The sequence below is a fragment of the Vidua chalybeata genome, chromosome 25, assembly GCF_026979565.1.
Source record: "Vidua chalybeata isolate OUT-0048 chromosome 25, bVidCha1 merged haplotype, whole genome shotgun sequence".
NCBI lineage: Eukaryota > Metazoa > Chordata > Aves > Passeriformes > Viduidae > Vidua > Vidua chalybeata.
The window spans coordinates 5,662,588-5,733,596 of NC_071554.1; the positions used below are offsets into that span (position 1 = coordinate 5,662,588).

At 49.8% G+C, this 71,009-nt stretch overlaps 2 long non-coding RNA genes across 3 annotated transcripts; both read left to right on the plus strand.

The window, feature by feature from the left end:
• Positions 1–36,995: 36,995 nt before the first annotated feature.
• LOC128799943 (uncharacterized) lies at positions 36,996–42,170 on the plus strand. 2 transcript variants are annotated; one of them, XR_008434874.1, is made up of 3 exons: positions 36,996–37,056; positions 37,489–37,762; positions 39,143–42,170. It is a non-coding gene; the product is annotated as an uncharacterized LOC128799943 (long non-coding RNA). The 2 variants fall into 2 exon arrangements; XR_008434875.1 differs by having other exon boundaries at positions 41,814–42,168.
• A 10,171-nt stretch (positions 42,171–52,341) lies between these two features.
• LOC128799944 (uncharacterized) lies at positions 52,342–54,296 on the plus strand. The gene is made up of 2 exons (XR_008434876.1): positions 52,342–52,578; positions 53,175–54,296. It is a non-coding gene; the product is annotated as an uncharacterized LOC128799944 (long non-coding RNA).
• Positions 54,297–71,009: the final 16,713 nt, after the last annotated feature.

The following is a 71,009-nucleotide window of genomic DNA, read 5'->3' on the forward strand; positions in this document are numbered from 1 at the left end:
AAATCTCATTGAAAGCCCCAAATGTTTATGGGAAGTTTTGGGACTTTTTTTCCACATATCTGAAACAGCTGCGGGGCTTCCACCTTCACACATCTTTCGTGGCGTCCTGCGGCGTGCCTGGCATTTCTTGGCTGTTCCCATTCCCGATGGATGTCACAAGGATGGGAGACGGGAAAAGCTGCTCAGGGAATGTCCAGAAATAATTTGGGCAGGGTGGGGCTGGGAGAGGCAGCTCCGCCCTTCCAGCCCCGCGGTAATTCCAGCTGGGAAGAGAATCCTGGACATCCTGAGAGGCAGAGCCAAGAGGAACCTTCCAGAGGGGAAATTTGGGATGAGGGAATCATCCCGAGCCTGGGGTTTCATCTCCTAGCCTGGGGATTTCTTGGCTGTTCCCATTCCCAATGGATATCACAAGGACCTCATATTGAAAAAGTTCCTAAGGAGGATGTCCAGGAATGATTCGGGCAGGGTGGAGAGGCAGCCCTGCCCTTCCAGCCCTGCAATTATTCCAGCTGGGAAGCAAATCCAGGACATCTCGAAGGGCAGAGCCAAGAGAAACCTTCCAGAGGGGAATGTGGGATGAGGGAATCATCCCGAGTCGGGGGTTTCAGATCCCAGCTGGGAAGCAAAGCATGGACATCCCAAAGGGCAGAGCCAAGAGGAACCTTCCTGAGGGGAAATGCAGAAATCAGGAATCATCCCCTGGCCTGGAGTTTCATCTCCCAGCCTGGCTATTTCTTGGCTGTTCCTCTTCTCGATGGATGCCACAAGGATGGGAGACAGGAAAAGTTCCTAAGGGGGATATCCAGGAGTGGTTCGGGCAGGGTGGGACCTGAGAGGCAGCTCCGCCCTTCCAGCCCCGTGGTAATTCCAGCTGGGAAGAGAATCCTGGACATCCTGAGAGGCAGAGCCAAGAGGAACCTTCCAGAGGGGAAATCTGGGATGAGGGAATCATCCTGAGCCTGAGGTTTCACCTCCCATCTGGGAAGAGAATCCAGGACATCCCAAGGGGCAGAGCCAAGAGGAACCTTCCCAAGGGAAATGTGGGATGAGGGAATCGTCCCCTGGCCTGGGGTTTCTTCTCCTAGCCTGGCTATTTCTTGGCTCTTCCTCTTCCCGATGGATGCCATCCTAAACAAGTTCCTGGGGGGATGTCCAGGAAAAAATTTGGGCAGGGTGGGGCTGGGAGAGGCAGCCCTGTGGTAATTCCAGCCAGGAAGAGAATCCTGGACATCCCAAGGGATAGAGCCAAGAAGAACATTCCTGAGGGGAAATTTGGCATGAGGGAATCATTCCGAGCCTGGGATTTCACCTCCCAGCCCAGGAGCAGCAGCCTGGAGCCCTAAATCAGCGATTCCCCCCGGCCCCGCATCCATCGGAGCCTCTTCCCAGCAAACCGAGCGGGAACGGAGGGAATGAGCCTTGAGCTCTGGCTCGCAGCCAGACTTGCCACTTTTCCCCTAACGAGACAGGCAGTTGACTCGAAATTGGCATAAAAATACCCAGATTTGCATAAATCCCGGGGCAGGCCACGCTGGGCTCATTCCTTCCCTTCAGAAACCTCCTCCTCCTCCTCCTCCTGTGCAGGGCTGGGAATAAATCCCAGATAACCCCTGACATTCCAACGGGAGCTTCGACTTTCCACGAGGAGAACAAAGAGGGAGGAAGGAGGAGGCCCCCGAGCTCCATTTTTGGCCATTATTAACCAAAATCAAAAGGAGCAGCAAAAAATCTAACCCCAAACTGGTGCTGGGAGCCTGGACAGGGCTGGTGGGATGAGGTCGCACTCCTGGATTTCCAGTTTTTTTTGCTGGGAATGCTCTGTGGGCTCCAGGACCTTGTGCAACAGCCTGGGAATTTGGTAGGGACAAAACAAGAAATTTGGTAGGGACAAAACAGGAACAGATGTCTCAGGAGAGGGAAGGGGAGGGGGAGGGATCTGTTCGGACTTGTGAGAGCAAAGAAAGCGAAGTTATGCAAATCACTGCTCCGTTCCAGACAAAAACTCCCCTCCCGAGGTTTGGGCTGAGGGATGGAGGGAAACAAAGGGTTCCTTTGGATTTGGGGATCAACCTGGAGGGGAGGCCAGCAGGAGCTTTGGCGGGGGTCACACGGGGCACACCCCGCTCCTCTCATCCCAGCCAGGGCTTCCCCGGGATTTGGGCACGTCCTGGGCAAGCCAGGACATCCAGAGTGGGATCCAAGTCTGGGGCAAGGAATGAACTTCCAGCTTTTGGCTAAATCGTCATGGTGATTGCTCCATAAACACAGCAAAGGGTTTCCCACAGCAAGGAAAACCCAACGCCCAGGAAAACCCAATATCCAGGAAAACCTGTCAATCAGGAAAACCAAACATCCAGGAAAACCCAATAATCAGGAAAACCCAATATCCAGGAGAACCCAATATCCAGGAAAACCCAACACCCTGGAAAACCAAACACACAGGAAAACCCAATAATCAGGAAAACCCAACATCCAGGAAAACCCAACACCCTGGAAAACCCAACACCCTGGAAAACCAAACACACAGGAAAACCCAATATCCAGGAAAACCCGATAATCAGGAAACCCCAACATCCAGGAAAACCCAGTATCCAGGAAAACCCAGCATCCAGGAAAACCAAATATCCAGGAAAACCCAAAACCCAGGAAAATCCAATGCCCAGGAAAACCCAACACCCTGGAAAACCAAACATGCAGGAAAATCCAATATCCAGGAAAACCCAATACCCCGAAAAACCAAATACCCAGGAAAACCCAACATCCTGGAAAACCCAATATCCAGGAAAACCCAATGCCCAGCAGGGCCCGGCTCAGGGCCAGATCCCTTCCTGGCATTCCCAGAAATGTTTCCTTCTGGGAATACCTTGTGGGTGAGCCAGGGATGCCAGAGACATGCCAACCCTACCCTGTGGAATGGACAGAGCAATTCCCATGGGATTTTGAGCAAAGCGTGGTTTAAATACCAGTGTAAAACCCTGAAGGGAATTAACTGGAATATCCAGAGAGTTTTTTTTCCTACTCAGGAAAATCCTGAATTCAGCAGAGAAGCAGCAATTTCCATCACCATGCCAGGAGATTTAAACTCCCTGTCCCATCCCTAGATGAGCACAAAGACAATTAAAAAAAAAAAAAGAGATTTAATACTGGAATTAATGTAAAAAAATGATTAGATGTGCACAAAGACTTACAAAAAAAAAAAGAGATTTAAGATTGGAATTAATGTAAAAGTGTTTAGAGGTGCATAAAGACGTTGAAAAAAGAGAACTAATGCTGGAATAAATGTAAAAATGTTTAGAGGTGCACAAAGACAATTTTTAAAAAGAGATTTAATACTAGAATTAATGCAAAAATGTTTAGAGGTGCACAAAGACATTTTAAACAAAGATACTCAATGCTACTCAATGCTGGAATTAGACTAAAAAATACAAAAATGTACTTTAAAAAATGAATATAAAACCAAAACCCACTCTTGCCACTGCCTGCTCCACACGCGGAGCGCTGAGCACGGAGCCGGCGCTTTGGACTGGGAGCCCCGAAGGCTCCGGGAATTCTCGCGCCGCTTCCCCGGTGTCATCCCAGGACACGCGGGATGCGCTGCGGAGGCTCAGGGGTTAAAGGAACTCTCCCGTTCGCCGCCATCTGATGTGTGCACATTCCAAGTGCTAATTATGCCTCACAAAGCGCAGCACAAAGCCCTACATGATACTGGCGAGGACTTCAGCACTGCCAGCACAGCTTATTTGGTTTTTTTTTTTTTTTCCTTCTTTTTTCCCTTTTTTTTTTTTTTTTTTTTTTGCACATTAAAATAGAGGAAAAAATGTTCAAAGCCTGCCCGGACATTTTGCAGGCAGCGCTCCTAAACTCGTGGAAATCTGAATTAAGAGCAATTTTTCAGAGAGATTTGGTGTTCTGGCCTTGCAGGGAAATTTAAGCAATCGTGGCTCACCTGGAAAAGGAGATGGAGGAAGTTAAAGCCAAAAATCAGGAGAGAAAAAAAACAATTTGAAGGGATCAGAGGAAGAGGGAAAAACCAGGGAGAGGTGGCACAGCTGGGACAACTCCTGCTGCTCCAACCTTTCCAGATTAAAATTCCTGATGTGGGGAAAGGGAAAATTTGGAGTCGAGGATGGGAAATAATGAGATGTTGAGTGAGGACAGCTGGGAGCTGCAGCTGAGGGAGGTGGCGGCTCTGGCACCAAGGGGATCAGGCAGAGAAGGGTTGGAAAAGGGAAACTCCCGGGATGGACATGCCCAAATTTCTGTATTTACCTGGACATGGCCACATTTTTATATTTACCTGGACGTGCCCAAATTTCTGCACTTTCCTGTATGTGCCCAGATTTCTGTATTTACATGGACGTGCCCAAATTTCTGCATTTACCTGGACATGGCCACATTTATGTATTTTCATGGCTGTGCCCAAATTTCTGCATTTACCTGGACATGGCCACATTTATGTATTTTCATGGCTGTGCCCAAATTTCTGCATTTACCTGGATGTGCCTAAATGTTTGTATTTACGTGGATGTGCCCAAATTTCTGTATTTACATGGACGTGCCCAAATTTCTACATTTTCATGGCTGTGCCCAAATTTCTGCATTTACCTGGATGTGCCTAAATGTTTGTATTTATCTGGGCATGCCCAAATTTCTATATTTACCTGGATGTGCCCAAATTTCTGAATTTACATGGATGTGCCCAATTTTCTGCATTTACCTGGAACTGCCCGAATTTCTGCATTTAGCTGGACATGCCCAAATTTCTGTATTTTTTACCTGGATGTGCCCAAATTTCTGAATTTACATGGATGTGCCCAATTTTCTGCATTTACCTGGAACTGCTCAAATTTTTATATTTACCTGGACATGCCCACATTTTTATATTTACCTGGATGCGCCCAAATTTCTGAATTTACATGGATGAGCCCAATTTTCTGCATTTACCTGGAACTGCCCAAAATTTTATATTTACCTGGACATGCCCACATTTTTATATTTACCTGGAAGTGCCCAAATTTCTGCATTTACCTGGAACTGCCCGAATTTCTGCATTTAGCTGGACATGTCCAAATTTCTGTATTTTTTACCTGGACATGCCCACATTTTTATATTTACCTGAACATGCCCAAATTTCCATAATCACCTGCCCAATTCCAGCAGCTCACAGTGCCAAATCCAAGCAGTGACCAAGCATGATTTGTTATAGAATTTTTGGCTTTTAGGGTTTTTTTCTTTTGGTGCATTTTTGGGGTTTTTTGGGGGTTTTGGGTTTTTTGGTTGGGTTTTTTTTTTTTTTTTTTTGGTTGGGTTTTTTTTGGGGGGTTGTTTTTTTTTGTGTTTTTTTGGTGTTTGTTTTTTGGGGTTGTTTTTTTTTTTTTAGTCTGTATTTTTATATTTATTTAAGGAATAAATATACCTGGATATCCAGGAGGAGAATCTCAAAGTTCCTGAGTTCCTTCTGCTTTTTGCTGCCTGGAATTGCAGGAGTGGGGAGCCCAAGGCTCTGTCATGCCCTGACATGTGGTAGGATCACAGGGGCTGGGAAATGCCTCCAACAGAGCTGAAAACAGAGTTAAAATGTGGTTTATAAAAGGTGAAAACGGAGTTAAAATGTGGTTTGTAGGAGGTGAAAAGCAGGGTTAAAATGTGGTTTGTAAAAGGTGAAAACAGAGTTAAATGTGGGTTTATAACAGGTGAAAAGCAGGGTTAAATATAGATTCGTAAGGTGAAAACAGAGTTAAAATATGGATTTTTAAGAGGTGAAAAGCAGATTTAAAATATGGGATTATAACAGGTGAAAGCAGAGTTAAAATATGGATTTGTAAGAGGTGAAAGCAGAGTTAAAATATGGGATTATAACATGTGAAAGCAGAGTTAAAATATGGATTTTTAAGAGGTGAAAATCAGAGTTAAAATATGGGTTTATAAGGTGAAAAGCAGGGTTAAAATGTGGATTTTTACCTCTGCTTTTTGAACAGCTGAACGTTCTAATTAGCAGAGTTCCCAATGCAAACGAGGATTTTCCAATCCCAATTCTCTTCCAGGTGGAACCGACCCCAAACCAGGTCTGCAAACCCTGGGGAATTGTTTGTGCATGGAGCGGGCTCAAAGGGAGGGAAAAGCAAAGTTTGGGGGGTGGGTGAGCAAATCCTGCCCCAGAAATCATTCCCAAAATGTGGAAAAGGCCGGGAATGTGAGGCCATCACGGCTGGGTTCAGTAAAGGAATTTTTCCTGAATCCTGGGAGAAGAGGGTGACCCCAAAACTTCCTGCCTCTGGAAAAACAACTTTGCTAAAGCAGAAATTCCCTCCCAGGGCAAAACCAACAGCGCTGAAAGGCAGAAATTCAGATTTTGGGACGATTTTGGGATGATTTTTGGACGATTTTGGGACGATTTTGGGATGATTTTGGGATGAGGGAAAGAGAGGCAGGGAAATTTTAGGAATACTCAGAGCTTATTCACACTATTCCTACAGACAGGAATAAAAATAATAAATCACTGTGACAATTATTATTTTATGTTGTTTGGACAGCCAAGTTTTTTCTATTTGTATTTTAATATTGGTATAAATGTTATATTTAATATTGATGTGTTGTATTTAATATTGGTGTAAATCTTGTATTTCATGGTATAATTAATATTGGTATAAATGTTATATTTAATATTGGTGTGTTATATTTAATATTGATATAAATTTTATGTTTTATGTTGGTGTGCTACATTTAATATTGGTGTAAATCTTGTGTTTCATGTTGGGATAAATGGTACCATTAATATTGGTAATAATAAATAATATTAATAAAATTAATAAAATGATGTGAAGCTGTGGCAGCCCCAGGTCATAGGTAGAGACTTTCCACCTAAATAATTTATTTAAGAGCTTTTGTGACAGCCCAGCAGTGAATTTTGACACTTTTTTTGGTGTTTTTTCATCTGCCCCAGATGCCACAGGATAGTCCTGGAAAGGGATTTTACAAGATGCAAACCCCACCAGGCTTCTTTGGCCATGGCTCTATATAATATAACCAATATAATCTACATTAAATCAGATTCAAAATAATGTGAGGCAATCCCAACTCTGTGCAAATACAAATGAATTAAAGCCAGGTCTTATTTGAGCAGCTCAAAAATAAATTTTGTGTAGGAAATTTGACTTTTTGGAGTGGCTTTTTTTTAATATCATCATTGAGGTTTTAGAGTGATCCTCTCACTGGAGCAGAGGAAGGGAGGAACTTATGGCTGAAATTTGAGTTGTGGCAGCAAAATCCCAGAACTCAGTCCAGGAAAGTCCCCTCAAATCTTAGGAAAAACCCTTAAAGTGAGGCTTTATTGGCAGTTTTATAGAAATGGCAAAAGGGTTGAGCAAATCCTGAGTGATTTATTCCTCCTTGCTGTTTGAATCAAAGAACAATTTTCCTGCTGCCCCATTAATAAATAATGGTAGGAACAGTGGAGTGGCTGAATTATCAGTGAAAAAGGTCCTGATTAGAATATCCATGAGCAGAAATTGGGATTTTATGGTGGCCCCACTGTGCTAAATCTGCAGCTGCATTAATCCCTTCCACCCTTTGGAGCCACTAAATTGAGTTACCTGGAGCATCTGTTGAGTAAACTGCAAAACCTGGAGGGTTTGGCAATTATTGTTATTTATTTGGGGTGGTTTTAGCTGTTTCTTTGTGTGACTCTAAGCAAATCCAGCATTTAAACACAGAGTGCTGGGAATTGGAATGTGGGAAAATTGCCTTTTTAACTCGAATTCCCCCCCTCCGTCTGCTCCAGTGCCAGGAGATTTGCAAGTTTTGTGTTGATCTGAGAGATGAGAGATTTAAAACGGGGGAAAAAAACATTTCCATGATCTGCCTGCTCGGATCAATGCTGACAGCTCGGCTTCCAGGGGATGAGTTAATGCATTCCTCCACCTGCTCACCCACACAGGGGCTTGACCCCACAAAATCTGTGAGAAAACATCTTTAAAATTATTCCTAACTCTTGGGAAAATGTGGATTTTAGTGCTGCTGGTGGGAGATCCCAGCTGGGGATGGAGGGGTGGTGGCCGGGCTGGAAGGGCTGAAATCCCTCTGGAATTCCTCTGGATTTCTCAGGATCACTGAATAGGTCATTGTCTTGGTGTGGAAAGACAGGTGTCTGCTAAGGAAGGCAGGAGCCTCCCCTGAAATGGATAAATGTAAACCCCCTCCCCCTGAATTGTTATAAATTTGAAATTAAGGGAGGCTCTCAAAATATGGGAGCAGGAATAACAGTTCTTTATTAGGGAAGAAAGTAAAAAGATAAAATAAACAATGCAGTGAACTAAAACAACACTGACAGAGTCAGAACACAACCTGACACCCTGTTAGGGTGTTGGCAGCAGTCCAATTGGAATTGTGGCTGCGGTCCTCCTGGAGTGTGAGGTGTGGTTCTGTGGGAGCAGGGATCCTGTAGGAAAGGGTGCAGTCTTCCTGCAGTGGAAGAGGCAGCTGTTCCTCAGGGAAATCCAGTGCAGGAAAAGCCGTGCTGGTGTCCCCAAAACCCAGATTATATCCAGGTAGGAATGCTTGGCTCCTCCCTCTGGGCAGAGCATCTCACAGTGGGATGTTACAGTTCTTATCAGTCCTGCAGTGACATTCAATAGGCCATTAACAGCAGATGTCTCCCCTGAGGGAGGATTGGTTGTGGAAGAGATAAGGAAAAACTGCCCAATTAACAGAAGATGGGCCATGCAGATGGGAAATGAACACATCTTGCCTTTCAGTCTGGGACAGTCAGGCTGGAAAGGAGCCCAAAGTGTCACTGCTCCTGCAGGGGATCCCTTGGTGCCCCAGCACCAAGGGCTGACAGCAGATCACAGCTGGAGGTATAAAATGTATCAAGATATATAAAATATATCAATGTATAAAAAATATATCAATATATATAAGATATATCAATGTATAAAATATATCAATATATATATATAAAATATATAAATGTAGTATATATATACATATATTTATATATAAAATAGATAAATATATTTAAAATATATAAATATGAAATATATAAATATATAAAAATATATAAATAGATAATATATAAAATTATACATATAAGATATATAAATGTATTACAAATAAATAGATACTATGTAAAATTACAAAATATATGAATATAAGACATTTTATATAATTGATAAATATATAATGTATAATATTGTACATATACATATATAATGTATAATATATATTGTATATATCAAGATATATAAATATATGCATATATAATTTAAAAGATATAAAATGCATACATGTGTTGAAATACAGATATATAGTATATAAGTATATATAGTATATAAGCTAGACAAAATATATGAATGTTCTCTATTTTTATATAATAGATAAATAGAATAAATATAATACAGATAAATACATAATATATATAATATATATTATATATATTATATACATATTATATATATTATATAATATAATATATATATTATATTATATATATAAATATACCAAATCTATTAAGATATATAAATTTCAATTTTGTTTGTGTGTTATTTGAAAAGTGCTTAAACATTGGAGTATTAGGGTCTGTAAATAGACCCTCTGCTCTAAATTTGTTGTTATTTATGGACCACTCAGGGCTTTCATTCCTGCTTTTATTCCTTTTTCTCCCTGATGTTTTCCCCCTCCTTATCCTCAGGAGGGTTTGGCTCTCCTGGCACTTCTCCTCACCCCACCAGGGTGGGTTATTTTATGCAGGGCCGTTTATTTAAACCCCAAACACCACAGAACCAGGAGGGCTTCTGGAAGTTATTTGAGGTGTTTACTCAGCAAAAAACAGCCCAGGAGCTCACCTGGCTGCGGCAGGTGACCAAAAATCCTGAATTTGCTGCACGTAGTCCCAGGGCAGCACCTTGGCAGCTCTCTGAGGGAGCCAGCCCTGGGTTTGGGACAGGGATAGGGACAGGGACAGGGAAAGGGATAGGGATAAGGGACAGGGATAGGGATAGGGATAGGGATAGGGATAGGGATAGGGATACGGATACGGATACGGATACGGATACGGATACGGATACGGATACGGATAGGGACAGGGATACGGATAGGGATAGGGATAAGGGACAGGGAAAGGAGTAGGGATAAGGGATAGGGGACAGGGACACACACAGGGACAGGGATGGCGACAGGGAAAGGGGCAGGGATAAGGGACAGGGACAGTGATAGGGACAGGGACAAGGACAGGGATGGGAACAGGAACAGGAACAGGGACAGGGACAAGGACAAGGATGGGGCAGGGATGGGGGCAGAGACAGGGATAGGGACAGGGACAAGGACAGGGATGGGAAAAAGGGCAGAGACAGGGACAGGGATGGGGCAGGGACAGGGACAGGGACAGGGACATGGTTGGTGCTGAAATGATGCCACAAAATCCAGATGAACTTCCCCACATCAGCCCCTATTATTATTGCTGCTTTAACTGAAGGGATGGGACCAGGGTCAGGCTAAAAACGATTTATTGCTCAGATAAACATCAGTCTCAAAGGCTGTGAGGTTTAAGAGAGCAAGCAGTGGCCATAGCTCAAAATGGCCACAAGTTCCCCCTTACAAGACAATATAGAACTTTCTAATCCAATGGACAGTTACCACTAAGTTTATTTTGCTTTTCTGACCTACCACCTTTACTTATTTCTACTGCACTGAGGATACTTTTATCTAATCTAATCTGTCACACCTACACACAAATGCTTGTATTATAACTTCTAAAGTCTTAGTTTATTCCATACAACCACACCCCTGCATTATAAACCTCTCACCATTTTACCAATACAGTTTCTCACTTGTTTAAGGCATATTCTTACTTACAACTATAGAAACATAAGTTTATGATTTTTCTGCTTAGTGTCTGTGTACTTTATTTTTACATCAATCCAAGCTTCTTCCAAGGCTGCAGATCAAACCCTTCAGTGTCTGTGGAAGTTTCTGTTTTTCCATTTCTCACAAGCTCCCAGCTGAAACAGCCTGAGAGCTCCACATCAGGTGCAGGAGGCTGAAAGCAGCACATCAGGCTGAGCCTTTCCTCTTATTAAGAAATTTTGAATAATTAAATCCCCATAAAACACAGAATGAAGTGGGTTAGGGTTGGAAAAGGGTTAGGGTTGGAAAAGCCCTAAGGCAAAACCTCTGGGTGCTCTCTCAGGGCCCCATTCCATGGATTTGAGGACAGGGATAGGGGCAGGGACAGGGACAGGGTTGGTGCTGAGATGATGTCACAAATCCAGATGAGCTCCCCCACATCAGCCCCCAGCTGAAACAGCCTGAGAGCAGCACATCAGGTGCAGGAGGCTGAGCCTTTCCTCTTACTAAGAGATTTCATGTAATTAATTGTTCATAAAACCCTGCCTGAAGTGGCTGTGGGACAGGGAAGGTTTGCACTGAGCCATGGGCTGCTCTCTCCTGCTCCTTTTCCTCTGGAAAAATCCCAAGGCAGAACCTCTGGGTCCTCTGTCAGGGCCCTGTCCCGTGGGTTTGGGGCAGGGATAGGGGCAGGGTTGGTGCTGAAATGACGCCACAAAATGCAGCTGAGCTCCCCCACACCAGCCAGCAGCAGCCCCCAGCTGAAACCCAGCCTGAGAGCTCCACATCAGGTGCAGGAGGCTGAGCCTTTCCTCTTATTAAGAGATTTTGTGTAATTAATTCTCTATAAAACACAGCCTGAAGTGGCTGTGGGACAAAGGGAGCTTTGCACCGAGCCCTGGGCTGCTCTCTCCTGCTGTTTTTCCTCTGGAAAAGGCAAGATTTTTTTTTTTCCCTCTTACAAAGCCCAGCCAAAAAGGGAAAAAAAATCAACAAAGGAAAAGTGCTAAGAAGTTAAATAGGGACAGCAGCAGCCCACCAGTGGCTGCACTATTTCTTGCAACGTGTTATTTTCCCGTCTGATTTGTCAGAGAGTTTCCTGTTCAATGCAGAAACATCAAATTTGAGTCTGGCTTCTGCCTCCCTTCCCAGGGAGAGACAATGGGGAAATATCCAGCAGAGCCTCCACCAACCCTCACAGCCATCACCCCACTTCCCTCCACAAAAAAAAAAATTCCTTAAACATCAGGAACAATCAGCCCCATCCTTACAGAGATGATGGGAATAAAATAAAACACATAAAAATGTCCAGGTTTCCCCAAAGGTTGGCAAGCGCCAGAGCAGGACTCAGGGATTCCCCCAAGGCAGCACAATTGTCTTGTTCTCACTTGTAAAAGTTCAAAAGGACACCAAAAATTAAATCCCTTTTCTGTCTGTGCTGACAGGAAACCATCGGAGCACAGATGACCCACGCTGGGAAAGTTCATCCCAGGAAATGAAGTCAGGACTCCCAGCGTTTCACTTTTCCCAGCGAAACAGCCACAGCAAATATTTAATGGTGTTTCTTTGGGGAGTTTTCCTCTCAGAGCAGAGCAGCATCCCTGGAACTGGGGCCAGGGAGGGCTGGGATCGAGTAGGACGGCAGCAATGTCTGAGGAGGAAGGTTTTTAAATCCCAAATCCTTTGGGACAGGGATTATCCAGTAAAAGCTCAAACACACGAGCAGCACACAAAGGAATTTGCCAACAGACTGGAGTGGATTGGTACCATTCCCATGGCCACGACAGACTCAGACCCCGAATTCTGCCCAAGGTTCAAGCGAGATTTTTCTATAATTTTTCTATAAATATGCATTTTTCCCACTCTAACACCGCCCTCTGCTGCAAGCCGGGCTCGATGCTCAGGAACAGATTCCCGAGCGTTGCCCGTGGCAACGCAGTTGTTGAAGGCGATAAAAATTCTGATGTCTCGGTGGTTTTGAAAATGCCAGAGCATCAAAATGCAAATGATGCAGCCTCCTGCAAAGGGCATCTGAGGTAAGGGATGTGTTTAGCTCCGGGAGGAGCAGAATGGTGAGAACTGAGCACAGCTCCCTGTGACACCTCGGGCATCTGCTGTGTTGTCACCTCCTGCCCACTCCTGCAACACTTGGGAGCTCATTTCTTCCAGAACCAGGGCAAACTCAGCCCAAACTGATATTTTTAATTCCTCTTTTCCCTGGAGCTGAGCGCTGCTCCTGCTCAGGAAAAGGCTGTTTATAATCAGATGTAATTGCCCCAACCTGGCAAGGGCAAAGGGAAGCTGAGCCAGCTGCTGAAATTTGCATTTACCCCTCGCCACTCTCTCCTCCAGGCTAGAGCTGCTCAGGCTTGGCCCAAGAATTTCACAACCAGCTGCAAAAAATTCCTCCTGCCCACAGCAAAAATCCTGATTTCACCCTGCCAGCCTGGGGCTCCCAGCGAGCTCTGCCCACGCTTGAGCCACAGGGAAACATTTTTATTGGGAACAGCCATTCCCAAACCCTGATTAATGCAGGAGCAGTGATAATTTAACTTGCCATTCCCTGGGTAGACCTGGTGTCCCTGGGGGTGGCCTCTCCATCTCAGCACAAGGCCCTGAAAATTCATGGAATTGGTCCTTTCAAATTCCTTGAGAGAAATCATTGATTTCTGCTTGTCTGGTTTGCCTCAAAATGGATTTAGAGGAAAACACCTGAGCAGGGCTAGCATGAGGAATTTTGTGTTTTCTTAGGGATGAGATAAACACAGAGTGAGCTCCACAAAGAGTGGGAGCAGACCCTGGGATTTCCATTTTTCTGTTGATCTCCCAAAAATGAATTCTATTGAACTCTGGAGCTGCTGCTGTGCTTTCCCCCAGGAATTCCAGGGAGTGCTGGATAAATCCAGATCCTTCTCTGGGATGAGGAATCTGGGGGAACCTCAGCAGCAGCGCCTTCCCTGCCAATCTGTGCGTGCAGAAATGAAGCAGAGCCCTCCCAGCCAGAGAGCAGAGACAATTAATTCACAGCAAATCCAAAATTCCCTCCTAGGAGAGGAACTAAGGAACATTTCAGCTCCAGGGTATCCAGACACAACAGATCCAGAGATTAAAAGTCATCACAGCAGGCAGGGGTTGAAATGTCACCAGAGTAAAGTGGCCTGGTCAGGAAAATATTCCACATTTTCTTTGTGGAATATTCCACATGTTTCTGCTGTTCCCATTTCCTGGTAAGGACTGGAATTCTTCAGAGACTGAAATTCAGCTCAGTGTTCCTGCTGCCCCATGGCAGTGCAACACTTCAATATCCAGGACTATCCATCCCACCGAAATATTGGAAAATAAGGAATCAGCCAGTTCAAGTCTGAAATTTCCTCTGAAATGACCCTTTTGAGAAAAGAGCCAAGTGGTCTTTAAAATGAACAGATTGTTTTGTGAAAGTCTGATTTTGGTTTATATCCCAACAGGAAAAACAGAAGCCCAGCACTTGGGCAACATTTGTTCCTTGGAATTTATCCCTCAGCAGGGCCTGGGGGCAAATACCTTTGTGTGTTAAAGGAGGAGAATAATTTTGCAAAGATAAAATTCAGTCATTTATCATTTAAGCTTCCCATCACCCCAGGACAAAGCAGGTTCCAGCCAGGCTCTGGAATCCCACAGAGGAGGATGGGATAGAGGGGAAAACCAAGAGGAACCCACAGATGTCACCTGGTTTGACTTTACAAGAGATGAGCTGGGGTTGTGTTTAATCAGACTCGAGTACAAAGAAAAGATCAGGAGCAATGGCATCGGAAAGTGGCTCTGATCTGATTACAGAGCATGGGAAAGAGGAAATTTTGGGACAAAGCTCAGTGGGGAGAAGGAAATTTCTTTTTAACAGCAATTTTTGGTTATGTGAGCAGCCAGGAATGGCCGTTATAATTTCTTCTTGTGACAGGGATTTGGGATGGGGTGGCATCAAAAGGAGGACATGAGGATGAGGAAGGGTCTGGAGGAGAAGGTGACTGAGAAGAGGCTGAGAGTACTTGGAATGTTCAGCTGGAGCAGAGGAGGCTGAGGGGAGACTCATCAGGGTCACAGTCACAACTTTTTGTGAGGGTGTTCTGGTTTGAAAACAAAATCAGTGAGAGACTCCAAATCAGAAATTCAATTTATTAGGAAAAGTGAAAGAGAAAACAAAATCCATGCAATAATGCAAAAGGAAAACCACTGACAGAGTCGGAATACCCTGACACCCTTTTTGGTCAGGGTGTTGGTAGCCGTCCAAATTGGAGTGGCTGCATTCCTCCTGGAAATCCAGCAGAAAAGCCTGAGTCTGGTGTCCCAAAAACCCAGATTATATCCAGGTAGGAATGCTTGGCTCCTCCCTCTGGGCGGAGCATCCCACAATAGGATGTAACTCTTATCAGTCACACAGTGACATTCAATAGCCCATTAACAGCAGATGTCTCCCCGGAGGGAGGATTGGTTGTGGAAGAGATAAGGAAAAACTTCCCAATTAACAGAAGACAACTGCCATACGGATGGCAATGGAATACATCCTGCCCTTCAGTCTGGGACAGAGGGGAGGAGCAGGGACAGGGACTGAGCAGGGACAGCAGCCAGGGCACGGCTGGAGCTGGGCCAGGGCAGCTCAGGCTGGAGCTCAGGGAAAGGTTCTTCCCCCAGAGGGTGCTGGCACTGCCCAGGCTCCCCAGGGAATGGGCACGGCCCCGAGGCTGCCAGAGCTCCAGTGATGCCCAGGGTGGGGTTGTTGGGGGTCTGGGCAGGGCCTGTGGTTGGACTGGGTCATCCTGCGGGTCCCTCCCATCTCAGCTTTCTCTGTGATTCTGGGACCTTGCCAATGTCAATTACAGAATCCCAGAATGGTTTGGGTGGAAAGGGACCTTAGAGCCCACCCAGAGCCACCCCTGCCATGGCAGGGACACCTCCCACTCTCCCAAGGTGCTCCAAGCCCCATCCAGCCTGGATTTGAGCACTTCCAGGGATTTTCTCATCAAAGAGAGCAAAAATGGCCAAAGCTGCACAGCAGAGGAAAAGCCCAGCCCTGGCTGAGCCAGCCCAACCCGGAATTCGTCCGAGCAGCTGAGCAGCTCAGCCCCCACTCCTGGGGACAGACACAGCCCAGCAGCCGTGATGTCCCCACTGCTGGGGGTGACCCCACACCCGCAGGGACCACCCCAGCAGGGTGGAGATGCCAACGTCACATTGACATCATCTGCACAGCCCAGCTCTCGGAATCATGGAATCCTGGAATGATGGAATCCTGGAATGATGGAATCCTGGAATCATATAACCATGGAATCCTGGAACCATGGAATCCTGGACTCATGGAATCACGGAGTCATGGAATCACGGAACCATGGAACCATGGAATCCTGAAATCACAGAATCATGGAATCACAGAATCCTGGAATCACAGAATCACTGAACCATGGAACCATGGAATCCTGGAATCATGGAATCACAGAATCCTGGAACCATGGAACCATGGAATCCTGGACTCATGGAATCCTGGAATAACAGAATCATGGAATCCTGGAATCCTGGAATCCTGGAACCGTGGAATCATGGAATCCTGGACTCATGGAATCCTGGAATAACAGAATCATGGAATCCTGGAATCCTGGAACCGTGGAATCATGGAATCATGGAATCCTGGAATCACGGAATTATGGAATCCTGGACTCCTGGAATCATGGAATCATGGAATCCTGGAATCATGGAATCCGGGAATTATGGAATCACAGAACCATTCAGGTTGGAAAAGACCTCTGAGGTCACCAATTCCAGCTGTCCTTCTGTCACAAAGCCAGCAGCCATGTCCCTAAATTCATCCTGCTGTGTCCATGGACAGGGTGCAGCCTCTTTCCTCCAGGACCTTCCTCAGGCCTGAGAACCTTCAGCAGCTGCTTGAGGTTCAACTTGAGGATGTTTAACTTTGGACAGGGATATTCAACGTTTGCTCCTCTGTTTTTGGCAAAAAAAAAAGGTCTTGGACTTTTTTGGGGGGTCAAACAAGCCAAAAAGGATGGCAAGGAAGAAGAGAAAACACCACAGCAAAGTCCAGCAGACTCCAGGAAGGGCCCAGCTGATTTCCTACATGTGGGAATCCCAACCCTAAACAGGCAGAGGAATCCCATCCTCACAGCCAGTCAGAATCCTCTCTGATACGGGATTACCGGGATGAAGCAGCACAGGGAATTCCCAGGATCGAGGTTTCAACAATTCCATGACAGTTCCATTTTTACAGCAGTTTCAACAAGCAGGAGGTAATAAATGCAATTAAAAAGTGTTAATAAATAATTAAAGTCATATCTTAGGACAGACATGAGTCAAAAAGGGTAAAAGTCCGAGGCTTGATTGAGTGTTTCATATACAAATAACTTCTCATTTTTCCTTGTGATGTTTGCATTTGATGGAATATCCAGAGTTAATTACCTGGACAGAGTTCTGTGAGATTTAAACATTAAAAACTAAAATTAAACGAGAACAATTAATAGATCAAGACAGATTATTAGAAGTATTTAACATTCCATCAGCTGTCAAAGAGTCTTTAACACAACAGGAAACAGAATGGTTTCAGTTTTGTTTATACTGTTCAAAAACCTCCCTCTTATTTTCTTTTTCTTTTCACAAGACTTAAAATCTGAATCAGAGTCAAGTTTATGTTTTCTTCCCCTTGGACCCTCATGAAAAGCATCAGCACCACAATCTAAATATAAAATTTCCTTTTCCCCCTTCTTTTGAGGAAGAGAAGGGGTTTGTTTGGCAAAACAAACGTCATTTAAAGCTGTGCTGCACCATCTCCTGCCTTGTTTATCAGAGCATTTCTCAGGGAGAAATTCTGCTTATTAAAGGGATTTGGCTGGCAGAAAACACTTCCCTGAGCTCCCAAAATTCCAGAGTAGCAGGAATTATCCCAAAGTACCTTCACCAACAGCCCCACAGTAGGAAATCCAGGGAAAACAACTTTCTATCAATTTTTTTTTTCCAGCACTGACCTCGCGTGCACAAAGCTCTGCTCCACCTCTGCTCTATGGGACATGCCCTAGCACAGAACCCTTGGAAGTGATTCCCAACTGTCATGGCTTGAACAGACAGGCTTTTGTTAAGGAAGGCAGGAGCCTCCCTTGAAATGGGAAATGCAAACCCCCTCCCTCTGAATTATTGTAATTTTAGAATTAAGGGGCTCTCAGGCAAAGATATGGGAGCAGGAATAACAGTTCTTTGCTAGGGAAATGAAAACTACAAATGCAAGAGCACAAAGAAAGCAGTGCAGAGTCAGAGCAGGCCCTGGCAGGCTGTGGGGCAGGGTGCTGGCAGCAGTCCCATTCCATGGGGGCTCAGCCCTCCTGCAGTGCCAGCTGTGCTTCTGCTGGAGCAGGATCCTGGACAAGGCTGGAGTTTTCCTCTGGAGCTCCAGGGCTGCTGGAGATGGGCCTGGGCTCCCTCTGGGAATGCAGTGGGGCAGAAAGCTGCTCCTCTGGGAATGCAGTGGATAAGGCTGCTGTGCTGTTCCAAGGGCAGATTGTATCCAGGTAGGAATGCTTGGCTGCTCCCCCTGGGCGCAGCCTCTCCCCATGGGATGCTGGAATTTTCTCAGCCATGCAGGGACACTCAGTGGCCATGGACAGAAGAGATCTCCTGGAGGGAGGATTGGCTGTGGGAGAGAGAAAGAAAACTGCCCAGAGAACAGCAGAGAGCTGCCCAGCTCTGACAGGTGGGACAGAACACACACTTCTCTTACAACCCAGGACACGAACTTATCCCAGCCAGGGGGAAATGGCTCTGAGAGCCGTTGAGGGAACAGGGAAAGATTTGTTTTCTTGAGAAAGGGGTTGTGGAATGTCCATGCACATTTTCCTCCTGAACTCTCAGCTCACACCTGGAGAGAGGCAGGATGGGCACAGAGCTCGCCATGGATAAGGAAGCAAAAAAAGCTTTGCCCTGGGACCTCCAGCCCTTCCTGGCCACCCCAAATCCCAACAATCCCGAGGTTCCCAAGACATCCAGGTGGGAACCAGGGCTGGCAGAAAACACTTCCCTGAGCTCCCAAAATTCCACAACAACAGGAACTACCCTGATGTACCTTCACCAGCAACCCTGAGTCTCCCAGGACATCCAGCAGCTCCCGTGAGGACCACGATGGCTTCAAAGAGGACAGGAACCACCCCTGGGCACCTTCCCAGCTCCAAGGCTGGGTCACAATCCTGTTTCCATCAATTTCTTGGCATCCCTGAATTTCAAAGCTCAGAAGGGGCTGGGGCAGGAGCAAAGTTTGTCCTCTTTTCAATCTAACGCTTTTCTCCAAGTTCTTCCATATTCCAGTGTTTCCTGAATTCCTTTTATCTGAATCAAAATCAGGGAGGAGGAAAAGACCTCACAAGCCCTCAACACATGGCTAGAACATATTTGTCCCAAAGTGATCAAATTCCTGCTAAAAATTTGATAAAAATATGCCTGGCAAATCCTCCAAAGCGAAGATGTTCCCCCCAAAGGAACGATTCCAACACGCTCTTTCCTCACAGAGGTGAAATCCTGGTTGTGCTTCACCCTCTGGGAGATTCCCTTCTGACTTCACATGAATCCTTTACAGGAATTTTTGTAGGAATAATCTCACTGAATTTCAGTGTTTAGTCTGGGACAGGGAAAAAAAATATTTCCCTCCCCAGCCCCTCTCCTTTAACACGGAGCTTTTTCCCTTGGAATAACCAACCTATTTTGGGGAAGGGACAGACAGAACATATTTGGGCTGGAATTTTATCTTCAACTCCCTATTTAAATTGGCCAAAAAAACGCCTCGAAGTCCAAACAAGTTTTTAAAAAGGAAAAAAAAAAAAAAAAAAAGAGCCCTGATAGCTGCACATCGAGGTTTCAAATTCTTGTGGTCTGAAAGCTGTTCAAAGATGAAGATTCCGGACGGGTTTTACGATGTGAGGCTGCCCCATAAATTTGTGGTGGCTCTGCAAGTGCTCCAGGAACTTCTGTAGACTGAATGGGAACAGAAGAGTGAGAAATTCCCTGTTTATTGTCAGGAAGTGGATGCAGGGATAGCTCAGCATCAGTGAAACAGCTGTTGGGGGATGGAATAAGCAGAGGGGTCCTTTCCCAGTAGAACAGACTGGAATGTTTTGGGTTTGGAGAGATCCTAAATCCCATCTTGTTCCACCCCAGGGACACCTCCCACTGTCCCAGGTGCTCCCAGCCCCAGTGTCCAGCCTGGCCTTGGGCACTGCCAGGGATCCAGGGGCAGCCCCAGCTGCTCTGGCAATTCCAGCCCAGCCCCTCCCCACCCTGCCAGGGAACAATTCCCAATTCCCAAGATCCCATCCAGCCCTGCCCTCTGGCACTGGGAGCCATTCCCTGGCTCCTGTCCCTGCAGGCCTTGTCCCCAGTCCCTCTGCAGCTCTCCTGGAGCCCCTTCAGGCCCTGCAGGGGCTCTGAGCTCTCCCTGGAGCCTTCTCCTCTCCAGGGGAGCACCCCCAGCTCTCCCAGCCTGGCTCCAGAGGGGCTCCAGCCCTGGAGCAGCTCCGTGGATTCCTCTGGGCTCTCTCCAGCAGCTCCAAATCCTTTGGATGCTGGAGCCCAATTCTGCAGGTGAAAAATATTCTCAGGTGAAGGAATCAGGCATCACTTTTGGGACATCACTTGTAACAGTGGTCCCGAGAAATTCCCTGCTGTAAAAATCCTTATCAATAATAATGAAAATCAAAGGAAAGCTGCTGGGTTCTACAGAGACATTGGAATTTTACGGGCAGGGAAGGGAAAACACTTCTGGAAGCAGCTGGGACTGGAGTCACCAGGGCAGGGTTGCCTCATCCTTGTGCTCAGCACTGCAGCTGAAATAGGCTTTTGCTCTGGGCTGCAGCCAGGTTTCATCAGTTTGTGTTTGGGGTTTTGCACAACTCGAGCTCTCTGTGCTCCAAGGGCTGTGCCAAGATTCCCGGGAGCAGCCCTTGCCGGGTTTATGGGATCCACAGAACCTCACAAAGGTTTATGGAGCTGCTGGCAGGGATAAGATCTCCTCAGCTCACACAGGGCAAAACCCCAAACCCATTAACTGGGCAGAAATCTGTGACAGCACTGAACCACCGATGGGCCCAGCAGGGAGAGGCTCCCCCTGCCCTGGTGGGTGTGGAGGAATCCCTGGAGGAAGGGGGCAACCCCCTATGGCAGGGATGTGCCCAGCAGTGCCCGGCACTCCTGGGCTGTCCTGGCACTCCTGGGCTGTCCCGGCACTCCTGGGTGTCCTGGCACCCCTGGGTGTCCTGCCTCTCTTGTTCCCACACCGAGCTCTGCTCTGGGCTCTGCAGGGGATTTGGGGCTGGCTGGGGTGAGGATAACCTCCCCCATGGGAATATTTGAGGATAACCCCATTCCTCTCTGCCATGGGAATGCTGGGAGGTCTGTGCTCTCCTGCTCCCTGAGGAAAGCTCCCTCCAGGGCTGAATGCACCAAAATCCTTGAGGGAAAGAGCTCTAGGGCTTGGATGCAGGGAGAACAGGGAAATTCCAAGCTGCTGGGAATTTTTTCTCTCCCATCTGTGGGTTTAGCAGCCCCTGGCCACAGCCCCTTTGCTGTGGCAGGAGCTGTGGGGACAGCAGTGAGGAAATCACTCAGAAAATCATGGAATATCCCCAAGGATCATCAATCCCAGCTCCTGGCCCTGCCCAGCCACCCCAACAATCCCACCCTGTCCCTGGGAGTGTTGTCTGCGGCTCTGGCAGCCTCAGGGCCGTGCCCATTCCCTAGGAGCTGTTCCAGTTCCCAGCACCCAAATCCAGATCATTTTCACCTCCTGCACTTTCCCTGGCCCTGCCTGACTCCAGCACAGGGATTCTCCACTTTTTTAATCACATCCCAAGTGTGGAAATTCCCTGTGGCTTCTTCCATGAGAGTTCTCAGCCCTCTCCAGTTTCAGCTGATGTAAAAATCCCAGAGCGGCTCATCTGTGCTCACATGTCCATACATCTGGCTGAGGTGGGAAAGCACACAGATTTTAGGAAACTTCATAAATGATACCACTTAATATTCAGTTTTATAATGCCTTTAATTGATTTTATCAGATAATAATTTCTGAAATATTAGTCCATCTTCCAAATGGTTCAGGTTCCTCGTTTTCACCCAAACAGGGCCCCTGTTATCCCGGCAATCTACAAAGGGACAAAATCCTGACTGAGCACTCCAGCTTCATTTCACTTTCCTTCTTTTCACTTCTGCAGCCAAAATCTTCTGCAGGTTCATTTCTGCAACCAAATCCATCCTCACCATTGTCCCAAAATCCCAGGGAACAGCCAGCAGGCAGCAAACCCCATTCCCTGTGGGGGAAATCAGGGATGGCCCAGGATGTGGGATTGGGGATGGAACCTCACCACAGAGCGGGATCGCTGCCAAAGCTGTCCCAGAGCCCAGGGCAGCTCTGCCCACACAAATCCTCGGGAATTGCACTGATCCTCCTGTGCCCGTGGGAGCCTCAGGCTGTGCTTCCTCCTCCTGGAGATGAGAAGATGAGAACACCTAATCCATGCATTGGGAAAGGTTGGTGCTGGTACATCCAGATCCCACAAATCCTGGCTGTTGGACAGCTCCAGGGTGGAGATGGGTGGGACCAACATTTCACCTGGAATTCATTCTTCTCTCTCCCACCATGCCGGAGTGCCTGTGCAGAGCCCCTGGAATGCAGCCTGAGAATTACCCATTCCCACTGCCACTGCTGCATGGAAATCCCTTCAGCTCTTCAGGATGAACAGGTATTTTTATTTTCCAAGACCAGATATTTACAGTATTCCTTGGATCAGGGGAGGCTGAGCAAGGCACACACCCAGGACCTGCAGCACTTTGGATCTCATCCTGCAGGGAGTTCACCTTCCATCCATCCATCCATGGATCCATCATCCATCCATCCATCCATGGATCCATCATCCATCCATCCATCCATCCACCCATCCACCCATCCATCCATCATCCATCCATCCATCCATCCATCCATCCATCCATCCATCCATCATCCATCCATCCATCATCCATCCATCCATCCATCCATCCATCCATCATCCATCCACCCATCCATCATCCATCCATCCACCCATCCATCATCCATCCATCCATCCATCCATCCATCATCCATCCATCCATCCATCATCCATCCATCCATCCATCCATCCATCCATCATCCATCCATCCACCCATCCATCATCCATCCATCCATCCATCCCTCCATCCATCCATCATCCATCATCATCCATCCATCCATCCATCCATCCATCCATCCATCATCCATCCATCCATCCATCCATCCATCCATCCATCCCTCCATCCATCATCCATCCATCCATCCATCCCTCCATCCATCCCTCATCCATCCATCCCTCCATCCATCCATCATCCATCCATCATCCATCCATCCCTCCATCCATCCATCATCCATCCCTCCATCCATCCTTCCATCCATCCATCCATCCATCCATCCATCATCCATCCATCCATCCCTCCATCCATCCATCATCCATCCATCCATCCATCATCCATCCATCCATCCATCCATCATCCATCCATCCATCCATCCATCCATCCATCATCCATCATCCATCCATCCATCCATCCATCCATCCATCATCCATCCATCCATCCATCATCCATCCATCCATCCATCCATCCATCCATCCATCCATCATCCATCCATCATCCATCCATCATCCATCATCCATCATCCATCATCCATCCATCATTTTGGGGACAGATTCTCCTCTAACTCTTGACCCAGATGATGCCGAGGCCCTGGCACAGGTGTCCCAAAGAAGATTTGGATGCTCCTGAATCCCTGGAAGTGTCCAAGGCCAGGTTGGGATAGTGCGAGGTGTCCCTGGGGATTGGAATCAGATGAGTTTTAAAGTCCCTTCCGACCCAAACCATTCCAGAATTCCGTGATTTTAGTTCAAGCTCCATTAATTTTCCCACCTAAATTCACGTTTATTTAAAAATCTGTATTTTGTTATGCATTTCCCTTTTTTGGAAAAAAAAAAAATAGTGCCCTAATAATGTTGGGGGGTTATTTTATTATGCGAAATTTTGGTTTTTATTTCATTTTCACATCTATGAATGACACAGGGACCAAAATGTCTTTGCTCCTAAAGCGTTCCTGTCGAAGCCATAGTGCTGGGATTATTATTTAGTGACTATTTCAGTTTAGAGCAGATCAGATATGGTGAGAAATGATGTCATGTGTGTCATTTATGTGTTTGCTGCTATTCCAGGAGAGCAACGAGAAGTCAGACTGAAAAAAAAAAAAAGAAAAAAAAATAAAAATAATTTTCTACGAACCCACAAAAATAAAAATAAAAATAAGAAATAAAAATAAAAAATAAAATAAAAAATAATAAAAATAAAAATAAAAATAGGAATTAAAATTAAAAATAAAAATAAAAATTTAAAAATTTAAATTTAAAAAAATTAGAACATTAAACAACGTAATAGTTTATTTTTCATAAATGAAAATTCTCTTTCCCCAAAGACCTGAACATCTCAAAACTGCAGAACCACGAGGGGCTGATCCGTGCCATTCCAGCAGCCCACATCAAGGACAGGGATTCCAAACCAAAATCACAACAATACCCCATGACCCTAAAAGCCTCCTGGCCCCACAACACTACCCCAGAGCACGGGGAGGACGCTGAGGATGCAAATCCCAAATATGTGGGCAGAAAAAGTGGAGGAAATGGGGCTGGTTTTGTGCCTCCCTCCCCGGATCTGCACAGAATTTATTTGTGGGAGCCTCACAAATTTGCAAAGAGTTGCAAACGTTGTGCTTGTGAAAAATGGCCCCGTTCCCTGAGGCCCCGCTCTTATTTTAAAGCGTAAATAAAAATAGCGGCGTTTCCTCACGCTGGAGAGCCCTAAAACTGCATCTGGGGAAGGATGAAATCCTCTTCTGCAGCCCTAAAATGATGATTCCCAGGGCTCTTTCCACCCTCCGTGACAGAAAATGGGAATCTGAGCCGGTTTTTTTTTATTTAAAAGGTCTCATTAAGCCCAAACCCAAGCTGCTCTGGCCCCATAACGGCCCTAATACCTCAATCCTAATAGACCCTCCCCGCCGTGGGGTGCCTTTGGAGGACATCAAAAGGATCCTGCTGCTTTCCATCCTCCTTTTCTCCCAGGATCATCATCCCAAGGCCAGGGTTTAGCAGGAATTAAGGCTGAGCTCGCATCCCTTTATCTGCTGGGGACACTCCAAGATGTGCTGATGTCCCACTGAAGTGACAGCACTGACACCCAGGAAAATTAAGGATTTCTTGGCTCATTGCTGCTGCAGGATCAGCTGCAGGATCAGCTCCATCAGTCCCCATCCTCTGTCCTTAATTAAAAGTTTCTTTCCTTTAATAGATGCCGCAGCAGTGGGGCGTGCTGGGCTGGGTTTTGATTTCGGGGTCGTTTTGTTGGTTAACGGCACCTTGGAGATCTCCGGTGTGGCTTTTCCTGTGTATGCAGCCCATAATAATTCATCAAAGGCGTGCTGACACCAATTTATCTGGGACAGAGCTGGTGCCATCCCCATGGCCAGAGCTGTAAAGCTCTGCCCGTTACAACTTCACCTAAACGCTGCTGTTCTGCATGAAATTCCAACTGGGAATTCTGTTAGGAAGCGGGGATGGATTTATTTGAGAAAATAGCTGATTGCAGAGAATTATCAGCAAATGAGGGGCTGTGAGAGGGGACATTGAGGGGACATTGAGGGGACATTGAGGGGACTTTGTGTGTCCCTGTGCGCAGGGAGATCAGAGCAGGGCCAGGCTCTGCTCCGGGGCCCAGCAATGGCCCCAGAGCCACGGGCAGAGACTGAGCCCAGGAATTCCCCCTGGAGATGAGGAAAAACTTCTTCCTTGGGCAGTGCCCGAGCCCTGGACAGAGCCCAGAAAGGCCTTTTAGGGCTTTTTGTTAGGTGGATGTTGTTGTTGTTTTGGTTGTTTTCTTTTTTTTTTATTTTATTTCTTTTTTACTGTTGGAGGTTTTTGTTTGTTTGTGGTTTCTTTTGGGGGGGTTGGGGGTTTATTGTTTTGTATTGCTTGTTGTTTGGTTGGTTTTTGGGGGGCTTTTTTGGGGTTTGTTTTTGGGTTTTTTTTGTTGGGTTTTTTTTTTTTTTTGTTGTTGTTGTTTGTTTGTTTGGTTGGGTTGTTTTGGTTGGTTTTTGGGTTTTGGTTTTAGTTTTGGTTTGGATTTGGTTTTTGTTAAGAGGGAGTCTCCTCCCTGGCACATTCCAGAGCCACATGGATGCTCTGCTAGGCAGTGAGCTCTGGGATGGCCCTGCTGGAGCAGGGAGTGGCACCAGTGACCCCATGGGGTCCCCCCAGCCTCACCCATTCCATGATGAAAAACTGAGGAGGGAACAGCAAATTCTCCCTGTAAAGAGCCTCAGTCTGTGGAAAGACCCATTTAGTGGAAAATGCACTGGGAAAAAGCTGGTCTGGAAAGCAAAACTGGGAATTTTTGGCTTTGTTTCGCCCCTGTCTCAACCCCACTGAACTGTTTGAAAGGAGCGAGTGCTGAGTGGTGCTTTTGGTCCGGACAACAGCAAATACAATCCCTGTCTTCAGCAGCAAAGCTTCTGCACGTTTCTCCAGTTGGAAATATTTCATTTTCCCCTTTCCTGGCCGGTCTTCCCACAGCAGCTCCTGCTTGGAATTCCCATTTGTCAGTTGTGCCATTCTTGGCTGCAGAATCTCTGAGGTTTCAAGCTGAGGATGGGAAACTTTGGTGGTTTGGGGTGTTTGGATGTGAAAACCAGGGGATTTTCACTCTGTCCCACAGCGTTCCAGCTCTCCTGAGCAGGATTTATGTTGGAATTAAGCCACCAAATACCAGGATAACTCCTTTTTTTTTTTTTTTTTTTTATTTTTATTTTTCTGGCTGTTCCTGCTGCCCACCAGATCCTGCAGGATAAGAATTGAAGACAGCAATGCCTGAGAGCAAATCCAGGATAATTACACAGCAACTCAGCCCTCACACCACTTGTAAACTTCATGATCTGGTACTTTTATAATGTATTTATAACCCAGGGAAAATGCCTGACTAGAGAGAAAAACCCAGCAATTCCACACTGGGCAATTATGGGAATGAGGGAGATGAGAGATTTCCAAGAAACGTTTCCTGTTTTCCTCCTGCAGAGATTTCACTGGGGGAGCTCCATTTCTTGCCCTCCCTTTGTCAGTTCCATGGAAAGAAAAAGTCATTTTTTGACAAGAGGGTATAAAATAGGAGCTGATGGAGCCTGATCCAAACATCCCACTTGGAATTCAGCACCTTGCCCATTTTCCTATGGAATTTCTCCTTTCCAAGACTCCCAAGACATCATTATTGTCTTGGTTTAGGGCAAATTTGGGACAAAACTGCCAAAGGGGTTCCTCTAGAAAGCAGATTCAAGCGGCCCCTCATCCAACTGGTTCGGGAAAAGATTTCCTTGGAGAAAAGTGGAAACAAACAGTTTATTTAACAGGAAAAGCATTCACCAGCACAAGAAATGAACAATATTAAACAATAAAACCTCTCGCTGTTCTGAAGAGATGACAAACTCAGAAAGTCCCTCCGTGGGCTGTAGCTCAGCCCACTCAGTCTCTTATCAGTCCCTTATCAGTCTCTTATCAGTCCCTTATCAGTCTCTTATCAGTCCCTCTGGTGCTGGAAATGCTGCAGCCCAGGCCCGGCCCTGGTGGGCCACAGGTGGAGCTGCCGGTGCTCTTCTGGGTGTTCAGTCCAGAGCAAGTTTGAACAGTTCCAAGAAAAAGAAATAACACAGTCCAGGGAATTTCTCTGCCTCAGAGAGCTAAAATTAACTGAAAACAAAGGAGAGCTCTGTCTGTCTGTCCGTGCTGCAGACAACACAGGAGCAGGAATGTGGAGGAGTGCAGTGCCTGAAAACAAACTGTGCTCTTCTTCCTCCACCCCTTCGCTCTCAGAACCAGCCTAAAAGGTGCAAAACTCATTTCTGGGCTAAACAGACTGGCCCAGGTTTCAAGATGTGGCTGGGCTGTGTGTTCTGTCCCAGCTCTCTGCTGTTCTCTGGGCAGTTTTCTTTCTCTCTCCCACAGCCAATCCTCCCTCCAGGAGATCTCTTCTGTCCATGGCCACTGAGTGTCCCTGCATGGCTGAGAAAATTCCAGCATCCCATGGGCAGAGGCTGCGCCCAGGGGGAGCAGCCAAGCATTCCTACCTGGATACAATCTGAGCCCTGCAACACCACAGCAGCCTTATCCACTGCATTCCCAAAGGACAAGAGCTCCATAACCACCCCTGGAGCTCCAGAGGAAAACTCCAGCCTTGTCCAGGATCCTGCTCCAGCAGAAGCACAGCTGGCACTGCAGGAGGGCTGAGCCCCCATGGGATGGGACTGCTGCCAGCACCCTGCCCCACAGCCTGCCAGGGCCTGCTCTGACTCTGCACTGCTTTCTTTGTGCTCTTGCATTTGTAGTTTTCATTTCCCTAGCAAAGAACTGTTATTCCTGCTCCCACATCTTTGCCTGAGAGCCCCTCAATTTCAGAATTACAATAATTCAGAGGGAGGGGTTTGCATTTCCCATTTCAGGGGAGGCTCCTGCCCTCCTCAGCAGACACCTGTCTGTTCAAACCAAGCCACGGATGAATGGGGATCCAAGCATCATAAAGCCTCCCCAGGACAATTACCCTGTTCCCTTGAAAGCCTGGCATTTGAAATCTGTGAGAATGATTCAGGCAGGATATGGGTGAAGTTATCTTCTGGAATCTGCTCAGGCTGTTTCTCATCTAAAGAAGCACTAATGAGGGGCTTGGTGACCATGCTAATTATTCCTAATTGCTCCTACCACACAGATGGGATCTTGGAAGTGAGGAAGGAAAGAAGGGACAAATCCAAAGGGGCAGAGCCTGGGACACTCTTCTCAGAGGAGAAATCCCACACACAAACAGGGATGATATTTTAAGGACTCCTGTGGCGTGAACACAGATTCGTATCCGAGCAAATCCACATCCTGTGCTCACATCCCACTGCTGGCACTGCCTGGAGTCACTTCCAAGGTGGGGTTTTCCTGTAGCCTGGGTAGCTGGGAGCTCGGATGTTGGCAGTGGAGGTTCTGGCTGTGATATCCACTCTTGATGAGAGGTTTGGGAAAGACTGAGAGAATTTGGGTTGTTCAGCCTGGAGAAGAGAAGCTTTGGGACAAAATAATTGTGGCCTTGCAGGGCCTGAAGGGGCTCCAGGAGAGCTGCAGAGGGACTGGGGACAAGGCCTGCAGGGACAGGAGCCAGGGAATGGCTCCCAGTGCCAGAGGGCAGGGCTGGATGGGATCTTGGGAATTGGGAATTGTTCCCTGGCAGGGTGGGGAGGGGCTGGGCTGGAATTGCCAGAGCAGCTGGGGCTGCCCCTGGATCCCTGGCAGTGCCCAAGGCCAGGCTGGAGCACCTGGGACAGTGGGAGGTGTCCCTGGGGTGGCACTGGGTGATCTCTAATGTCCCTTCCAACCCAAACCATTCCATGACTCCATACCCAGCAATGAAATGAGGTGAGGTTTGAGCTTTTCTGAGTCTAGGATTAATTTCTCTGGCACATTTGGGTTCCAGCCACGTTTGGGTCAAGGCTGCATCCCCCAGGTCAGGGTCTGACTGTGACACTGGAGGGGAGGGCTCCAGTCCCAGGTTTAAAATCCATGCTGGTGCCAGGCTGCTCTGCCTCTCTCAGGAAGCTTTGGGCACCTCTCAGGGTTTGTGTTCCGGGCTAGAGCTCTGGGCTGCAGCCCGCAGAGCTGCTGCTGTCAGGGTTTTGGACCATCTGCCTCTTCCCAACTGGAGACACTTCCTGCTGCAGGAAGCAGAGCCCGGCCTGGGCTGGTTTCAAGGTTTCCAGACACTTCTTTGCATTTCCATGGCAATAAAAGCCTTCTCTGTGCTCCTGAGCTCTGTCAGGTGCATCCTGTGTTGGTTCAGTCTTGACCCAGCGTGTGGATGACACCGAAATCCTCAGAGTCAGCCTCCAAGAGGAGCATTCCGGAGCTCAAAGGGTGGGAGCCTGGCTGAGCCCGGATGGAAAACGGGCAGGAGGATACCTGGCAGCATTCCTGTCCAATTAAAGCTAATTTATTGTCCATTTTTCTCCTCTGTTATTAATTGTTAATGTAGCGGTGCAGTCACTGCTGTGAGAGGAAAGGCTGCTGGGAATGGCTGAGGGAAAGAAAATGGGAAGGAGGAATGAATGGGGAGAAGCTGGATCTGGAAAGGCGGAATCTGTGCAAAAACAGGGAGTGCTCGTGGCTGGCTCGGCTCTGCAGGCTCTGGCAGGAAATTCCTGCTCTTGGAACAAGAGGGCAAAAGGATGGCAAAGAAAATGAAATGTGTGGGGTCACCAAGTTCCTGAGTTATAGAGTTGTGTCCGTGTGAAATGCTGGCAGGGAAGGAGAAATCCTGGGAATGTGAATTTGCCAAATCCCGTTTAGGACCCATGCACGGTTTCCCCTATAAATAGAAACAATTCCCTGCTTCACATTGAAACCCAAAAATGCTTTGCCTTTGGGTAGTTTCTGGGTGCTTTTCCATCCTCAGTCCAGTCATATCAACTCCCCAGGAATTTTTTAATAAAACCCAGTGCTGAGTACATGGAATTAGAGAGCTGGAACTTTCAGGAGATGGACAGAACTGAACAAAGAGAGCTGAAGGAAAAATAAAAGATGGTGAATATTTGAACTGGAACTTTGAGATGCTTCTCCTCCAGTGGATCAGCCTCTGTTGCCTGTTTTTCCAGAGGGATAAACTGTTAAAATCCCACTGGACTGGGAAGAAGAGCCCAGGCTCTCCCAGCCCATCGAGTGCTGCCTGTGTGTTCACACTCACGAGAGGGCTCCGGACTGGGATTTCAGGGGAAGTGAGAGGAACTGAACTCTTCATCTCCCTGCAGCTGAGCATTCCCACAGCTCCCAAAAACCTCCCAGGCCATGGAGCCCAGACCTTTGCAGGCTGGGGCTTGGCAGGGAAGGAAATGCCAATATCCAGAGCTGAAGCCCGACTGCAATCCCGCGGTTTTGTAACTCGGGCTCAGCTTACAGAGCTCTCAGAGCTCCCCTGGGCTCCTGGAGCCAGCCCTGAGCTCAGTCCTGCAGCCCCAGCTCCTTCAGGCTCCTGGAGCCAGCCCTGAGCTCAGTCCTGCAGCCCCAGCTCCAGCAGAGCTCCTGGAGCCAGCCCTGAGCTCAGTCCTGCAGCCCCAGCTCCAGCAGAGCTCCTGAAGCCAGCCCTGAGCTCAGTCCTGCAGCCCCAGCTCCCCTGGGCTCCTGGAACCAGCCCTGGGCTCAGTCCTGCAGCCCCAGCTCCAGCAGAGCTCCTGGAGCCAGCCCTGAGCTCAGTCCTGCAGCCCCAGCTCTAGCAGAGCTCCTGGAGCCAGCCCTGAGCTCAGTCCTGCAGCCCCAGCTCCCCTGGGCTCCTGGAGCCAGCCCTGAGCTCAGTCCTGCAGCCCCAGCTCCAGCAGAGCTCCTGAAGCCAGCCCTGAGCTCAGTCCTGCAGCTCCAGCAGAGCTCCTGGAGCCAGCCCTGAGCTCAGTCCTGCAGCCCCAGCTCCCCTGGGCTCCTGGAGCCAGCCCTGAGCTCAGTCCTGCAGCCCCAGCAGAGCTCCTGGAGCCAGCCCTGAGCTCAGTCCTGCAGCCCCAGCAGAGCTCCTGGAGCCAGCCCTGAGCTCAGTCCTGCAGCCCCAGCAGAGCTCCTGGAACCAGCCCTGAGCTCAGTCCTGCAGCCCCAGCTCCAGCAGAGCTCCTGGAACCAGCCCTGAGCTCAGTCCTGCAGCCCCAGCTCCCTCGGGCTCCCTTTGCAGCTCCAGGGTGAGGGAAAATCTCCGGATGAAGGAGGGGAAGAGGTTCCAAACCCAACAGAGCTGAGCAAAGGCGGCCCTGGCTGGTCCATCACAAAATCTGGCGTTCCAAAGCCTCTCCTGAAATCCAAAATATTTTCTAATTCAGAAAAGAAGCAGAATCCATCCAGCCTTGTGCTGCACACCAGAGCAAAGCCAGAGCTGCCCTGACAACATCTGGCCTCCTGCCACAGCCTCACAAAACCACTGCTGAGGCTTGGAGAGGTGACTCTGGATGCCTTTTTATTTAGGGGCTGCCCCGGGCCATGCTGTACATTAAGGTTCCATTTACAGACATTTTACAGAGTGTTAATAAATTTACAAAGTGTTAATAAGCAGGAGGGAATTGTTTGTTGGTGTTTCTGATGGAATCCAACCGGGCCAAACCTCCCAATAAAGGATCTCCGAGGCTGTGCCCAGGTGAGCTCATCAACCACGGCCAAAGCAGACACATCTGTGAGGGGGCAGCTTAAATATAAAATTTCTCTTCAGTATCAGCAGCCTGGTGTTTGAAGATTGAGGTTCTCCCACCCAGCACAGCACCAGGGGCTGCAGGAGTCACTGGAGAGCACTGGGGTTTTGGTAGAAGGTGTCCAAGGAAGGGACTCGAATAAATAAACTTGAATAAATTCCTTTATTTAGAGCATGGCCACACCCGGGGCAGTTTCCCACCCCATGGCCCCGTGTCACTGCCCAGGGCAGGCAGTTCCAGCACTTACCTGGCACCTCTCCCATTATTCCAGTCCAAAATTCAAAACTCAGCCAAAGAAACCAGAGGTTCATGTGTGGCACTCAAGGGGACAGGAGGTGACAGGTCCTGTGCATGAAGGTGACCAAGGGGAGGTGACACTGGGGTTGCAGGACACCTCCTGTCCCTGGGATTTTGGTAGAAAGGGCCCAAGGAAGGGACTTGAATAAATAAACTCCAATAAATGACTGTATTTAGGGCATGGCCACATCAAGGGCTGTTTCCCACTCCATGTTGTCACCCCAAAGCCGTGCATCCTGCCCTGATCCCAACCTCCTGCTGGCTGCAAGAGGAGATCCAGAGATGGCTGGCAGGATCCTTTTCCCCTTCAGCTGCTCCACGCAGGCAGTGCCAGTGGGACTAAACCACCTCCAGGAATAACCCCAAGGGATTTGTCACCCCCTGTGGCCCCGTGTCACTGCCCAGGGCAGGCAGTTCCAGCATTTCCATGGCACCTCTCCCATTATTCCAGTCCAAAATTCAAAACACAGCCAAAGAAACCAGAGGTTCATGTGTGGCACTCCAAGGGCACAGGAGGTGGCCAGGGGGAGGTGACACTGCAGGACATCTCCTGCCACATGTCCCAGCAGTGTCCCCAGCTCAGGACAGGTGAGACCGTCACAGCTGCAGGGAAATCAAGGCTCTCTCACAGGTCAGTAAATGACAGGAAAACCCTTTCCTGCCTTTCCTTCATTCCCTGCCCCCAGGGAAATGAGTTTGTCCCTCTTCATTCCCACTCTGGATCCCAGAATCCCACTGTCCACGGTTACAGCTGGGAATTCCTGCACAGGGAGAGAGATGAGGATGCTGGGAGGCAGAAAAAAAGGGAAACAGCCCCTCCAAGTTATCCATGGCAGAGCTGGGCTGCTCCATCCTGCCATTCCCACAACTCTGCTTTCCTGAAGCTCTTTTCCTATCAGATAATTCCATTTCCTTCTGACTCCACTCACATGGAACAGGAGCCCTTCCCTGGGGGAGGCTGCCCTTCCTTCCAGCTTTCCATGAAGTGTGGTTTTCTAATCCTGTGCTCCGTGCATCTGGGAAGAATTTGGGGTTTGAGGAATTTTGTCCAGTTTCTTTTAACTCTGGGAGATGGATAGCCCTGACTGCCCAGCAGAGGCTGATCCATGCCAGAGTCATGGAATGCCTTCCCATAAAAGCAAGGCACTCGATGGATTAGAATGGTCCCGTTGGAATGAGGCAGATTTGGGGTTAAATCCACCCTCCAGTGCCAGGCAGGGCTCTGAGGGAAGAGGATTTACAACATTTTCCTGCGTGAAATCCTCACGGATCTGTGCAAGGCGACCAGGCAGAGTTTCTCCATGATGGATGGGGCCCTGGGAACTCTTCAGGAATTTCACAGCCATGAGCTGAGGGTGTCTGAAGGGCTGGATGTTGGATTCCTCTCCCACAGGGAGCACGAGCAGGAGGAACCTGCAGCAAACCCCACTGCTGGGAGACGATGGAAAATATTTATCAGGTATCCCACTGGTTTTTCCTGAGACCAAGGCAATCTTATTCCCACCTAGAAATTCTCTCTCATTTAAAAATCCACACTGCCCAAGGTTCCTGAGGCCCCTGACTGGCAGCTGAGAGTGTAATTAATGATTTAAACAGAGCACCGTGGTTAACGAGATTGAAGAACCAGAGTTGGCAGGCTCAGGTCTCCAGCCCTGCCTTGAGAGCATCAATTTTACACAGGAGAGGATCTGGGAGAGCAGCTCTTCTCCTGCTCCAAGAAAAGGGCTGGATTTCTGCCTCAGGAGCCAGAAAAGGTCTGGAATTCTGCCCCTGGGGGCAAGAAAAGAGTGAATTTCTGCAGCTGGGATCACAGAGAGCAGCAGAGCCCTGGAAATTCGGAGATTGCACCTCCCTGAGCCCAGAGGGGGGTGGGAAGAGTTTTCCACCTGGAAAAAGGTCCAAATCTCCCCCTGGGACTGATGGAAAACCATCAGGGCTGGGAACATCTGCACCCCCAGCAGGGCAGGAAGTGCATCATTCCTTGGGGTGAAATCCATGGAAACCAGGGGAAATTCCCTGGGATTTATGTGGGGCTTGGCTTGCTGCCCTCAGCCCCGAGTTTTCCCGGATTGCAGAACTTGGGTCGTTTTTCATGGGGAGGGAGAGAATGAAGGGAAGGGAAGGGAAGGGAAGGGAAGGGAAGGGAAGGGAAGGGAAGGGAAGGGAAGGGAAGGGAAGGGAAGGGAAGGGAAGGGAAGGGAAGGGAAGGGAAGGGAAGGGAAGGGAAGGGAAGGGAAGGGAAGGGAAGGGAAGGGAAGGGAAGGGAAGGGAAGGGAAGGGAAGGGAAGGACTTTCACAATTGCAAAAATAGATTTGAAAACACCACGTGCCCCTGGTGAGCCTGCAGAGCGGCTCCTCAGTGTGAATGAACTGAGGAATTCCTCATGGAAAAACAGTCCAAAGCCTGTCCTCAGCCTCCATGGCTTTTTGAGGCAATCCATCCCTGGCTCACATGCTGTGCCTGTGCCTGTCCTGCTCGGGAGGGCCGGGGCTGTTACTGACCCCCTGCACAAGCAGAAATCTCCTCCAGGGCCTGGAGTGTTCCTGGTCATCCTGTCAGGAAACTGCATGGCTGGAACAGCTCCATGGCTGGAACAGGTCCATGGCTGAAACTCCATGGCTGTAACTCATTCCGTGGCTGTGATTCCATGGCTGTAACAACTGCATGGCAGTAATTCCACAGCTACAACAATTCCATGGCTGTAACAGCTCCATAGATGTAACCCATTCCATGGCTGTAACAACTGCATGCCTGTAAATCCATGGCTGTAACAATTCCTTGGCTACAACAATTTCATAGCTGTAACTCATTCCAAGGCTGAAACAATTCCTTGCCTGTAACAATTCCTTTCCTGTAACAATTCCACGACTGTAACAGCTCCATGGATGTAATAGCTCCATGGCTGTAACTCATTCCATGGCTGTAACAATTCCTTGCCTGTAACAATTCCTTGCCTGTAACAATTCCTTGGCTGTAACAATTCCACGACTGTAACAGCTCCATGGCTGTAACTCATTCCATGGCTCTAACTCCACGGCTGTAACAATTCCTTGGCTGTAACTAGGAGAACAAACCCTAACCCTGACCCCTAACCCTAACCCTGCTTCTTCTCCCCACTTTGATCTCAGAACCAGTCCTAAAGGTGCAGAACTTAATATGCAGCATAAACAGAACAGACAACTGGGGATACAAGCATCATAAAGTCACCCTCGGACATACAGCCTACACACCTACACCCCAGCCAATTCCTTGGCTGTAACAATTCCATGGCTGCAACAGCTCCATGGCTGTAACAACCCCATGGATGTAACTCATTCCATGGCTGTGACTCAATGTTTTTAACTCATTCCATGGCTGTGACTCAATGTTTTTAACTAATTTCATGGCTGTGACTCATTCCATGGCTGTTATTCCACGGCTGTAACTCCATGGTTGTAACTCATTCCATGGCTGTAACTCCATGCCTGTAACTTGCTTCATGGCTGTAACTCAATGTTTTTAATTAATTCCATGGCTGTAACTCCATGGCTGTAACTCATTCCATGGCTGGTTTTCCATGGCTGTAACTCAATGTTTTTAACTCATTCCATGGCTGTTATTCCACGGCTGTAACTCCATGGTTGTAACTCATTCCATGGCTGTAACTCCATGGTTGTAACTCATTCCATGGCTGGTTTTCCATGCCTGTAACTCCATGTTTTTAATTCATTCCATGGCTGTAACTCCATGTTTTTAATTCATTCCATGGCTGGTTTTCCATGGCTGTAATTCCACAGCTGTAACTCTATGATTTTAACTCATTCTGTGGCTGCAATTCCATGCCTGTAACTCCATGGTTGTAACTCATTCCATGGCTGGTTTTCCATGGCTGTAACTCAATGTTTTTAATTCATTCCATGGCTGTAACTCCATGGCTGTAATTCCACAGCTGTAAGTCTATGATTTTAACTCATTCCATGCCTGTAACCCCATGGCTGTAACTCACTTCATGGCTGTGACTCAATGTTTTTAATTCATTCCATGGCTGTAACTCCATGGTTGTAACTCATTCCATGGCTGTTCTTCCATGGCTGTAACTTGCTTTATGGCTGTAACTCAATGTTTTTTATTCATTCCGCGGCTGTAACTCCATGGCTGTAATTCCACAGCTGTAACTCTACGATTTTAGCTCATTCTGTGGCTGCAGTTCCATGCCTGTAACTCCATGGCTGTAACAACTGCACGGCTGCAAATCCATGGTTGTAACTCAATGAGTTTAATTCACTCCATGGCTGTAATTCCATGGCTGTAACTCATTCCAGGGCTGCAATTCCATGGCTGTAGCCCCGTGGTTTTAACTCCACGGCTCTAACTCATTCCATGGCCGTAACTCTGCGGCTGTACCTCAATGATTTTAACTCATTCCACAGCCATAATTCCACGGCTGTCCTATCTCCTTCCTGCCCGGCACAGAGTTTCCTCCGAGCTGGTGATGTCATGGCAGCTAATGGGCTTTAATTGTGCCTCTCCACTCCGTAACAATCAGCTGAAAGCTCATTAAGCACCAGCCTGCGGCTGTTGAGAGCAGCGCTGGCTCCTCGCAAAGCCTCTGGTGGGTGTAATTTTCCTTCAGAGCACAGCACAAGCAGTTTGGGGTCAGATCAAGGGTCCTGCAGCAGGGTGCTGGACCAGATCCAGCATTTCTGGGCTGCAGGATGTTTTCCTTGACTGGAATTCATCCCAGGCAGCTGTGGGTGCTCAGCGGGTGAACAGGGAGAGGAGGGAGATGCTTCCCCCGATCCATTTCCCCATAGGTTTGTGCCTCTGGGATGTGCTGGGATAGAATCAGAGAATGATTTAGGTTGGAAAAGACCTCCAAAGCTGACCAAACACCACTCACCAACTAAACCAGAACCCTGAGTGCTACATCCAGGTGTTTCTTAAGGTTTTTCAAAGTTAAAGGGGGGATTTTGCAGTCAGCAACCTTAAAAAACATTTCCTTCTGAGATTTTTTTTTTTGCTTTTGTCTTTTGAATCCATGTAGATTTTCAGCACCCCAGTTGTGCCTAGAGGTTTCCCAGCTGCTCCTGGCTCAGGCTGGGAGCTCTTCCCCTTTATTTCCCTCTGCTGAAGGAGGGAAACAAGAGGTGAATTCCCCTCATCTGAAGGATCCTTGGAGAGGAAGAGGGTCAGAGGAAGGACTGCATAGACCCGGGAAAAAGGCAGGGAAATATGGAGCATCTGGAGCTTGCACAGGATCCCAGGAATATGGGAAGGGCAGGAAAGCCCTGGGACAAGTTACAAACAGTGAAACTCAGGTAGGGAAAATGTCTTGTGCTGCTTCCTTGTCACCCCTCAGTGTCTGGGGTTGTTTCTGGTGTGAGATCCCTGGAAAAGGCCCTGGGGAGCCTCTGAGGGCTGGGATGTGTCCCTGGAGCAGCCCCGTGGACCAGATCCAGCATTTCTGGGCTGCAGGATGTTTTCCTTGACTGGAATTCATGCCAGGGCAGCCCTTCCCTTGCTGAAGGCTGCAGGAGAATTCCAGGAAGGGCTCAGGACGCCCCACCTGATGCTGGACCAGCCCTTGAGGTGCTTCAGCCTGGCCTTTGGGGTGTTTCCCAAGGAGTTTTGGAACTCCCTACTGGCACAGGAGGATGGAGAAACCCCCGAGCTCCTTCTCCAGCCTGGTTCCAATGAGTTCCAGACTGTTCCCAGCCAGGGCTGTGGGATTTGACCCCTGCTAAGCACCTGGGCACACTGCCCCACCCTCTGGCCGCAGAGGTGCAGCTGCCTTTCAAGCTCAACAAAAACGTGGTGTTTGCCTCTCAACCAGGCAACAGAGGAGAAAAATCCTTGGGAATGGAGAAAACGTGGAATTTATGACAGATCACCTGAGTCTTTAAGGTCTTTAAGGTGTTGCCGTGGCATCAACATCTCCCCGTTCGCCTGCCCCTCCCCAGGGATGCTCTGGGCATCAGGAAATGGCTACGGAGCCTCCTGCTCAGGCAGCCATCCCGTGGCCTGCTCCGTGCTTTAGGTGGCTAATTGGGTTAGAGAGAAATAATTTAATGATCTGGAAGTGACGAGGGACTGGCTGGCTGATCCCAGTGGTGGCAGCGTGCCGAGGGGAGCACGCCCAGCCAGCGAGATCCCCCTTGGAGCTTGGCGGGGAAGGAGGGATGGGCCTTGGGCAGGGCAGGGAGCTCCAGGGCTGGTTCTGATCTCATTTCACGCCTTCATAGCTCCTGAGTCACACAGATCTCACTGAGGCTCTGAGCAGGAATTTAATTGTTCACCCAGCCTTTCCTGGAGCTCTGGAGCCCTTCTGTGCCTGTTCCACCGATAAAGATGGATGAGGAATCTCAGCACCAGGAATACCTTGGTTCTTCTTGTCTGAATTTCAACCTGAAGATTTTTGAAACCAAAACTCCTAAATTTGATGGGTTATACTGAGATGTGAGGGTTTTTTTGGGAGTGAAAATGGAGCTTCTAGGCCATATTCCTGGGAAATGGGCTTGGGTACCTGGAGTGGCTCTTTCCCACCTTGCAGCTCGCAGGGAGCCCAAGGATTTCTTGGCATTCAGAGCTCTCCCAGCCTGCAAAGCCACTCATTTCTTCCTATTCCTGCATTTAGGAATCTTGAATTCCACTGAAATCTGAATTTCTGTTGTGATTTTTGATGGGTTTTCTCACCCAAGCTGGATTTGTGCAGAGGAAGAGGTGCCCTGAGATGAAATATGGGGTTGATCTGCATGGGAAAAAAATCCCTGTGAAGTCCAGGAGAAGGGGACTGACCCCACTGGGGAACGTGGAAAGCCAGGGAAGAACCCAGAATCCTTGGATTGGGCTGTTGCTTGGATCAGTAACCTCAGACAGAGCTCCCAGACCAGGTTTCCAAAGAAGGATTTGCTGTTATCCACCAAATAAGGTAAAGCAACAATCAATTCCCTCCAGAGCTATAATTAACGGTGTTCCCTGGGTTGTGCCAAAACCAGGGAGGAACAGACAACCAAGGAAAACAAGTCTTGAAATGTCATTTCCTTCATCCACTTGTCAGAGCAGGCTCAGCTGGGAATTCCTGAGACCTCTGTCCTTCAAAATCCTGGGAGATGAGGCTTCCACAGCCAGCCCAGGCAATTCCCTGTGCCCAGAGATCTCCATCCCTGGATTGTTTCCTCAAATCTCCATTCCAGCCTCCTCTCTGCAGCATTGTCGTGTCTTGTCCTGCTTGCCCTGCTCATGAAGCACCTGCTCCACCCTTCCTCTTCCTGGAAATTCTTGTTGTGCTTCCCTCAACCTTCTCCTTGTTGGACATCTCAGCCCGTGGTCTTTCTCGCTCTCTTCTGTGCTCTTGCCCATCAGTATTAGAATTCTTTGAGATATTTTTTCAGCTGACCAAGGTCATTTGAAGCTTGGTTTGCTGCATCCGTGGAGTTATTTTCTGGATGCCTGGCTGTGGTTGTCCCTAGGATTTGGATAGGAATTTGTACCCACTTCACAACGAAACTCAGGGCAGAAAGAAAAAAGTCCTGGAAGAGCCCTTGTTTTTCCAGGACTGCTAATTCCAATGAATTTCAATTATAAACAAAATCTGCATCAATCATAGAAAAGAAATTAAAGTCTGTGATTGAACTCTACCCCTCCTTGGGTGGTGCAGCTGCTGGGTTGTCCTAGGAATGTTTTCTTGGAAGGAAACTCTAAGTTGTTCTAAAGACGTTGCTTGGAAGGCCTGGATCTGGCAGTGCTGCGTGGTCCTCAGTCCTGCCCTGGTGTTTTTGGCCACGTGAGGAACTTCAAATTCCTTGGAGCCACCTCAGGGACATTGAGTCCATGTCCTGCCGTGTCTCTTTGCACAAGGAACCACCTGATTTCCACGAGACTTTGAATCTGCACCATTTATGGAACCCTGAGAATGCCATCAGGGAGAGGCAAAGCAAAGCTCAGCTCCGCGTTTGGGCCAGGACTGTGTGGGCTTAACGTGGGACAGGCCTGGGATAACCCTGGCAGCCACGGGGAAGCCAAGCACGGCGCATGCTCAGAGTGGCCAATTTCAGAAGTCCGAAACTTCTGAACGATGGCACATCCAGCTGGTGGAAAAGCCGGGAAAATCAACCCAAAAGAAAAAAAAATGGAGAGGAAAAAGGACAAGAGAACAAGAGTGCAAATGTGCCCTTGGGCCCAGGCCCTGGGGAGGGACAGGAGGGGCTTGACAGGGTGAGAGCAGAACACTCCCAGGACTCAGCATCCTCCTGCTTTCTCTCTCGGGAGCTGCTTTATCTTCAGGGAAGTGTTGTCTCTTTTGGGAATGCCGTTTCCAAGAGTGTGAGCAGGAACTTGCTGTGCCTTCAGACAACCCCTCTGGTTATCTCAAGACTCAAATTCTTCCTCCATTAACCAAAGAGGGGTGGGAGAGCTCCTCGTTCCACTTTCCTCGTCGTGATTTCCAGGGAAGAACGCAGAGTCAGGAGCTCTGTGCTCTTGGATCTCCTCCACGGCCTCGTGCATATCGTGGTGCAACTTCCCAGAGCAGGAATTAACGATGAGAAACTCGCTTGGTGGAGTCCCAGGAGGGCCATTCCTGGCTGGGGAGCTGCTGGCACATTTATCCATGGATGCACACTCGGCCTCCAGCTGGGGAAAACAGAACGTGCTCTGGCACGGCCTTTGGAGAGGCTTTGGGATCAGGGCTCGGGATCAGGGCTTGGCACAGGCTCGTTCCCTGCGCTCCTGGAGCAAACTCCTCCATGGACCTGTGTGGAGCACAGCGGTGCTCTGGTTTTTCACTCAGTACCAAGGGAAGGGCCAGGATTGTTCCTTGAGACTGGGCCCAAAGAGAACCTGGAAGGAGAAGGGTTTTCCTCACCCGAGTCCAGAATTTCTGCTGATCTAAGGCAGTGAACGACTGGAATTTACCCTTTTGTAAATGTGGGCTAAAGCAAGGGAAACCACAATTTTTGATATCCCTGGATTTTCACCAATGCTTCACCCAACAGCACGAATGATTCATCCTATGAAACAGAGATTTATGTTATTTTTGTTTACCTTCACCTACCAAAGAGCTGAGCTTGTGATGCTGGAGGTCTGTTCCTGCCCTGGACTTGCTAGGAGCTGTTTTGACTGAATTTTTCAAAGCTGTTCAACGAGCCTTTCATGTCAAAAGAACAAATTAAGCAAGTTTTTAAACTATTCTGCTACATCAGCTCTCACTGTTCTGGGACAGCCAAAACTTTTCAGCTTGGTCTGGTTGGTGGAAGAACAAATCTCCTGTGCCCTTGGTGGCCTGGGGACACAGAGCTGGAATTAGAACAGTAGCTGGACTTGGTAAAATTATTGTTTTGTATTTATTGATTTCTTATGTTGCTTTGACAGCAAACCTTCTGGGGTGGCTGTCCAGGCCACAGAGTAAAGGACAAGAAAGGAGGAGGAAAATAAATAAATAAATAAATAAACATCATAAAATTCATCAGAGTTTTATTATAACGCACTTTTGTGATTTTGCCAGCTCTGTGCCTTCCATTCCCTACTTCAGGCCATGTCTGGGGCCAGTGAGGTGTCCTGGAAACCCAAATTCCCCCAAAACACCATGTGCTGATGAGGTGTCCCATCAGCACAGCCAAACACAGTTCTGTCTCCTTTCTTTGGGATTTTGGGATGTGGGAAATTTTCCTCAGGTCCAAGCCCATCAGCAGAGATGGGGACAGTGGGAAAACCAGAAAACAGAGCCCCAGAGTTTGGTGGTCACTTCCGAGCAGCCGCCACTGGGACCTGGGCTGTAACTCCCAGATTCCCCAAATTAATGGGTTCCAATCCCTGCTCTGGGACAGGGCACGGCTGGAGCTGGGCCAGGGCAGGGCAGGCTGGAGCTCAGGGAAAGGTTCTTCCCCCAGAGGGTGCTGGCACTGCCCAGGCTCCCCAGGGAATGGGCACGGCCCCGAGGCTGCCAGAGCTCCAGGGATGCCCAGGGTGGGGTTGGTGGGGGGGTCTATTTTCTCTTTAGCTCTGAAAACCATCCCAAGTGGGGGTTTTGGGGAGGATTCACTCAGGATCCAGCTGGACTCGAGTCAGCTCTGTCACCTGGGAGAAAACACCTCTTGGAGAGCTCAGCTCTCTGCAGTTTTCCTGCAGTTCCTTCAGGGATATTTTTAACCCAGGAGTGAAGATGCCTGAATTGAATACAGCGGTGCTGAGGATGCAGGAACGTTCTGAAATTCAGCTGTTCTTTTTCTTGGGATAATGAGAAGCCCGGGAGCTGCTCCCTGGGTTATTCTTTAAAGATAATTTGTGTTGATTTTCCTCCAGGAAGAAGCTGCAGACACACAGATGCGCAACTGATAACACACAGATGCTCAAGTGACAATCTCAGGGCCAGAAAGTCCCTTCCTGAAGAGTCCCCACCCCATGGATGCTGTGAATGTAGGAGTGAATTCCTGAGGGGACTGAACTCCAGTGTTTCCAGGCAATTTCAAGATGAGGAGATGTTAATTGTGAGATTTGTGTTTTGAAACCATCGTGGTGGGGTGAAGATGGTCCCAGACCTTCCCTCAGCCCCCAGAGTGAAATACTTATGGAATCCCAGAATAAATTGGGTTGGAAAAGACCTTGGAGCTCATCAGAGCAGGTATTAACAAGTGGGAATCCTCTAATCCCATTCCTTGGGACCATCTAGGAGAGGAAGGAGAGCTCAGCAGCAGCTCAGCCCCCAAACTGCCCCTTTCCCAATGACTTCCAACTCAGTTGAAATTATCTGGAGATGATTCATGATCCTGGGAATGTGTGGGAATTTCAGGGATGTCCTCAGTGCTGTGAAGGACATAAATGCAGTTCTGAGCAGCTCAAATGTCCCCCAGGCAAGAGGTTTCCCTACGAGGAGAAGCCAGAGCTGCCAAATCCCCTCTTGGTTTGGCTTTCCCAGTCCTTGGGAAATGGGAATGGTGCTTTGGTTTTCCCAGTCCTTGAGTGAAGCTCCGTGATGCAGGAGGAGCACTCGAAATGAGTAAACAAAGAGAGCATTTTTCTCATATTAACATTACATCAAGTCAAAACCTAAATAACACACACAAAAAAAAACCCAAAAAAAAAACCCCACAAGAAACAACCCAAAATATTTTTCCTGCATCATTTTGATGTTGAACCTCTGGGAATGGAAACCAAGGATCACCATCTCCATTCCCAATACCAAGTGTTCTCCACTACAAGTCCTTTGGGAAAAGGTGAAGAAATACTCAACTTTAAAGGTCTATTTATAAATTTTGTGCAAAATTTTGGCAGAAATTCTTTGTTGGCATTCAAAAAACTCAGCAGGGTTTCCTTTATAAATGTTGCTGACTCAAATGAACATCTTCAGCCTCCTGGTCTTTAATGGCCACCATAAATTTTCTGGGAAATCCTTCACTTCCCTGAGGCCATGAAATAAATAGAGATTTAAAAACATTCCATTGTGGATGTGGAAGTGTTGTCGCTGCTGCCACGTCCCAGAGAAACCATAACTGAAAATCCCCCCTGGATCAGATTCCAACAGCGGATCCAGCCCCTTCCTCCTGGTGGGATTTGGGGTCCATGGGATTGCTGTGGCTATGGTGATGCTGTCCCCCCATCTCTGCATCCCAGGAGCTGCTCAAACTTCCATCCATGGAGGATTCTGTGGTCTCAGCTCAGAGGGGAACCTGGATCCACCCCAAAATCCCAATCCATCATTAGGGGGAATAGAGAATCCCAGAAATGCTGAAGTTGGAAAAGATCTCCACGAGTCCAAGCTGTGCCTGATCCCCACCTTGTCCTCAGCCCAGAGCTCTGAGTGCCACATCCAGGAATTCCTTGGGCACCTGCAGGGATGGGCAATTCCAAGACCTGACCACCCTTTCCATGGAGGAATTCCTGCTGATTCCTGAGCCTCCCCAGGAGGCCCAGCCTGAGGCCATTCCCTCTTGTCCTGTCAACAGAACTGCCTTTCCCAAGCCTGCCAGAGGGCTCCTGCCCCTCAGGCATTCCTATTTAATCCCTTCTCCTCCCTCCTGGATGGATTCAATTCTCCTGTGCATCCTGGCTCTCCATCACATTGAAATGCAGAGCTTCCTCATTAGAATTTAATTTGCAGCGATAGAGAGGAAATTATCCTGTCAGTGCCGAGAAAAGAAACAGAGATTGAGGGCAGGAGCTGGTTGATAAATCATACCGAGGACTTTCAGAGGCTTAAAAAGAAGATTTGGCTGGTGGAGGTTGGAGCAGAGCTTCAAAAGGACCCCCCATGGAAGGGACAGATGGCCCCAGTGACAGTGGGAGCCCTCCCTATTTTTCCTGAGTAGCTGGAGCAGTTGCCATGGCAACCCCCATTGCAACAAACCCCAGAAATGTCTTTGCAATTAATTCCTGAAAAACCTTCAGAGTGGGACGCGTTTCTTGAGGAGACTGAGGCTCCTGCGTTGGCATTTTCCTGGTGGGTGTTGTTCTCCTGCCAGACACTCCGCCAGCAGGGTGAGAGCTGTCCCGAGCTCTGAAATGTCTGGAGAACGGGGAATTTGTCAGCTGGGAATGCTTTTAACCCTTTTCCAGTCCTCCCAGTGGGAGATGCATATTCCACATTCCACAAACGGCTTGGGAGTGGAAAATCTCCATCCCCATCACCCCACAAAGAAACAGAGGCGCCACTCCCTTAGCAGAGCTGCCAGGGACACCAAACACCAAACACCAAACCAAAAAGGCATCTTGGTGCCTCATTCCTGGCTGGAAGCTCTGGAATGCCACAATCCCGTCTCCTTTGGCTGTGAGTGTCCCACACTGAGGGAAGGCACCTCCACAGGCTTGGGCTGGAGCTCGGATTCATTCCAGGCTCTGGGAAACCATCCCTCCTGTGGGAAACCATCCAATCCTGCCTTGGGATTTTCCATCTTTCCCACCTGGATTTCTGCAGTGCCATGTCCAGACCTGAACTTTTTTTTGCTCAGTGCAACCGCATTTTGCTTTTTTGTTTTTTTTTTTTTTTTTTTTTGAGGCACTTCCTTCTCTTTTTCAAATCCTCTGCTACCTTTGAACCTCTGATTCCTCCCTGGGGATGTTTCACAATTTTTCCACGTCTTCCCAAAGCGTTCCTCCTGGTGCACTGCTCCTGTTGCCACATCTTTCTGGAGATGGAATTTTTCTTGTTCTCCCCAAGCCAGAATTCCAGAGCTCCCTCACTTTGATGTCTCTCTGGGCTTTGTTTCCCTGTTTCCCCCACTGGGAAAGGATTGTCTCATCTGAAGCGTGGGGATGTGGAATTCTGGGGAAGGAATTTTGGAGTTTTTGAGGGAAAAAATGCCATTAGTGGTGAGAGACGTGCCTGGGGTGAATCAGAGCACTTTGATGTTGTGACTGTCCACACCGGGCAGCTCCAAATTCCCAAATCCCAAGTGCAGGTCAGGACTGGACCAAGGCATGTCTCACTCCTTCCACACCCACATCCCCACGGATCACGAGGAGCTCCAGCGAGCCTGGGGCAGCCTGAATTATCCAGACCTGGGAGGGGATGATTCAGGTGGCCTGGAAATGGGATGAGGGCATCATTCCTGAGATGAAACCTGGGCCGACCTAAAACCTGGAAAAATTTCAATATTCCTTGTGTTCAACCACCCCAGCACCACCAGCAACCCCCAAAACTCTGCCGGGGGAGGCTCTGGGTAGTTTGTGGGAGATTTGGAGCCCAACTCCAAATGGGGAGTGGATGCTGGAATGCAGAACCTCGTGGAGGGTGAGGGTGGCACAGTTTGGACCAATGTTCTGCAGCTCCAGGGTTTCTTCTTCCAGAGGAAATCCAGCCTCACCTGCTACCACCTTCCAGCCACCATTCCAAAGCCCTTCCCTCTATTATTCCCTTTCCTAAATAACAATATAGCAAAAATATCCCATCCAGGAAAAAAACAAAACTTCCTTGCCCTTTTCAGACTTATTCATTCCCAAGGGTTTTGTCCCAGGAGAAACACAGCCATGGTTTGGGGCTTGTTGTGAAAGGAGATTAACTCCAAAATCTGCTTCAAAATCTGCTTCCTGCCTTTGAAGGCTGCAGCCCAGCGTGGCTTTTTTGGGAATTCGTCATTAGGCTGAGTGACACACAGGAGGAATAATTGCTTGCCTGAAAGATGGCAATTAAGAAGGAAAATATTTGGTTTTCCTCGCTCTCTGAACTAAGCAATCCCAGGGCTGGGGTGGTGCCAGTGTTTTGCTCCCAAGGGACGGGGCTGAGCCGCTCTCCCGAGGGTTTGGGAATGTGGGAGGCTGGAGCAGCTCCGGTCCCACTGGAGGCCACATCCCTGGGCTGGGCAGAGTCCCTGGGATGGGGGGATCCCTGCAGGAATTCCATGGGAGCAGAGTGTGGGGTTCCAGCAGGAATTCCATGGGAGCAAGGTGGGGGGATCCCAACAGGAATTCCATGGGAGCAGAGTGTGGGGTTCCAGCAGGAATTCCATGGGAGCAACGTGGGGGGATCCCAACAGGAATTCCATGGGAGCAGAGTGGGGGGATCCCAGCAGGAATTCCATGGGAGCAGAAAGAGGGATCCCAACAGGAATTCCATGGGAGCAGAGTGGGGGATCCCAGCAGGAATTCTGTGGGAGCAGAAGGAGGGATCCCAGCAGGAATTCCATGGGGCAGCCAGCACGGTGCCATCGTGTCGCTGTGCAATTCCCTCCCTGGAGAAATCCAAGGGATGGGATCCAGCTCTGATGGCCAAGTCCCTCTGGAGCCGGGGAAGGAAGGGCAGTGCTGGCACAGCCCAGTGGATCCCATTTCCCGGCTCTCTGCCCTTTCTCTGCCCAGGTTCCTGTAGGCACATCCACGCTGCCCAGTCCATCCAGCTGATGGAATTTCTGGAGTGGGAAGAGCATCGCTGCTTCCACAGGCTGCTCTGGGAGGAAAGTCAGCGAACCCCTGACTTCAGGGCCAAACTGTTGACTGCACAAATTGTTTCAGGAATAAATTTAGTCTGATATCCCCCTAGTCCAGCTTTTGTTCCTGGAATGGATAAAAGAGTCCGTTCTGGGAGATGGAGGAGGAAGTTGCAGGGACAGGATCGGGATGGGGATGTTGGAAGATGCAGCAGAGCCCCCGGGCTGGTGTGACACGAGGAGGGACACGGGGGTGCAGTGGCAGCCCAGGATGCAGAGCCACATCCCAGGCTGTGACTCAATCCCACATCCGTGTCCATCACCCGAGGGGCTTTTGGGTCTCAAACTCAGCATTCCAGGGCCCTTCCCTGGGCTGAAAGATTCGGACCATCCCAACCCCACGGGGCTGTGTTGTCTGTCCCTCATTCCCTGCACCGCTCCTGGCTCTGCTTTCTGCAGCTCCCCAGCTCCAGAAGGAAAGGAAAGGAAAGGAAAGGAAAGGAAAGGAAAGGAAAGGAAAGGAAAGGAAAGGAAAGGAAAGGAAAGGAAAGGAAAGGAAAGGAAAGGAAAGGAAAGGAAAGGAAAGGAAAGGAAAGGAAAGGAAAGGAAAGGAAAGGAAAGGAAAGGAAAGGAAAGGAAAGGAAAGGAAAGGAAAGGAAAGGAAAGGAAAGGAAAGGAAAGGAAAGGAAAGGAAAGGAAAGGAAAGGAAAGGAAAGGAAAGGAAAGGAAAGGAAAGGAAAGGAAAGGAAAGGAAAGGAAAGGAAAGGAAAGGAAAGGAAAGGAAAGGAAAGGAAAGGAAAGGAAAGGAAAGGAAAGGAAAGGAAAGGAAAGGAAAGGAAAGGAAAGGAAAGGAAAGGAAAGGAAAGGAAAGGAAAGGAAGGAAAGGAAAGGAAAGGAAAGGAAAGGAGGGAAAATATGGGAGAGAGACTCTGCCTTGAGGGAGCAGGAGAAGCTGGAGAACAGGGGAGCAGCAGGATCCCGTCCCCTGGGGTTCAGCCCCAGCCCTGAGGCGCGGAGGAGCTCCGTGGGAGCTGCAGGAATTGAGAACCAGAGGAGAGGCTGCCCTGCCGAGCACCGGGAGGCCCTGCCAAGGCTGGGTTATGCAATGCCACCCTCTCCTCGGGCACGGTGCCAGGCAGAAAGGAGAGACGCGCTGACTTTTCGGCGGTGACACATCGGGGGGGACGTGTGACAAACGCGGCTCTGCCCGGCCACACGTGAGGAGCAGCAGGGCTGGCACTGGCAGGTTGCTGGGAAATGTGCCCTGGACACGGGACAGGGACATGCCACGATGGGAAGGCTGGCCCCAGGTGTCACCTGCACGGCTCAGGGAGGTGACAGAGGTTTGGGGACAGTGATGCAGCTCAGCAGCTCCTGGTGGGACAGATCCTGGTGCAGGCTCTGCAGGAATCCCTGGCAATGTCACCGGCGCTGCCGTGACAGCGGAACCGGGGCTGCTTTGGCTCCTCCACGCTCCCACATGCAGCAGGAGATGAGGATGACGCCTCAGGTCTGTCCTCCCTGTGTCCTTCCTGTCCCCTCCCTGTGGCCCTGCTGTCCCCGCTCCACCCCAGGGACACCGGCAGTGCCCGGGCTGGGCAGTGGAAGAGGGAAAACACAGCAGGGCAGCGTGGAGGGGGTGGGAGCAGCACAGGGATCGTGGGCATGGAACACGGGCACCCCACGGATGTCCCTGCAGTGCTTGGGTCAGCATTTGGGTGGCACATCCATGAGATGTGAGGTAGGGATGGCACCAGCACCATCCACCCATGGCTCTGATCAAAGATCCCAGAGCTCCTACACTGATTTATCAGCATTTCCTGATATTGCTGGGATTTTAGCTCCTGCTGTCCCTTCCAGGTCCTGCCTGTCCCCAAATGCACTGAGGTGCTCAAATGTGGAGGAATTTGGAAGGACTTTAGCAAATACACCACAGTGGAGAAGAGGAGAGATGTAGAGGGCAGGGCACGGTCCTGAGCTGATCCCAGCCAGGCAGGGGCAGGCTGGGCACGGAGCAGGCAGCAGTGGAAACTCTGAGCCTGCTGCCTGATTTATCCCGGCAGGAATTCACTGCAGCTGGGACAGGACTGTGCTGCTTTTTCCAACTGTTTGCGCAGATTTGATGCTCAAATGAGCAGAAATACAGAAAAACATCATCCAGGAGGACACTTTGAGTTCTGTGGTGCAGGTTTCTCCCTGGTAGCTGTGTTTTCAGTCTGTCTGTCGCTCATGTTTGTCCTAAAAAGGGTCTGAATCTTCTGCAGGCTGAGCTTGGACCTTATTCCTTTGCTGCACATTCCCACTCCCTCCCTTCTGCTCGCTCTTGAGGATTTTGGGCACCCCACCAGTGCTGGGCACAGCAGCCCCATTCCCAGTTCTCCCATCCTCCTGCTTTTTGGTTGATTTTCTTCCAGAACCAAGTGGCCACTTGTGCCCAGCTCCCACTTTTCCTGTTTTCCTTCCCCTGCCCACGCCGTTCTTCCCATGCCAACACCTCTCCGTGGTGCCTGGCCCTGGATTGAGGTCTGGTCCTGCAGATCAATCCTCCAACTTGGAATTCCATCCCTGTGGTTTCTGGTTCTCCAGATCATTCCTCCAGCTTGGAATTCCATCCCTGTGGTTACTGGTTCTGCAGATTGTTCCTCCAACTTGGAATTCCAATCCTGTTGTTTCTGGTCCTGCAGATCATTCCTCCAGCTTGGAATTCTATCCCTGTGGTTACTGGTTCTATAGATCATTCCTCCAGCTTGGAATTCTATCCCTGTGGTTACTGGTTCTATAGATCATTCCTCCAGCTTGGAATTCCATCCCTGTGGTTACTGGTTCTATAGATCATTCCTCCAACTTGGAATTCTAGTCCTGTGGTTTCTGGTTCTGCAGATCATTCCTCCAGCTTGGAATTCCAACCCTGTGGTTACTGGTTCTATAGATCATTCCTCCAACTTGGAATTCTAGTCCTGTGGTTTCTGGTTCTCCAGGTCATTCCTCCAGCATGGAATTCCATCCCTGTGGTTTCTGGTCCTGCAGATCATTCCTCCAACTTGGAATTCCATCCCTGTGGTTACTGGTTCTCCAGATCATTCCTCCAGCTTGGAATTCCAACCCTGTTGTTTCTGGTTCTCCAGATCATTCCTCCAGCTTGGAATTCCATCCCTGTGGTTTCTGTTTCTCCAGATTGTTCCTCCAACTTGGAATTCCAGCCCTGTTGTTTCTGGTTCTGCAGATCATTCTTCCAACTTGGAATTCCAACCCTTTGGTTTCTGGTTCTATAGATCATTCCTCCAGCTTGGAATTCTAACCCTGTGGTTACTGGTTCTGCAGATTGTTCCTCCAGTTTGAAATTCCAATCCTGTTGTTTCTGGTCCTGCAGATCATTCCTCCAACTTGGAATTCCAATCCTGTGGTTTCTGGTTCTGTAGGTCATTCCTCTAACTTGGAATTCCATCCCTGTGGTATCTCCCAGTGCTGGATCCCTGGATCTGCTCTGTCACTCCAGCTGTGCCAACCTGTCCATGCCAGCCTGGCCCAGAGCTCTTGGGAAGGCCAGCAGGGCACCGTTCCCAATCCCAAGGATTCCAGGAGCTGCCCAGACAACCCCAAACCTTGTGGTTATTTCCCAAGTCCCGTTGCCCACACCAGTGGCTGAAGGGTTTCTCTTTGCAGGGCTGCGACTGTTCCCATGCAGAAAGCAAATTCCTGCACGAGGATGCCAGAATTCCATGCCAAAAGTGCCTCTGGCACTGATTTTGGGATGCTGGCCAAAAATCAGGAGCGATGCCATGGATTTCAGCACCACCTGCCTGACACACACCTCAGAGAAAATTGTTGTGGGTGACAAAGGAATCGAGTTTAATTTGCATTTGTCAAACAAACAAAAGAATGAAAAAAATCACCTGAAGTGCTCCGTGTTTCATGGAGGAAACAGGAAAAAAGGGAAAAAAGGAAAAGAAAAAAGGAATTGGGGTTTGGGGTGAGCTGCAGGAAGCAAATTTAGCCTGACTAAAATTCATAGGAGTAGAAGTGTGTGGAAAATAGTCTGGAAGAATGGCCAAGCCCTTCATTCAACAGAGCTGCATTAAAGACCACAGAAAGGAAAGATGTGGGGATAGCCATGTAACTCCTCTGAAAATTATTATTACATTGCCTTTAAATTTAAAATAATTATTAGATTGCCTTTTAAATTTAAAGTAATTATATATTGCCTTTTAAATTTTATCATTATATTACCTTTAAATTTCAAATAATTATTATATTGCCTTTTACATTTTATTATTATATTACCTTTAAATTTAAAATAATTATCATATTGCCTTTTAAATTCAATCTTTTTGGTCTTCCATTCATTTCCCATTCAAAAAGAAAACCCTTTTCTGATCCATCCCTTTATACTTCCCCAGTCCCACGTGCCTTGATTCATCCCAAGTTGTTTTCCCACTTCAAACCATCCCAATTTTTGTTCCCTTTCCAGGCAGTGCCATTTCCACCTGACTGAGGGGAGACTGTCTTGGAGCTTTCTGTAAATCCTGAGCACATTTAGTCCTTCCAGGCAGATCCCTGGGGGAATTTGCTGCAGTTCCTCGGCATCCTGTTGCTGATGAGGTGTCTCTAAAGAGATCCACAGCATTCCTTGCGAGCCCTGAGCTCTGCCCCAGGGGCATTATCCATGGCCATTCCCACAGGCCAGGATTGTCCCACCCCGTTCCCACCAAAGCTGGGCAAAGCTCCAGCATCCCTGTCCCCACAGAGGTTCCCATATGGATTCTGTAGGGGCGGGGATGGGATGAAAATCATCCCGCGACTGGCCACCTTCGTTTGGTGGCTCCAGAGGTGAAAATCCACTCACTGCCACATCCAGCAGGGACAACCTTTTCCCTGGATCTGATCAAGCTCCTGCCAGGCTCCTCTGCTCCACGGGTAACACTCTAGGTGATATCACTGCCATGGGTGCTGTGCTGCAGTGACACTGCCGCTGTTGCCATGACAGCTGATCCCCGTCCAGGGTGGCACTTGGAACCGACCCTTCTGCTTCTCCCATGGCAACCACGGGGACAGAGGCCCCTCTGTGACCCTGCCACTGCAGGGGCCATCCACAATGGAACCAGGATGGTTTGGGTGGGAAGGGAGCCTAAAACTCACCCAGCTCCTGGTGGGACAGATCCTGGTGCAGGCTCTGCAGGAATCCCTGGCAATGTCACCGGCGCTGCCGTGACAGCGGAACCGGGGCTGCTTTGGCTCCTCCACGCTCCCACATGCAGCAGGAGATGAGGATGATGCCTCAGGTCTGTCCTCCCTGTGTCCTTCCTGTCCCCTCCCTGTGGCCCTGCTGTCCCCGCTCCATCCCAGGGACACCGGCAGTGCCCGGGCTGGGCAGTGGAAGAGGGAAAACACAGCAGGGCAGCGTGGAGAGGGTGGGAGCAGCACAGGGATTGTGGGCATGGAACACGGGCACCCCACGGATGTCCCTGCAGCGCTTGGGTCAGCATTTGGGTGGCACATCCATGAGATGTGCCTTCCACTGTCCCAGGCTGCTCCAAGCCCCGGCCAGCCTGGTCTTGGACACTTCCAGGGATCCAGGGGCAGCCACAGCTTCTCCGGGAATTCCATCCCAGCCCTCGCAGGAAGGAATTCCTTCCCAATTTCCCATCTATCCGTGCCCTCTGGCAGTTTAAAATGGGAATGGGCACGACTCAGCTCACCTTTACACATCTGCTAGGATGAGGAATGAGCTTGGAAAGGGTCACCCCCTGTGGCTGGGCAGGGCAGAGTGGCCATGCCCCCTGGCCACGTTCCTGAGTGTTTTTAGGATGTCCCGTGCTGCTGCAGCACTGCAGTGCCAGGCTGGGCTCGCATCCAGCCTGACCTTGGACACTTGCAGGGATGAGGAACCCACATCCTCCCTGGGCGAGCTGTGCCAGTGCCTCCCCATCCTTTTATTCGGGAAGGACCTTGAAGGACGGCGGCACGAGTGTTGAGGTGATGGGATTTGTGAAAACCCAACCATTTTCCACTGGAACGCCTCCCCTTTGCCAGCAGAGGTTTCTTCTGGACAGCCCTGGCTCGTCGGCTGCTGCATTTCTGCCGCTGCCTTCCCCTGCAGTGATGTAATGCGGGAGGCAGCACACGTTCCCAGGCATCTGCATCCGCAGCACGGGGACACGTGCGGGGACAGCGGGGGGTGAGCCACCTCGGAGAGGGCTCAGCCGCCTTCACCTCGCTGCTCCTGCAGCCCCGTCCCCGGGGACTGCGGATCTCAGCCTGTGACGCACGGAAACCGGGAGAGTTTGGAGCCTGGGAATTGCTAAGAACGGGGCTTTTTGCCCGAGCTGGAAGGTGGCTCGTGGAGGCTGAACTGGTTCAGCTCTCAGACCCTGGTTTGGCCCAGCTCTGCTAAAAACGTTCCCTGTTTTGCTCAGAGATGCTGCTGTGGTTGTCCCCCCTCCCTCCCTGGTTTCTGTGGGGTCTGCAGGAGGGACCTGCACCCTCTCCCTGTCACCCCTTCTCTCCTGTCCCACCCCACTGAAGGGCTGAGGGAGTTCTGTCCCTCCTTCCCCATGGATTTGGTGTCCCATCTTCCCCTTCCCTCTCAAGGTCAGGCCCCCATCCCTCCTTCCCCCCTTCTCTGCCTTCATCTTCCTCAGAGGTTTGGGGTCTCTCCCCGATCCAGACCCTCTCCACCCCACCCAGTTATCACCTGGCACCTCCTTTCTTGCTTTTCACCACCTTCCCCCCACATGGCTGCTCCTCTGGGATGGATTCCACCCCTTCCCTGCATCCTGCCTCTTTCCCAGGGGAGGGAGGGGAGGGAGGGATGCAAGGATGGCAAGGAAGGGTAAAAGGAAGGCTCAGCTTCAGGGGAATAAACTTCAGGCCAGGCAGGAATTCCTGCAGCAGCCTTCAAACCTCTCCTGCAAAGAGCTTTATGTCCACAAGGATCCAGCCCAGCAGAGGGATGCAGCTTCTTTGCCACTACAGTAAATAAAACCTTTTATCATTTTAAGTGGCTCGTTTTTCATCTGGTGGGATGTGGGAGTCCAACAGGGCAATAAACCTCAGTGCCCTGTAAAATGCTTTTTTAGGCAGGTTAAAGAAACCAGGTCCAGACCCAGCTTGTTCTGAGAGGCACAAGGTGCAGATCAGGGAGAGAAGGAGCTGTTCCACTTGGAATCCAAGAGGCACAGCAGGACTTCATGGATTCAGCTGTAGCAGCACAGACTTTGCCCTGCCCCATCCCTTCCCGGTAGGATTTATTCCCCACAGAGCTCTGAGCCAGAAATCTGTGGAGATTTCCAGCAAAGAACGCATGAAAACCTGGTTTGGAAAATGTGTTCAGAGCTGGTGTTTAACAGGGGCTGAGTGAGGAAAGCTGGGAGTGTTTGTCAGGATAGAGGCACGGACACGGTCATGGACTCACGGAATCAGAGAATGGTTTGGGTGGGAAGGGACCTTAAATCCCACCCAGTGCCACCCCTGCCATGGCAGGGACACCTCCCACTGTCCCAGGTGCTCCCAGCCCCAGTGTCCAGCCTGGCCTTGGGCACTGCCAGGGATCCAGGGGCAGCCCCAGCTGCTCTGGCAATTCCAGCCCAGCCCCTCCCCACCCTGCCAGGGAACAATTCCCAATTCCCAAGATCCCATCCAGCCCTGCCCTCTGGCACTGGGAGCCATTCCCTGGCTCCTGTCCCTGCATCCCTGGTCCCCAGGTCCCATTCCATATTTCTGGGAGGCTCCCTTCAGGTTTTGAGCTCAGCTTCCAGAAGGGCTGAGGGATGGAGAGCTGGGGGCAGCTCCTGGGACCCTCCAGCCCTGTGGGTCAGATCTCAGCCCCAAGGACCTGCTGAGAGCCCTTCCCCTGATGGGAACAGTGGCAGGAAAAATCTGCTGGGGCATTTCCAGTGCTCAGAGCACATCTCGTGTGGGGTCACTGCCCACCTTGGGCTCCATCCCTGTCCTTTGTGTCCACAAGAGCCAACCTGTGCCTGGTAAAAACCCCACAGAAGAGGAGGTGGCCGTCCTAAAAGAGAGGGCTCAGGGACAGCTCTGAGCAAGGGGTGTCAGAACCCAAGACATCCCTCTGGCTGCCCTGGCTGGCTCCAGACCCTGGCAGGGGGCTCAGAGACCTTGGCATGAAGTCAAAAACACCTGTGGCTTCGATTTTAGCCCATGGATAAAACTGCCAGCTTTGTGTGAGGAATTACAAGCCACAAGGGTTTGAGTAGTGTGGTAGTTGAGTTAACACAGGGTGGAAAAGTAGAATTTTGGCGTTTTTTAGAATGGGGTTCAAGGGGACAAGATGGAGGGATTTGGGCGTGTCCTGGCCTTCTTCTCCTTCTCCTTGCCCTCCATGTCTTGCTGTGCTGGTGACACTTTTCTGTTGGTTTCAGGCACAGACACACTGTCCAACATCAATGACAGACATTGGCACGTTATTGTAACCATGGCACACGGAGTTTTTGGTATAAAATGTGAACACTGCCCTGAGGGCAGACAGAATGCCATGGCCGAGCTGCTGGACAGAGCTCAGCAGGGCAGGGAGAGAATGTTCTAGATCAGGGAAAATGAACAACCTTGAGAAGCCGACCCTGCGCATTCAGACTCCTCCTTTGGCTGCAGGGCTGGGAAATGAGGACTTTTACACTCTTGGGGTCACCTCGACACCCGGACCCCGAGCGAGGGGGAGCTGACAATGTGAGGGTGAAGGTTCATCAGCTCAGCAAACGAGCAGAGGAACGACTTGAGGGTGCATCCATGAGCAGTGTGATTGTCAGAGAAACGGGAACTGTGGTCAGGGAGATGGAATTGTGCAGGAAAGGGGAGGAAGAGCCCATCAGGGAGCACGGGGTAGGGTTGCACTGTTGATTTGGGATGGGTGCCCCCCCTGGAGCCAGCCCCACTCAGCTCCCATTGAGTGAAGGCAAAATCCTGGGAGAGTCCCCATCCCTGGAGGGGTTTATCAGCCCTGTGGAGGTGGCACTTGGGGACACTGGTCAGTGGTGGCCTTGGCAGTGCTGGGGGATGGTTGGACTTAAAGGGATTTTCCAACCTCAGTGAGTCTGGGATTGCTTGAGTGGGGACTTACCTGCTTTGGGTGGGAGCAGAGGTCCCTGGGGTCCCGTGGCTGCAGGGAGAAGCTGAGGGGGGAGCGAGGGCAGAGCTCAGGGATCTGCAGCTCCTCCCGAGGGGCAGCTCCCAGCTCTGCTCTGGGACAGGGACAGCAGCCAGGGCACGGCTGGAGCTGGGCCAGGGCAGCTCAGGCTGCAGCTCAGGGCAAGGTTCTTCCCCCAGAGGGTGCTGGCACTGCCCAGGCTCCCCAGGGAATGGGCACGGCCCCGAGGCTGCCAGAGCTCCAGGGATGCCCAGGGTGGGGTTGTTGGGGGGTCTGGGCAGGGCCAGGGTTGGATCCATGATCCTATGGGTCCCTTCAGCTCAGGGTAAGCTGTGATTCTGTGAAGCACCTGAGGTTGTGCATTCCTGCTTTTCCCCTCACAATGGGATGGCTTTCCAGCTAAAATCCAGCTTCCACTGGAATGTGGACAGGCTGAGAGCACCCCAGAGCCTGACCCAGACCACCCTCCCTCCCTCCAGCCAAACAAACTCTCCAACAGCTGTGGAGCTCAGAGGCTGAGCCAGAATCGCTGCCAGCCCCTGACAAGAGGTGATCTATGAGCAGTTCTGTGTTTGAGGCTCATGGCAGAGAGAATTCAGCTGAAGGCAAGAAGGGAAACATCAGGGAAAGCAGGGGAGCCCTGCAGGAGGCAGCTCTGTGAGTAATGCTGCCTTCTGAGTAAAGCTCTACTGCTGCAGAAACAACAATAAATCCAGTCCCACTTCATCCAGAGGATGGAGCAGAGCCCCCTTGGCCTGGCCAAGACAGAGCTCAGGGTTTCACCACAAGAAAAGGCTCCTGGAGGTTTGTCACTGAGGCCTGGAGAGCCCTTCAGTGAGGAGACAGCTCCTGGATTTACAGCACGAGGCTGGATGAGCCTTTCCTGCTGGGTGGTGTTGGGAAGTGGGGCAGGATGAGATGCTGGGTGGGACTGGGGGATGGTTCCACCTGAGCTTGTCCCCACTCCTGTCCCACTCACCTTCCCTGAAGCTCCTTGGATCACTGTAAAGCTGAGACTTCCAGGAAGCTCAGGAAGGACCTGGAGGGGCTGGAGCGTGTCCAGGGAAGGGAACGGAGCTGGGAAGGGGCTGGAGCACCTCGAGTGCTGTGTCCAGCTCTGGCCCCTCAGTTTTGGAAGGACCTTGAGATGCTTGAGAGCATCCAGAGGAGGCAACGAGGCTGGAGAGGGGCTGGGAACACAAACCCTGTGAGGAAGGGCTGAGGGAGCTGGGGGTGCTCAGCCTGGAGAAAAGGAGACTCAGGGCTGACCTCAGCACTCTCTGCAGCTCCTGAAAGGTGCCTGTGCCCAGCTGGGCTTGGGCTCTTTCTCCAGGAGCTGACAGAACCAGAGCACACAGCCTCAGCTGCCCCAAGGGAAATACAGGTTGGGTAGCAGGAAAAAGCTTTTCATGGCAAGAGTGATAAAGTTCTGGAATGGCTGCCCCGGGAGGTGGTGGAGTCCCCATCCCTGGGTGTGTTTAAAACAAGCCTGGATGTGGCACTGGGGGCCAGGGTTTAGCTGAGGGGTTGGGGCTGGGTTGGACTCGATGGTCTGGAAGGTCTCTTCCAACCCAGGGATTCTGTGAATTCTGTGAATTCTGTGGAGCCCCAGGAGGGGCTGAGGGAGCTGGGAAAGGTCTGGAGCCCCAGGAGGGGCTGAGGGAGCTGGGAAGGGGCTCAGCCTGGAGAAAAGGAGGCTCGGGGGGACCTTGTGGCTCTGCACAGCTCCTGCCAGGAGGGGACAGCCGGGGGGGTCGGGCTCTGCTCCAGGGAACAGGGACAGGAGGAGAGGGAACGGCCTCAGGCTGGGCCAGTGAAGGTTTAGGGACATCTTTGGGCTTGGTTTGGGTCACAGAATCATTTTTCTGTTCAAAAAGGGATGATTTCTGGCCAAAAATGGCATCTCTGGGGGTCAGAGATGGGGTCAGTCTCTGGGGTTCCTCCCTGGTGGAACAGCAAGGTTGGGCGAGGGTGGAGGTGTGGTGACCTGGAGAAGGGGTCTGGCTGGAGAATGGAGAGGGAGGTCCAGAAACATGCACAAGACACTGAAGAGAATTTCTAGAACTAAAAAAAACCAAACAAAAAACAAAACCAAAACAAAATAAAAATTTAAAAAAAAAAAAGGAGAATGAGAAGGAAAATGAAAACAAAAATGAAAAAGAAGAAAGGAAAAAGGGAAATTAGGAAAAAGAAAAAGAAAGGGAAGGAAAAGGAAAAGGAAAAGGAAAAAAGGGAAAAAAAGAAAAAAAGGAAAAAATAGAGAAAAAAAGAAAAAGAAAAAGAGAAAAGAAAAAGAAAAAGAAAAAGAAAAAGAAAAAGAAAAAGAAAAAGAAAAAGAAAAGAAAAGAAAAAGAAAAAGAAAAAGAAAAAGAAAAAGAAAGGACAAAAATAAGGGGGAAAAATCTTTACTGGTTTTCAGTCCAAAATTATCAGATTTTGATTTTCTATGGGAAAAAAATATTAAATTTCTCCCGATCCTTCCCCAGGGAACAGGGATAATAATTTTTCTGCCTATCTCTGTCACCCCAGCATTTATAATCTCTCAGCACTCCCTGTTGGGGGAGGTCTGGGGCTCCCACCCTTCCCAGGTGCAGGGAACACCAGAACAGCCAAACCCAGTGGGGTCCTGGGCACCAGAATTAGGGAGAAAATTCCTAATTTTCCATGTCCTGCTGGATTTTGGGAGCTGGTTTGTGAGGCAGAGCCATGACTGGCCAAGGAGAGCTTGGCTTCCTCCCTGGAGAGCTGTAAATCCAAGTGCTGGCCAGGAGAAACGCCAAATCATCCCTGTGCTTCCCATCCCTGGAGCTGCATCCAGCGGGCACCGCCTCGGGAGAGAGGAGGATCAGCCAGGCCGGGGCTGGTCAGAGGTCCCAAAAACAGACCTGGGCTTGTTTAGTCTGGAAGTGCTGGAGAGGAGACGTGAGAACAGCTCTGAGCAATGTGTGAGAGGAGGCTCTGCAGGGAGAGCAGACAGAGTGTTCTCCACACCATGGGAAGGGTGATTTTGGGTCATTTAGGGTGATTTAGGAAGAAAACCCCGATGGGAGAGTTGGGAAGTCCTGGCGTTGCAAGTGGAGGTTGGTGAGGTTCTTATTAGAGGTTGAGGGGTCTGGCCAGGCTGGTGCCCGTGGGGACAGGGGTGGGGTGGCAGGGCCACCTCCTGGGGAGTCCCCAGCCCAGAAATCATTGAGCCCACAGCTCCTCCTCAGAAATTTTGTGGGGTGAACCCCACTAGTGACACCGTGATTCCCAAAAATTCCAGGACACAGCCATGGATCCCTGAGCTCCTCAGAGTTATGGGGACAGAGAGGAGGAGCCGGGACCAGCCCCGCTCCATGTCCTGACAGGGGAAAGGAAGGGGGATGTGCAGAGGTCACGATGTCACAATGTCACGTTGTCCCTGCAGGCACAGCTGTATGTGCACCCTGCAGGATGCCAGCAAGAAAAACCCTCAAAAAAAAACCTCTGGAAAGGGAAAATCCTGGCATTCCTAATTTCTGCTGTGTCCCTGTCTTTGGTTTCAAGATGTGGCTGGGCTGTGTGTTCTGTCCCAGCTGTCAGAGCTGGGCAGCTCTCTGCTGTTCTCTGGGCAGTTTTCTTTCTCTCTCCCACAGCCAATCCTCCCTCCAGGAGATCTCTTCTGTCCATGGCCACTGAGTGTCCCTGCATGGCTGAGAAAATTCCAGCATCCCATGGGGAGAGGCTGCGCCCAGGGGGAGCAGCCAAGCATTCCTACCTGGATACAATCTGAGCCCTGCAACACCACAGCAGCCTTATCCACTGCATTCCCAGAGGACAAGAGCTCCATAACCACCCCTGGAGCTCCAGAGGAAAACTCCAGCCTTGTCCAGGATCCTGCTCCAGCAGAAGCACAGCTGGCACTGCAGGAGGGCTGAGCCCCCATGGAATGGGACTGCTGCCAGCACCCTGCCCCACAGCCTGCCAGGGCCTGCTCTGACTCTGCACTGCTTTCTTTGTGCTCTTGCATTTGTAGTTTTCATTTCCCTAGCAAAGAACTGTTATTCCTGCTCCCATATCTTTGCCTGAGAGCCCCTCAATTTCAGAATTACAACAATTCAGAGGGAGGGGTTTGCATTTCCCATTTCAGGGGAGGCTCCTGCCCTCCTCAGCAGACACCTGTCTGTTCAAACCAGGACAGTCCCTCTCACTCCTGTCCACCCAGGGCACCCCGTGGGGCTCAGCATTTGCTCCCAGCCCTCACTGGAGAAAGGATCAAGGAAACCAGGATGGAAAACCCGTGTTTGGAGCCATGTGGGTTTGATGGGAAAGTGCTTTGGGAGTGAAACTGGAGCTGGGCGGTTCCTAAAAACAGGGGGAAATGAGGGAGAGCATGAGATAACACATCCAATAAAAGCTGGAGTAACTATTGCTCGCTGGGGACACTGGCAGGACAGGGTGGCACTGCCTGTCCCAGCCGCCCATGGGCCTGTGGCACTGGTGATGAAATGTCACCAGCAGCTCGATTTCAGATCCACGTGGGTTTGATGTGAAAGTGCTTTGGCAGTGAAACTGGAGCTGGGTGGTTCTTAAAATCAGGGGGGAATGAGGGGGAGATAACACATGCAGTTGTCACACAAGAGGGTGACACTGCCTGTTCCAGCCACCCATAGGGCTGTGGCACTGGTGACAAAGTGTCACCAGCAGCTCGATTTCAGAGCTCTGATCCCAGCTGGATCTCACCTTCCTGGGACAGCAAACGGGGCATTGCTCCTTCCCAGAGCTGCTGTCCCCTCCCCGTGCCTCAGGGCAGGGATTCTGAGCGCGTTCCCTCAGCTCTGCTGTTCCCAAATCCCGGCCAGGAGCACAAACATCCATCTGCAGTGTCCCTGGTAGCCCAGGACGCCACCAGGAGGGAGCTGGCTGCTCTCCACACCCAGGCACACGAGGAGCAAACAATGGCTCTGGTTCTGAGTGGGGCTGCACAAACCATCAGGCACCTCATTAATCTTGTGCTTAATTCTCTGCAGGAGGCTGGCTGCAAGGAGAAGTAAATTCTCCATTTTAATTACAGCAGGAATAACAAGAGTGGCCTTTCCAACTCCTTTTCATTGCTGGTGGCAACCTGTTGTCAAACTTGTTGTCCCTGGGTGGTTTTGCCCTTTTTTTTTTTTTTTTTTTTTTTTCTTGAGCCCTGCACAGCCAGGGAGCACAGAACCAGCAGTGATTCCACCCCATCAGTGCTGCCTAAATCCTGGAGAAACCCAGGAAAACCCCTGGACACGAGCTCAGCCTCCTCCAGCACCCCTGAAGCTGTAAATGCTCCAAATCCCCATCCCTGCCCTCTCCTCGCTCACAGGGAGCTGGGAATGGCTCAAGGAGCCCGGGCTGGAGCCAGTGCCAGTGCTGTGACTGCTGTCCCCAGGCTGTCCCAGCTCTGAGCTCCGGGGAGGGCACTGGCAGGGCTTGGCAAAGGTCACAGCTTCACTTTCCCTGGGCTTCATGGCAGCTTTTGTCCTTTCCTAGAGCTGCACATTCGGAGCTGGCTCTGAGCCACACTGCCCCAGCACAGCTCTGCTCCTCGCTCTGCCCGGCGTTCCCGGCTCCAGGCAGGGCTGGAAGCACCCAGAGCTGCTGGGATGGCATCCGCTGGGCAGTGCCCTCCTTCCAGCCCAGCAGGAGGCATTTCTGCCTTCGGGGCCTTTCTTTCTCTTCCTCTCCTCCGCTGCTCTGCCCTAAGAACTGCCTTTAACCTGGCAAAATAAAGTGCAGCCACTGCTGGAACAGGGCTGAGCTCAACACCCTCGGTCCAGCCTGGCCATGGGACCCTGCTGTGGTGGTGGGGACACAGCCCAGCCTGCCAATTTAGTCAATTAATTAATCAATTAATCAATACAGTCGTGGCTGCTCGGGCTCACACCCGGGCAGGAGCTGTTCCTTCTGCACAGACACAAACTCCGAGTGAGCACACAGAGTGAAGGCCCAGAGGGGCCTCAGCCCTGAGCTGCTTCTCTGAGGAGCTCATGGGACTGTTCATCAATCAGAGTCACCTCCCTGTGTCCCCAGAGCAGCCCAGCTCAGCCCTGGCAGCCTGGAGCTGCCCCAGAGCATCAGAATCCCGGGGCAGCTTTTGTTGATGATGCCCAGCCTGCAGAAGAGGGGAGGGAAGGTCATCCCTGAGTTTCCTGCCGCGGGGCAGGGGCACCCAGGGATGGTTTGGAGGTGGTTTGGTTTGCAGCCAGGAGCAGGAGGGCTGCTCAGGACTTCACGTGAGCCCAGCTCTGCTGAGAGCGTGGTTTGTGAGGCTCGGTCTTTCATCTGGCATTCCCTCAGCACCTCTCCTTTCTGCCTCTTGCTTCTTCTGTTCTTCAGGTGCTGACAACAAACTCGGGGTTCTGCAGCGGGCAGAGCTGAGGGGGAGCTTCCTGTTCATCCAAAAGATCACAGAATATAACAGATACAGAATATTATAGATATCGAATATTACTACAATGGAATATTATAGAACATCCTGAGTGGGAAGGATCCCACAGGATCATGGATCCAGCCCCTGTCTCTGCCCAGACCCCACAACAACCCCACCCTGGGCATCCCTGGAGCTCTGGCAGCCTCGGCGCCGTGCCCATTCCCTGGGGAGCCTGGGCAGTGCCAGCACCCTCTGGGGGAAGAACCTTTCCCTCTTCCCCCACCATCCCTGGCTCAGAGGCTGCCAGAACAACCTGAAGAGGTTTCGTCAGGGTTTAGAGCTAAACCACCCCTAATTTAACCCTGGATGATTCTGATGGGAATATCCTGTGCTGCCTCCTCTCCTCACAGCCCCATCGAAGACGATGCCAACCAGTAAAATGCTGTCTCAAGGCAGCTTGGGCACAGCTTTGTCCCAGCTCTGTGTCCCAGAGCATCCCCGGGGGCATTCTGGGCATGGAGGGCAGCCTTGGAAGGGTCTGGCAGGGCAGGGAGGGTGGTGGTGCAGGTAAATCATTCCCTCTCCTGATATTTTACAGCCCCAGGCTCACCTGGATCTTCCCCAGGGGCAGCATCAGCTGGAATTTCTCCTTTGCCTCCCAGCTGCTTCCTAAGGATCTCTCAGGAGCCTCATTTTTGGGAGGCTCTGCTCAGCTGCAAAAGGGAAAGGGGCTGATCAACCCTTCCCTCAGGGCAGATTGGTACCTGTTAAACTCCAGCCCCAAAACAGAGCGAGCTGGGTGAAGGATCAGCCCCAGGAGCCCCTGCCTGGGGGACTGGACAGTCCGAGGTGGGAACATCTGGGAATTCAGCAGCTCCCTGCCTTTCTGCAGGGTGTTAGAAAGACAGGTTGGGTTAAAATCCTCTTTGGGCAGACACAAGGGATCAACACCTCCAGAGAAGAGGAACCCAGAGGGATGGAGAGGCTGGAAGGGAAAAACCAAAGAGCTGGTCTGTTCCTCCTGCTGCTGCAGGGTTCGGAGAGCATGGCCAGAGCTCTCTGCACCCCGGGCAGGGCTGGGAGATCCCATTGGGACTGACTGGGACTCCCTCAGGGCCAAATCCCCCTTCTCTGGGGTAGCCCTGTGTCCAAATGCTCCCTCTGCCCACCCTGCCAAACCCTCCCTGTTCTTGTTCCCCTCAAAGCTCCACATTTGAAGAGAATTCCCCCAAATTTGAAGGGGAAACCTCCAAACAAGCTACCCCAGGCCATATTTTTCTCTTTTTCCACTCTCTCCTTTGTGTGCCTGGGTGTGCAGGATGAGCTGGTGGGTTTTAAAATGATTTCCAGGTGAAGCAAGCAGAGGAATCTCCCCCCCCGTGCCTGATTTCACAGCACCCCAGAGGTGAAAGCAGGAAACCCCGACCTTGGGCACAAACAGCACCCAAAGCCCCTGGGAGGAGAATTTCCCACTGGATTTTCGCCCCTCTCCATGTGGATTCAGGCACACACGATGCTCCCAAGCCCCTTTTGCTCCTCAAATATCACCAGGAACAAGCACAACAGGGAAACCCCTGGAGGTTTCCCCCCTCTTGCAGCACGTGGGAGATGCCCAAGCCAGAGGTGGAACACCAGGCACAGGTTTTGGCATGGAAAAGGAAAACTGTTTTATTTTTCCAGGGTTTTTTTTTTTTTCCACTCCTTTGGATCCACCACGCTAATCACGAGGCTCTGTGGTCACTGCAAGTCTCAGCAGAGAGGGGAAAGCGTCTCACACACGTCTGGAGAGGGGGAGGTTGGAGTTTTCCTCCGCTGTGTGTCCACAGACACCTCATTTCTGAGCACCACGGGCTCTCCTGGCCACGCTGGGCCGTGGCCTCCTTGCCTCATCCCAGGGAAGCAGGTGATAATGATGTGCTGATCCCAAGTTCCAGTGAAAAAGGCAATTATTTGCTTTGGAGCAAACACGGAAAACTTGAGCCGTGCAGCCTCAAAGCCCAGCGGGCAGAGCACAGGAGAGCAGCAAACAGAGGGTTGCTTTTGCCAGCTTTTCTTGCATAATCGCTGCTTTCTGCCAGACTGGGCTTGCAGGACTTGGGTGCTGCTGTTGGACTCTTCCAAACTTCCCGATGAGCTGGGACTTGGCTGGGGCTCACCCCAGAGAGCCAACCCCGGAGCAAATCCTGTCACTTCATCAGCTATTTTTAACAGAAACCAAGATCTTGGCTTTTGAGCTGGCCTTATGATATTTAAGGAGGAGGTGTGGGGGGTGTCACTCATTACGCCTGAATTTTTGGCTCAACAAATGAGAATTTTTTGCTTCTTTCTCCCCTCACAAAGGCAAGGGGAGGATAATTTTCCTAACTCCCCTCCTGGTGTGAGTTTACTGCAGGGTTAAATGCTCCAGTGCTTCACACAGGGCTTCAGAAAGTCAGCGAGAGAGCCAAGGGTTGGATTTTTGGGGAGGGTTCTGTGCTGGGCTGGAAAGGAGGGGGTGAGGCCTGGGTGGAGATTGTCCCCATACCACGGACACCAGCCCAGCCTGTTGAAGACATGCAGGAGCCCTGACAGCCACAGGATGTGGCCTTGGTGATCTGAGCTGTCCTGAAGCCAGGAGGGACATCCCTGTCCTGGGGGGCACCAGGAACAGCCAGGCCAGGGAGGGACTGTGCTGCTCTGGGCTGGGCTGGACTGGGGGGGCTCACCTCCAGTGCTGGGGGTACTTTGGGTGCCTCAATATAAAATTGAGTCATTAGAGAGTGTCCAGAGGGTGGGGAAGGGTCTGGAGGAGCTGAGGGCTCTTGGTGTGCGCAGCTGGAGCAGGGCACACTGAGGGCAGAGCTCAGGGATCTGCAGCTCCTCCCGAGGGGCAGCTCCCAGCTCTGCTCTGGGACAGGGACAGCAGCCAGGGCACGGCTGGAGCTGGGCCAGGGCAGCTCAGGCTGCAGCTCAGGGAAAGGTTCTTCCCCCAGAGGGTGCTGGCACTGCCCAGGCTCCCCAGGGAATGGGCACGGCCCCAAGGCTGCCAGAGCTCCAGGGATGCCCAGGGTGGCGTTACTGACAGAACCAGAGCACACAGCCTCAGCTGCCCCAAGGGAAATACAGGTTGGGTAGCAGGAAAAAGTTTTAATGGCAAGAGTGATAAAGTTCTGGAATGGCTGCCCAGGGAGGTGGTGGAGTCCCCATCCCTGGGTGTGTTTAAAACAAGCCTGGATGTGGCACTGGGTGCCAGGGTTTAGCTGAGGGGTTGGGGCTGGGCTGGACTCGATGGTCTGGAAGGTTGTTCTGGTTTGAAAGCAAAACCAGTGAGAGACTCCAAGTCAGAAATACAATTTATTAGGAAAAGGGAAAAGAAACAAAATCCATGCAATAACACAAAAGGAGAACCACTGACAGAGTCAGAACACCCTGACACCCCTTTGGCCAGCGTGTTGGTAGCCATCCAAATTGGAGTGGCTGCATTCCTCCTGGAGCGGCAGATGTGGTTCTGTCGGAGCAGTGATCCTGTAGAAGGGTGCAGCCTTCCTCTGAAGCTCCAGTGGAAAACCCCAGCTGTTCCTCTTGGGAACGAGTGGAAAGGCTGCTCTGGTGTCCCCAGAATCTCAGATTATATCCAGGTAGGAATGCTTGGCTCCTCCCTCTGGGCAGAGCATCCCACAATGGGTTGTTCCAGTTCTTATCAGTCACCAGTGACATTCAATAGCCCATTAACAGCAGATGTCTCCCCTGAGAGAAGATTGGTTGTGGAAGAGATAAGGAAAAACTTCCCAATTAACAGAAGACAACTGCCACACCTCCAACAATAAATATTGCCTTGCAATCTAGGGCAAAGGTCTCTTCCAGCCCAGCGATTCCGTGTGAATTGCTGGGGAATCTGTGCGGGGTCTGGGGTGGATCCATGATCCCTGTGGGTCCCTTGCACTCAGGACATTCTGTGACTCTGGCTCTGTGGGTGGCAGTGGCACAGTCCCTGCAGGAGTCAGGGATAACAAACCCGGCTTCTCGAGGGTGTTCTCGAGGATTCCCTCCCTCCCCTGTTGATTTCTCAGGATGCTTTTGGGAACTCAAACCCCTTGGCCTCCCTGGTGCTCCGGGCTGCAGAGGGGAGAGCAAAAAGCACTTCCAGCTGTGTGCAAACCCCTGCAGGGGCTGCAGCATCACTTCATCCCCTCTGCCCAGTCCCTGGGCTCTGAGATGATCCCTGCCAGTGCCCAAGGCCAGGCTGGACGGGGCTTGGAGCAGCCTGGGACAGTGGGAGGCGTCCCTGCCATGGCACGGGTGGCACTGGATGGGCTTTCAGGTCCCTTCCCACCCAAATCACTCTGGAATTCCATGAAGCAGCAGCAGTTCCTGGCCCGGCTCTTCCCATGTTGGTCCAGCTGTGCCTTAAAAGTTATTTCTAGTTCAATCTCTCTCTCAACAACGTCATCTCTGTTCTATAACCTTCCTAAGTCAACACACCTTATCTTAATATTTGCATACACATATAAAAAAACCATGTGAACTTTCTGTCAAAATGTAAAAACTCTTTACAAATGGATTTCCCACACCTTTCCTTGGATATCTGCAGCTAACTGGATGCAGGAGCTTCCAAATCCAGGCTCTGACTCCAAGATCTGCCTTCCAAACCCTCCTGCCCCTCATTTCCCCAGGGCTTGTTTGTCATGCCGAAAATGAAATTTTATAAAGGCAGATTTTTAAATTTCTTTTTGATTTATTATATTTTTTTTTTAATTTTGATGGAAAAACGTGCATTTCCTAAAGCTCTCAGGGGTTCTGGAGCTGCCCAGTCACCAAGGCTGTCACCCAACACCCACCAAGGAAGTGGCACCAAGGGAGAGAAACACCTTCAGAAGGAATTCCCAAATTGTTTCTCTGCAGGTAATAGGTTAAGTACAGATGGGGATTTTGGACTTGAGAGGAAATTCAGCCATTCCTGCTTTTTTTTTTTTTTTTCTCCTTTTTTTTTCTGCTCCTATGTGCTCAGGAAAGGGTTTGAGACAGTGAAAAATTCACTTTTTAATGGGACAATTCTCCTCTCTCCTATTCCCACTGCTCTACACATGAAGACAGCAAAGTCCTTTGCTTCCCAGAGCTACAAGAATTCCAATCAGGACCTTTTCTTCACAAAAAATATAATTTTAAACTGCCCAATAATAATTTATTTTGCTCCATTAAATGCTACAAGTGAAAGAAAAGGTCCTGTAGGATGCTTAGAATTGGAACTCTTAAAATTATTTGATAAAAAAATAAAAAGTATAATTAAAAAGCCCAAAACTTTTCCAAACAGGTAGAAATCTGCAATTATCCCAGGCCTCCCTGATTTTCCCCTTTTTCTTTTATCTTTAGGGTTAAAACAATAGTGCTTTATCCCTTCACAAGGAAAAAAAAAAAAATTCCAGAGGAAAGTGGCTGGAAATGAGAAATTTCTCTCAGCAGCCCTGAATGGGTGGAATTCTGCTCAGCTCTGCTGGTTTCTGTGCTGCAAAATGTTTTTTTCTTCACAAAAATATCAATGTTAACTGCCTAATAATAATTTCTTTTGCTCCATCAAAGGATGCAAGTGAAAGAAAAGGTCCTGGAGGATGCTTAGAATTGGAGCTCTTAAAATTAAAAATCACTCTTACAATTGGAACTCTTAAGATATTTGAAAAATATAAAATGTATCATTAAAAAGTCCAAACCAACTTTTCCAAACCGGAAGAAATCTGCAATTATCCCAGATTTTTCATTTACTGTTTTATCTTTAGGCTTAAACCAATGGTGCTTTAGCTCTTCCTAAGGAAAAAAAAAAAAAGAGATAAATGCAAGAGGAAGGTGGCTGGAAATGAGAAATTCCTCGGAGCTGCCCTGAACGGGTGGAATTCTGCTCAGCTCTGTTGCTTTCTGAGCTGCACCAATTAGTGCTGGCTGAGGATCCTTGCCTGAGTTTCTCCCCTCTCTGATTTTTTCTTTAATTGCTGTTTCTGGCTATAATTGTGCAGAGAGGCCCATTAATATTCCCCAGTAAATCAGGGATTCACTGGAGCAGTCCTGGCCTATTAAGGAGCCCTGAAACTCCCCTTGGAAAGCTCTGCTTGAAGTTATAATTTTCATTTCCATCATTTATGCTAAGATTTTCTCTAATGGAGCATCCACCTCGGGCTGGTTTTGCTTTTTAAGGGGGGAAGGAGGGAGCTTCAGCCAAAACAATTCAGCAGTTTCAAAGAACAAAGTTAGAAGGGAAAAAAATTCCCTTGTTTTCCCCAGCCTGGTAATTCCAGCCAACTTTTGTCCAAAATTTGTGAGCTCCCCGTGCTTCCCATGGGGCCTGTGGGGGGATTTTATTCTCATTAGAGGGATGCAGATCCTACAGCTCCAACAGCAGAGTCCTGGCTTCCCCTGCCCTGGAGGATTCACTAGTTTGGGGTCTTGAACGTGAAAATTTTGGAGTTAAACCCACTGGGAGCAAGGGGCGGGGTGCAGCATGGAAAGTGGGAACAGAGTTAGAGATGTAGGAATATCCACAGGGATTTGGGATTGGGGAGGGCAGGGGATGGACACGGAGCTGGTGGAGTGGAAATGGAAACTGGGAACAGAGTTATAGGGATATCCACAGGGATTTGGGATTGGGGAGAGCAGGGGATGGAAACAGAGCTGGTGGGGTGGAAATGGGAATAGAGTTAAAGATACAGGACAAGCACAGGGATTTGGGATTGGGGAGAGCAGGGGATGGAAGCACAGCTGGTGGGGTGGAAATGGGAATAGAGTTAAAGATACAGGACAAGCACAGGGATTTGGGATTGGGGAGAGCAGGGGATGGACACGGAGCTGGTGGGGTGGGGCATGGAAATTGGAAACAGACTTATAGATGTAGGAATATTCACAGGAATTTGGGATTGGGAAAGGGGATGGAAACAGAGCTGGTGGGGTGGAAATGGAAAAGGGAATAGAGTTAAAGATACAGGACAAGCACAGGGATTTGGGATTGGGAAAGGGGATGGAAACAGAGCTGGTGGGGTGGGACGTGGAAATTGGAAACAGACTTATAGATGTAGGAATATCCACAGGGATTTGGGATTGGGAAAGGCAGGGGATGGATGGAGCTGGTGGAGTGGAAATGGAAAAGGGAACAGAATTGAAGATATAGGAAAAGCACAGAGATTTGGGATTGGGAAGAGCAGGGGATGGAAACAGAGCTGGTGGGGTGGAAATGGAAACTGGGAGCAGAGTTGTAGGGATATCCACAGGGATTTGGGACTGGGAGAGGGGCAGGGGGTGAACATGGAGCTGGTGGGGTGGGAGATGTGATTCCATCCAGGATCAGCTGCTCAAAGGGATGGGAAGAGGTGTACTGGGAAAAACTCTTGGAGTGGGAGCCAGGGCACAGGGAGGGAGCATCCAGGGAAAGAGAAGGGTGTGAACAGTGCCAGGGATTTAGGGATGCTCCAGGATAGAGGGGAGAGGGCAGGGAAGAGGCTGCAGCTTCATTGGATCATTGAGTGGGAAGATGGGTGAGATCCCCCTACAGTAACCAAGACAGGAGAGATCCAAGCCCTGCTCCTTTCCCTCTTTTTAGGAAAATTTTCCCTCTTTTTAGGACCATTTTCCTCTTTTTAGGACCATTTTCCCTTTTTTGGTAACATTTTCCCTCTTTTTAGGACCATTTCCACTCTTTTTAGGACAGCTGGAGGTAGGCTGGATGCCACTTCCATGGTTCTGTGCTGTTCATCTATTTTTTATGTTGTTATCAGTCAATAAATCCCTGTGTTCACAGTTGGGGATTGTGAAGCAAAACACTTCAAAGTCATAAAAATAACTATGGGGGAAAAAATCATAAAATATGAAGCAATATTTGAGAATTCCACACTCGGATATTCATGCTTTCCAACAACAAATCTGCTCGGAGAGGATCTTTTTCCAAGAGATGTTGCAATCCGTATTTTTGGCATTCAAAAAAAGTGTTCCAGGAACAAAGTCCTTGTGAGCTCCAGCCAGTTTTATCCTTATATTATAAATGGGAAACTGAGGCCTGGGAATGGGGAGTTCCCCATGGTCCATGAGCCCAGAATTCCCCATGTTATCCCAGTAAAACCAGTTTAAATGGAATAAAACTCCCCAGCAGAAGTGAGTGCTGCCTTTTATCCTCCATCAGATGCTAAACGTTCTCTTTCAAACCCATTCCTTTCAAATCCATTCCCTGCTCCTACTTCACTTGGGGAGAAATGGGAATTCTCACGGATCACAGAGGAAATTGCTTT